General features: G+C 37.4%; 3 protein-coding genes and 1 pseudogene across 9 annotated transcripts; 2 read left to right on the top strand and 2 right to left on the bottom strand.

The window, feature by feature from the left end:
- The first annotated feature begins 11737 nt into the window (after nucleotides 1-11737).
- On the top strand, nucleotides 11738-17272 carry LOC136230988 (nucleobase-ascorbate transporter 6). 7 transcript variants are annotated; one of them, XM_066020245.1, is made up of 16 exons: nucleotides 11738-11915; nucleotides 12029-12111; nucleotides 12231-12360; nucleotides 13038-13135; nucleotides 13265-13444; nucleotides 13678-13778; nucleotides 13970-14045; nucleotides 14159-14218; nucleotides 14374-14558; nucleotides 15243-15339; nucleotides 15814-15900; nucleotides 16016-16074; nucleotides 16161-16252; nucleotides 16352-16429; nucleotides 16547-16707; nucleotides 16799-17272. In XM_066020245.1, exons 3-16 carry the CDS (start codon nucleotides 12255-12257, stop codon nucleotides 17015-17017), a joined length of 1599 nt encoding a protein of 532 aa, XP_065876317.1. In that variant the 5' UTR covers nucleotides 11738-11915; nucleotides 12029-12111; nucleotides 12231-12254; the 3' UTR covers nucleotides 17018-17272. The 7 variants fall into 7 exon arrangements, with proteins under 7 accessions (XP_065876317.1, XP_065876297.1, XP_065876322.1 ...); XM_066020225.1 differs by having other exon boundaries at nucleotides 12226-12360; XM_066020250.1 differs by having other exon boundaries at nucleotides 12029-12155.
- Nucleotides 17273-24499: 7227 nt separating this feature from the next.
- On the bottom strand, nucleotides 24500-28450 carry LOC136217972 (3-ketoacyl-CoA synthase 7-like; annotated as a pseudogene).
- A 19779-nt stretch (nucleotides 28451-48229) lies between these two features.
- LOC136230979 (uncharacterized) lies at nucleotides 48230-49126 on the top strand. The gene is made up of 2 exons (XM_066020206.1): nucleotides 48230-48587; nucleotides 48660-49126. The coding sequence occupies exons 1-2, from the start codon at nucleotides 48284-48286 to the stop codon at nucleotides 48857-48859; spliced, it is 504 nt and encodes a 167-aa protein (XP_065876278.1). The 5' UTR covers nucleotides 48230-48283; the 3' UTR covers nucleotides 48860-49126.
- A 2475-nt stretch (nucleotides 49127-51601) lies between these two features.
- LOC136230970 (LIM domain-containing protein WLIM1-like) lies at nucleotides 51602-54029 on the bottom strand. The gene is made up of 5 exons (XM_066020197.1): nucleotides 53749-54029; nucleotides 52462-52558; nucleotides 52341-52381; nucleotides 52155-52244; nucleotides 51602-52080 (listed from the first exon to the last, which is right to left on the bottom strand). Exons 1-5 carry the CDS (start codon nucleotides 53884-53886, stop codon nucleotides 51871-51873), a joined length of 576 nt encoding a protein of 191 aa, XP_065876269.1. The 5' UTR covers nucleotides 53887-54029; the 3' UTR covers nucleotides 51602-51870.
- Between the last annotated feature and the right edge of the window lie 18060 nt (nucleotides 54030-72089).

Here is a 72089-nt window from a genome sequence, read left to right as displayed (position 1 = left end):
AGGTTTATTACCGGAAACACTCACTTTGCAATGAATAAACTGCTTATCCATGCTAATAATATCGAAATGAACCCGATCTGGCTTCCAGAAAAGCCAAATCCCACCAGCCCGGCCAGTAGCCTCCGATCTAACACAGTTCCAGTTCTTAAACTTTTTAACCACCTCATCTGCTTTATCTCCACTAATCTTAGTTTCCATTAAAGCAAAACAAGATGGATTAAAATGTTTAATTAGATCATTCACATGGATACGGGCAGCCTTGCTAGCCGCACCTCTAACATTCCAAAACAACAAATCCATATAAAGGAGGGCAACTGACCGCACCCACAACCCTAAGCCAAGTATTTATTAGGGGCTCCTGAGAGCCTTGCCGAGGTACCCGCAGGCCCTCTCTTATCTGGTAACACCAAAGAATTGAGGCCACCTTTTTGCTTCCCTTTTAGCTTTTTCATACTAGTTTTATTCACTCCCACAGTCTTCCCAATACCAGGGTCACTGCCTTGATTATGAATACTAACCTCATTCATCTTTTTCTTCCTTTGATAAGCTAAAGTCTGGGATCCCACTTGAGATTCGCCCTTGGAGACAAAAAGGGGGTTAACAGTTTCAATCACCTTAGCTGATGGTTCAATAGATTCTAATCCTGGCATGCTTTGATCAAACTGCTCATCGACCAGGCCAGAATCTTGTACTTCCTCAATGGTCAGGGCCCCAAATCTGGAACCTGAAGTGATACCAGCCACAGCTCTAGGATCCCCATTAACTTTGGGGTTAGGTTTCTCTTTGATACTAGGCTTAACAGTAGGATTTGGAAGGATAGTATTTATATTAGGGTTAATATCAGGGGGCGATTTTGAACTACTGAAGGCTGAGTCCTTCTTCTAACAGGACTTTTCGCGACCATCTAGGGACCAAAATTCCCTCCATCACCTTGGATCCCTTCGGTTCTTCCGATATTACCCTCAGCTTCCACTTCTACCACCCTTTCCCTCTTAGGGCATCCCTCCCTAGTATGACCATACATACCATAATCATAACAAATGTTATGTAACCCTTCATATTCAATAAGGAACACCTTATTCTGAACACAAAATTTTGATAACAGGGGTTTTGCAAGATCAACATCAATACAAACCCTTGCAAACTTGCGTCTAATAGCTCCAACCGTAGTTTTATCCATATGATGAACCTTCCCAACCAGACCTCCTATTTTACTGAGAAAACTTTCACTATAATACTCTATAGGAAGGCCCGAAAACCTAACCCAAGTCAAAATCCTGTTCACCGAGCAATCATGAGGATTAAAATTTGGAACCCAAGGTCGCAAGGCCAGAACATGGTTGGAAATAATATACGGACCCCCATTGATCACAACATTATAATCTTCAACACGAGTAAATTTAATGACATAGTAGTCATTCTCTAAGTCAGTAATACTAACTTTACCTTTCTTAGCCCACTGTGCTTGGATCCGTTGGGCGAAGTAGTTAAAGCTAATTCTCTTCCTAAGAACAGTAACTATTAAAGAGAGCTTCCACTTTTTCTTGAGCTCCCTCTTCTCTACTGAGGAAAGCATGATCACTGGACAAAGCGGATCATCATATTCACCATCCTCTTCATCAGAGTCAGATAACACATCCTCGTAATCTCCTTCCATCGACACCTCCTCCATATAAGGCTCCTCCTCAACCACCCCCATAACCATATCTTTCCAAGAATTTTGCCCTAATCCATTCATCACAACCCTAGATTTGGGAGAAATAGAGTTCCCCTGAATCTGAACCCCACACTCATCACCAAGCCTATGCGACATCCCTTTTATATCCTGGATATGTCCCAAGGAAGCCTTCACCACTGCCGCCGCCCCATCCTACACAGCCCCCACCTCTGGCACCCTGCTGGCAGTGCCAGAACCAGTGCCGGCGCACAAGATGGACTGCCCAACAGCTCCGCCGATGCTCCCTGCGCAGTGCCCAGCAGAACCACCGACGCTCACTGCACAGAGCCCAGCAGCGCTGCCGGCAGCACTGCCGGCGCTCATCTTGGCCCACCCAGAGCCATCGGCGTCCCCATCGGCCTGACCAGGAGGCGCTTTCCCCCCCCGCATCGGACACTAGCCCAGCCCCAGCCGCCCGAGCACTCCCTCCATCCTGCCCCTCGATCCCCAGCCTTTCGCCGCCCAGTCCTGCCCCAGCCGCCCGAGCGATCCCGCCATCCTGCCCCCCAATCCCTACCCTTGCGCCGCCTACAACCCCCTCACGCCCGCCTCCTCCCCTCCCCCTTCTTCCCTATCACCCCAAACCTCCCGCCCACACTCACATTCCCTGCTGCACTCCTCCACCCGATCCGCCCAACCCGTAGCCAGCACCACCCCATCACCTTCACCCGTCGCCCTCCTTTCCCTAGATCTATCCCTAACCCTCTTCACCATAAACCCTAGCAGAGAGAAAAGAAAAACAATATATTTACTTTATTGGCTGACTAGAAGATGTGATTTCCTTGAACTATTCTTCCATTTGTATAAACGATGATATGTTACACACATTTACCAACATAACACAGTTTTTTGCTCTCATGGTTATATTCGTTATGGTCATGAACATCTCTTGATTCTACAAGAGTTTTACAGAACTAATCCTCATTCTCCTTTAAAGCGATCCCAAAACTTTACTCTCACATAAGTGATTTCTTTTGCTCAGAATTCAGACGTTTAAAGAATCATTAAAAGAATAACTTAACTCCATAAAAAAAGCATAACTTAACATTTTTCTGTTTTATTTCACTATATACATAATAAGATTGGGATGGTATTGGCCCCATAGTGACCTTACAAAGTTTATGCAATTAGGTTGTCTCTTTAAATCTAGATCCTGGGATCTCTAGTCAACAATTTTGGGGTTTCCTTCATGTAAAACCTTAAAAAATAATGAATTTTAGTCCCATTTCTTTTGATGCATTTTCAACTTGATCTCGGTTTAACAATTTGGTTAACGAATATGCAGTATTATCATTTGATCCTATAAAATCAATAGAGATGACACCCCTTGAGATTAATTGTTTAACAGTGTTATATCGGTGATGCATATGTCAATGCTTACTATTATACATCACGTTATATGCTTTGTTACTCAATGTTTGATTATCACAATGTATACAAATTGTGGGCACAAGCTTTATCCATGCCGGAATATCCTCCAACAAATTTTGATACTTCAACTTTGCTTCTTATACACGTGATGAATATATATCTCGGGAAATGATTAGGTATCACATGAAGTAATGACAAGATAATTGAATGATAGATTAAACATTCATCACCCTAGAAAGATAAGAGAGATATCACATGCATCTTGTGGGAGAGTTGCTTTAAATCCTTGCAAGGTGATAGATTAAAGTTTGAGATCACATTTTCATGTGATCTATCTAGTTTGAGCAACTCGATATGTTTAAGTGAACAAATATCTCTATTGATGTGATTTGACACTTTTCATTGTCACGATTCATTTTGTATAGCTGATGAAGGATCAAACTGTATTGCAACTATGCACTGAAAGATAAAAGATTAAAATAAACATGACTTCTTATAGTCTTAAAGGAGTAAGACACTTATTTCTTAAATTAGTTTATTTATTTGGTTGGATTAATTTGGGTACTAATAGATATAAAATTAAAGAGCTAATTTTTATCCCATTATAACTTAAATAGGATTGCGATAAACATATATGACTATAGTTGCAATAAGAATTCAACGGGTCACAAATTAAGAATTGAGAATGAAAGGTAAGGAGCGGTCCAGTGTACTACACGTCCCCGCTAAGCGAGGGTCCGGAGAGGGGTCCCATCATAAGGGTGTACTGGGGGGGCAAGCCTTCCCCTGCCAATTTATTTGTCAAGAGGCCGCTCCTAAAACTCGAACCCTTAACCTTTTGGTCACACGACAACAACGTTTACCGTTCCGTTAAGGCTCGCCCTATTGAGAACGAAAGTTTTAAGGTAAAACGGTAAAATTCAAAATTGGTTCCAATTGAAACAGTGAAGGTTGAAATTTATATATAGTGGGTTGGGAATTATTTGATTGAATTTAAGATATGTTAATTATAATATAGATCATAGTTAAATATTTAATTAATCAAAATAATTATAATTAGGATTATTTCTTCCTAGTAGTATTTATTCAATAATTATAGCTCTCCTAATAATTATTTATATAGAAATAATATTCGGGTTCAATATTATGTAGATAATGTCGGCTTTGGTTCAAATTCAACACTTTGGATCTCACGTTTTAAAACGCGTCTACATGTATTGAATTTTCACCTTACTAATAACTTTCAGTTACTCGTTCTCCATTTTTTATGTGGAGTTCAGTTCATTCATGCTCATCGTCATCCCTTAGGATCGATCATTGCTCAAGCCTTCTACCCCGCCGTCATCCACTCTTGACCGAGTCGTTACAAGCCTACTGACTTCCGTTTGGTTCGTCTCCAAACCACACATCGTAAATGGAGAGTCAGTTTTGATACCAATTGTAACATCTTGGCCCAATAAGATGTCCGTTTTGGCCCAAATCCAACACCTTGTGTCTCACGGCTTTAAAACGTCTCTAGATGTATTGGATTCACACTTTACTAATAATTCTCAATCACTCTCTCTCCATTTTTTATGTGAGATTCAGTTTATTCCTACCCCGTCGTCATCCATTAGGGTCGCTCATTGCTCACGCCTTCTATCCCAACATCCACCCACTCTAAATCAGGTCGTTACAAATGAATTTGTTTAAAATGGCTTATTAATCCTCCAAATTTAATAAAATATTTATTTAGGTCTCTCCTTATTTTACCATATAAAATTGAATGAATTAATAATGTGATTTTAAATAATTTCAAATGGTTAATAGATGTTTCAAAGATAGAGGGATCATCACATATTTATGAAAAACGTTAGGGGTTAGAAGTGTATTATGGCTAAAATGAAACAAAAAATGTGATGGATGGATGGATGGATAGAAGATAAGAGAATGTGTCGGTCGGGGGTGTCGTTTTTCTTCGTAAATATTCCCTTACTTTTCCCTCTGCTACACCTTCCCACACGTGATCTTCATCCCTTCACCAATTTCCCTAATTTGCCCCTTTCCAGTTGGACAGTTCGACACGTCCACATGGCCTTTCTTACTTTTCAAGCCCATTTTCGTCTTTTCGACTTTATCTATCAAAACTAGGCGCATGATTCATGATTGCCATTCTTCTAGGAACTGCTGCTTCCCATATAACGCCACCGTTTCACAAATAAAGTTTAAAATTACTGATTACTATTATCTGTAATAGATTCATGGCATAATACTCATTTGAGCCCTTAGACTATCAAAACCATCAATTCAGTCTTTGAACTAAGTTAAATCATTATCTTAAAATTAGAAACTGTGATTATTTAACATGAACTGTAATGATCTATGTGTTAGTTCAAATGAGTTTAGAAAAAAGGGTTGGAACTGTTCAAAGTAATTGACTTTCGATGATGACTCAAATATGATTTTTGCTTTAGTAATTTTTACTTAATTTAAAGACTTAATTGATAATTTTGATAGTCTAACACCTAATTAATTTTAAATCTTAAATTTGGAGTGCTAAAAGAGTGTTATGCCTAAATTCTTTCATTGGGCTTTAAGTTAAATATTCGAAGAGTTTGAATTAAAATTCAATTTCAAAAATATTTTTTTTCTGTTTTTGAGAAAAATTTCAAAAATGTTGTAGTAACTCCTTAAATTACTAAAGCTATGTGTATTAGTCTAAGTAAATCCATTGCATCGTAAAATAAGAAATAATTGTGTAATTGTTAGCTAATAGTTATTGTTATTGCTGTTAACTGCTTACCATTTGTAGTAAGCTATTTGTTGTTGACATTAGTTGTTTAATTATTAGTGTTTGGTAAAAATATATTAAACTTTTATTGGTAGTATTTAAAATGTGTAATATGGATTTGTTTTAAATTAATCAATAAAAAATTATAAAATAAAAAATGTATTACATAAATTAATAAAAAATAATCTAAATAAAAATATAAAAATAAAAAATTTATTAAACGTAAAAAAACTTTGTTCTTTCGATAATTATGTTATAGAAATACAAATAATGTTAAAAAATAAATATATTTTATGCAAATACGAAGGATAATTTTATCAATAACAAATAACTACAAACAAATATTCGTCAAAAGCTCCAAAATATCGCTGCTTCCACATAAAATGTTAAACTTTGTTGTTATATAAATCTAATCAAACGTTATACTTTCTATGGTTTGGAGTGAAATGCTAAACACTCATCCGAAAAGTTGAAACAAACATGTCCTAAGTATCTCTTTTCCTTCATTATTAGTTATGAATTAGGTAATTTATTTTTTATTCAGTAAATTTGACTAATTGTTTGTGATTGGTAAAATGTAAGTGATGAAAATAATTTGTAACTATTTTAGAGACCAAAATTTTACATCCAATTTTTTTCCACCAAACAGCTTTAACAAATTTGGCAGCCTCCTTCAATGTTTTTTATTTTTTTTGAAAAGACCTCCTTCAATGTTAAGAGTGCATACATACGCTCTAATTTGGTAATTTAAAAACAAAACATGCATAGTCATAAACTAATCCATTAAATTCGATTAAGTAGTTATTTTAATCTATTATTATTTTATGTTTTTCAACTATTTTATAATTCCTAATTTAGCGAATAGAGCTGTGCATTTTTATAACTAGACAAGCATGTTCCAATGCTAGCGATTTTTTTGTCAACTGTAATACCGGAATGACTGTCAAACGTTATTGTTAAGGATGCCAATCCCACTTATATATGAATATCATATTCTAGGTTCAAAAAAAAAAATATATAACAAATTAAATCAGCTTAACATTTCTAGTCGATTGTATTTTTCGAGAAAATTATTAGCTCTTAAAAATATCTTATTTACCTATTAAAATTATTAAAATGATGTAGTAATTTATTGACCCTCTTAAATTGATATATCAACCCTTATATTTAATTACAATTATTTATCTGCCTCTAAACTTAATTGAAGTAATGCACATTTCAATATCAATATGTTTGAAACATTTCCTTGTTATTAAAGAGTCAATATATTACTTTAAATAAGTTACGGGTTAAAATATAATATTTTTAAAATATACAAGACAATTGATTTTTTTTCGAACAAATAGATGTTACTAATATATCAAATCAATTAAATCATATTCTTTAATTTTACAACAGTTAAAAATATGTAGTTATTTTAATAAATTTATAAACTTGCTTTCAAAAAAATAAATTTATAAACTTAATATAATAACACTGAGTTACAAATTAAAATTTTAAATCACAATCATAATAAAGCATCCGTCTCTCAAGTCTCTATTGAGAGGAGTTAGGGTTTTCTCGTTTTGTGAGAAGCTTTTCTCTGCCTCCGGCAGTCACCCCACCCCACCCGACCTGTTACTGTCCCTGAGTGTGGAAGAACAAGATGAATTGTTAGTTGAACGAGTTGTGGATGCAACCCTAGGCGCAGTTAATGACTTCTGCCTCGTTGGAAGATTCCTAATGGATCAGACAATCAAGTTCCCACAATCAAGTTCCCAGTGATGATGGGTTGTATCGCTAGCGTATGGCGCCCAGGAAAAGAGGTTACCATATGTGACCTTGGTGATGGACTATATATATTTCCATTGTATCATCCCTTTGATTTCAAAAGAGTAATCGATGGAGGCCCTTGGACTTTTGATGGGCAACTATTGATCACCCACCATCTGAAGCCAGGATATGTTCCGACATCGTTCTTGTTATTCACAATACCGTTTGGATCCAAGTGCATGATGTTCCTATTGGTTTTATGACTTAGGGCGATGTGGAGCCTGTTGGGATAGTTCTTAGGAGGGTTGATTGAGTATGATGAGAAGAATAACCTAGGGGGCTGTTGGAGCTATATGCGATTGTGGGTCGCCCTTGACATCCGTTCGAAACTGAAGCGATGGAAGAATCTGAACTTAGGGAACATGAAGGTTGTGATGGTGCAGTTCAAATATGAGTTACCCTTTACAAGCCCTGTCTGTTACTTGTGTGGAATACTGGGACACACTAACATGTATTGCTCATTACGATTTGCTATCCCGAAAGCTGAAATAAAACTGGAATGGGGATCGTGGATACGAGCTGTAGATAGAAGGAGAAGTGGTGGTGGGGGAGAACGATGGCTGAAGGAGGATCGAGACTCTCATGGCAGTAGCAGTGATCCAAACGCCATGAAAACTGATAGTCGAAAGGATACATGTGGGGGAAACTGTGTGGTACAAAGTAGCAGCGCAATAGGGAAGAGAAAGACTTTGATGGTGGTGATGAAGGATAAAGTGGTGCCATATTCGGTTTTCTCACAGCAACATTGCAGATTTGAGGGTAGTGGGGCTGAAGAAGATATCGATCTTGCTGTTCTAGAAGAAAGGAAACAGAAGTGGGGAGCCATGTCGCAAACACACCCTAATGCAACAAGGGATGGTATGGTGTGTGATGAGACTTCTCATGGGATGCCAAATGACAAGTTGACTACAATTACTGAGAAGATATCGACCGGATTCGAGGACGAATCCCACCAGAAACAATGATTAGCATGACATAGAACTGCCGGGGCTTGGGCAACTCCCATGTAGTTACAACGCTAATGAATATTGTCCGTGTTTGGAGACCGTTATTTTATTTTTCTGATTGAAACATTAGTGCATTCTAATAAAATCGACGATGTCAAACGTCGGTTAAACTTTCATAATTGCTTTGTAGTTCATTGTATTGGTCGCAATGGCGGCCTTGCGTTGCTTTGGCTTAATAAACTTGATATTTCTGTTTTATCGTAATCTCGGAACTACATTGACTTTTTTGTATCCGATAATGATGGTTTGAACTGACGAGGCACTGGATTCTATGGGTTTCTTGAGCACAGTAATAGATTTTTGTCATGGAATCTCCTAAAAGAGTTGAAATCTAATTCTATTCTCCTGTGGTGTGTGTTTGGAGACTTTAACGACTTTTTGTTAGTTTCGGATAAAAGAGGCGCCGCCACCCACCCCGAGTGGTTGTTCCACGGGTTTAGAGACGTTGTGTCGTATTGTGAGTTGAATGATATTACGCTACTGGGCTATGGTTATACATGGGAGAAAGGGAGGGATTCATATAAATTTATGGAGGAACAACTGGATCGTTACCTTGTCTTTGATAGCTGGTTAGTGTTGTTCCTTGACGTGACACTTACCTGTATTTTTGCCAGTGTTTCGGACCACCACCCCATCATTTTGAGCATTCAAGTGGTTGTCCAATCCCAGCATCAATACATGTTTAAAGTCGAGAATGGATGGTTGCGGGAGACCAAGTTTGTGGAAATGATGAAGGAGGATTGGAACAATTCGACGGGATAGAGGTTATATGATCGATTGAAGCGTAGTACTGGGAGAATGGAGACTTGGGGTATTGGGTACTATCGGCGGTTTATGGATGGAATTAAAAATTGTCAATCACAGCTTAACGCCTTAATGGTAACTTATGGTGCGGAGGGTTCCCTAGACGTCTAAATGGGTTTCTTCGGAGCCTTCCCCACATAATTCCCTAGCCTGCTTTGACTCATGTTCTAAAAATGCTTAGGAAAGATGTACGAGAGGCTAGGGATGAGAGCACTTACATGTGATAATTAGAAATTCGCGAGAAAAAGCTTCGAAGAGGTAGAAAATGGCTTCAAGCCCAGGAAATCACCAGGAAAAATATGGAGAAAAGGAAGAGAAATGTCAAGAAGAAGTCACTCAAATGAGAAATGATCCCCTTTTATAAGAAAAGGCACAGTCCGAAAGTTGAGCCAAATGTGCCACGTGTCTATACCTAAGTGGCAAGAAAAACAACGCATGACAGAGCAATAAATGCACAAGACACGCCTCGAATATGAACACCCTTAAAGGGCTTAAATGTCTTTTTAGGGAGACTTCTGATAACATCCGCATGTTATCCTTAAGGTGAAAATGTAATAATAAAAGCAAAGAAGGATTTACCAGCTTAATACCAAACCACATGGCTTGAACCTAGATACGCCTTGTATTGGCATACGCTAAACAAGACAAGATCCGCCATCAAGTAAGGATCCGTCCCAATATCCTCTTAAAACGGTCACCAAGGAGAACCAAGGGTTAACGCCATTAATGATATTAATATGGCAGGAACGGACGAACCCCATGAATAAGCAATAAATATGATAAAGAACATTAATGGTATAATTGTTCATGTACAACATTATTAATGCTCAAAGGTTACAGAAATCTATATAAATACCTCAATCACAAGGTATTCAAGGTATGCTTTCTAATTTACTAGAAGAGCTCTTGTCAATTACTATTATTTACGATCTTAATACTGGCTTTAACATTAGAGTGTCCCTTGCCGATCTCAACGACACCTCACATGACAAGACTCCAACTAGAGCTACATTTTACAAATATCAAATTTGTTTTAAATTCATTTTATTGCTGTTCTAAACTTTTTTTTAATAAATGCCCATATAAACTCTTATCGAATATTAATCCATATATTATAATTTTTACTAATAAAGTAATTGATTAAATATTTATACTAAAAAAAATCAAATACTTATACGATAAAAACAGCTGTTAAAGTAGCATCCAATGATGTTCAACTTGGATATAGACAATGTTTTTTCAATATGAATGCTAATCTTCTGATTGATAACATCTTTTTCGATAAATATGACCTTTCAGAGTTCGAATGTTTGGTCCAATAATGTATCAACCTAAATTTTTTTATCATTCAAACATATCAATGTTCTTTTTGTCAACTATATCATAGTTCATACTTTAGCTCGTGTTTCTCATTCCAACATTAATCAGTTATCTTCTTTTGTTATTCCGAGTTTTCCAGATTTTGTCCTTTTGAAGGACTTAATTCTCAATATTTCAATGAAATCTCAATTTACTCTAAAAAGTCTCCTGTTAAGTAAAAACCGAATACCATATATGATAAAAATAACTGTTAAAATAACATCCAATGATGTTGGATCTGGATATAGACAATTTCGATTTTGATATAAACGCTAAACTTGTGGTTGATAACATCTTTTTCAGTAAATATGATCTGTCAGAGTTCGATCGTTTGATCCAAGAATATATGATCTCATTTTTTGTCGTTATGGTATTATCAATGTCCTTTTATCAATGAATGTAACAACTCTTACTTTAGATCATGTTTCCCATTCCAACGCTAAACGGTTATCTTCTTTTATTATTCCGAGTTTTCCTAATTTTATCATTTTCAAAAAATTAATTCCCAATATTCAATGAAATCTCCAAGTTTACTCTAAAAATCTCCTTTTCAAGTAAAAATTTATTAAGATGTTAAATTAATAAATCTATACTAAATTTATACAACTTAATGAATTTGAATTTTCTATAATAGAATCCAGAATATTTATATATATTGCCCAAATTAACTAATAACCCACTCTCACACGTTAATTGTAGCTTTTGACTCAATTAAATGAACTGATTAGTGAATTACTGGTAGGTAAGTATTAAATTAAAATTCAATAATGTGAGAAAGAATCCATTTTTATATATTTTGGTAATGTCTGACGGATTTGAATGCTTTTATCATGTTCAACCTTTGCTATTTTGTTGCTTAGTAGAGTAATTACAGAGTTCACATATGAAAATGAAAACTAGTTACTTGGCATAAAAACATTTTGTGTTTTGGGGGTTTCTTTCTTTTCTCTCCTCTCTGTTCATTCTGTTCATCTCCTCCATTCTTCTCTTTTTCTTTTGGTGTGGCGTGGTGGGGTACTATAATTTGTTTTTGACTTTAAATGCTCGACAATTGATTTTTGCTATTGCTATAAAGGTACTTTCTTCTTCCTTTTCTCTCCTGAGTTTGCTTTTCTTTCAATTTTTTACACTTCATTTTCACCTCCACTTGCTCTTCTGTTTTTTATCCTCTTGGTTTTTTCTTCTCAGAATTTAGCATACATCTGCTTACTTCACTCTTCTGGCTCATTTCATTATTGGGTGTTTTCCTCTGGTTTTTGGTCACTTTTTCAGTGAGTTTCTCAAGATTTGGGATCTGGGTTTTGCTTAGATTTGGGTATTTGTGCTGCTTTTCCTACTTGTATGTCTGCTTCCAAAAAAGCTTTCTCATTTTTCTCTTTTTGTAGAGTAGAGAGAGACAGAGAAGGCGAGATTCATGGCTGGAGGAGGTGGTGGAGGGAAGTCGGAGGAGCCGCAGCCGCACCCACCCAAGGAGCAGCTTCCAAATATTTCTTATTGCATTACTAGTCCGCCACCATGGCGTGAGTATATCTGATCATTTTTAGCTTGTTCTGCTTTTCTTTTTTAAATAAAGTATGGGTTTGATTCTGAATTCTTTGTTGAATTTGTGAGGCAAGTACTGACTGAATCTGTTTGGGAATGTTTTAGGTGAGGTTCTAGTATCTCTTAATTATTTTTTAAGTATATGCATCTTGTTTAGTTGAAAGTTGCCTTTTGAGCTCTCTCCCTTTTATGGTAGATACCATACTCCTTTTTCAAAAGCTTAAAATGCCATTCCCTGGAACTAAACCCTACTGTCTTTCTGGTGAAAGATTCCAGTTCTATTAAAAAGAAAAAAAATAAAAATAAAAGAAGGAAAGGAAAGAAACCCAAATACTTTGTCATTAATTACTTTATCTAATTTTCCGGAACTTTTAATGTTATTTCTTTTCACTTATTTATTATTTTGTGATTTCTATTTTGCCTAGTTTGTGGACAGAGGATCTGTATTTTTTGTCGGTGACAATTTCAAATTTATCCTTATTCTAGTTTGTAAAGGACCATATGAATTCTGGTTTATAATGCGAAATGCCTTGTTTCTGAGGAATTAAATTGACCTGTTTGAGACTGTTGTCTTTTAAAATTGAATACATTTTGTTGGACTTTGGACAACTTCCATTTGATCACTTCAAAAATTTTGTTCATGTGTATGATGCAGCTGAGGCTATCCTGCTTGGTTTCCAGCACTACCTTGTGATGCTTGGGACAACTGTTCTTATTCCCACTGCTCTTGTTCCCCAAATGGGAGGTGGAAACGTAAGACCATTACGGGAAAAATAGCATGAATTGCTAATCTTGTTTGTGAATTATTACTGAATGTGGTGGTTTTCTTCCAGACATGTTTTCTAAACGTTTGACTTTAAGTGGCTTTTGTCAAATTTATAGAAAGAGAAGGCCCAAGTGATCCAGACCCTACTATTTGTTTCTGGTTTGAACACATTGCTCCAAAGTATGTTTGGGACTCGGTTGCCTGCTGTTATTGGAGGGTCTTATACATTTGTCCCGACTACAATTTCAATCATCCTTGCCGGTCGGTTCAGTGATGATAATCTGGACCCTGTTGAGGTTTAAGGATCTATCTTGTCTCTTTTTTTTGGAATATTAAAATTATCCAGAGAACTAATGCAACTGTTAGCTACAAACTAATGCCTAAAAGATTATATAGTAGGTGCCATTTCAGTGGCTTGTTTGAAATGAGAAAAATGAAGAATCATATCACATGTTGCATCATCTTTATGAATATCAAGTTTACACTAGTATGTGTAAATAGTAACTGATAATTTTTTGTGTCCATGCAGAAATTTAAGCGGATAATGCGTGCAATCCAAGGTTCACTGATTGTAGCTTCGACTCTTCAGATTGTTCTTGGCTTCAGTGGGCTTTGGCGCAATGTTACAAGGTTAGATCAGAACCTCTTCTGTCCTCTTACAAGGAGTTAACATATTCATGAATCCAAAGATGGATTTCCTATGATTTTTCTCATCAGCCCATTTGATGTACTCTTAAATACAGTCAATATAAAATATATTTCATTTAAACTTATAAGGTTGCATAGTTTCTCTCATTTTTTACTTTTTGAATGAACACCAGGTTCTTAAGTCCACTTTCAGCTGTTCCTTTGGTAGCTCTTGTTGGTTTTGGGCTGTATGAGCTTGGTTTTCCTGGGGTAAGTTTTCTTCTGCTGCTTTTGTGTGGAAAGGGATACATAAAAAATATACGTGCTTACTATGAAATGAAACAGCATTATTTTTGAGTATTAACTTTTGAATTCATCATTAGGTTGCCAAGTGTGTGGAGATTGGACTGCCGGAGCTTATCATAATAGTATTTGTTTCACAGGTATTTGTTAATGTGTCAAGTATACATCTTCTCTGAATTCCCGTCAGATTTTAGGTTTTGCTGTCTCTTGCTTTTTGAACTTTTTTCTCTCTTAACCTTATGAAACAATAGTTGTAGGTGTGCCAATACTGATTTTTTTCTTTTTTCTGTTTCAGTATATGCCCCATGTAATAAAGTCCGGAAAACATATCTTTGATCGTTTTGCTGTAATATTCGCCATAGTGATCGTGTGGATTTATGCTCATCTACTTACTGTGGGTGGAGCCTACAATGATGCAGCACAAAAAACTCAAAATACTTGTCGTACTGATCGTGCAGGACTTATTGATGCTGCACCATGGTAAGACTGTACTTAAAATTGTGCTTCTTGGCATTTATCAATCAACAACACAGAATGTTGTTCTGGATCCTATGCCAGGGGACTTGATTTCCGTGTTGATAGATATTAATTGGTTCACTAACCTGGTAATTGAGTGTTTCAGCATATTATTATCTTACTTAGTTGTTTTAGCCACTAAAACATTAATAATAACAACCATCCTGATCATATATTGCATCTCAGTTGTGCTGCTCGGAAAGTAGGCTACTTATACTATTTTGGTGAATTACTTCTTCTTTGTATAAGCCTGGTCCTTACACGCATCTTTAATAGGCTAATTGGCCCTATTTGGAGATTTTCTTTACATCATCGTGCAAGAACTTGGCTTTGGTTGTAAGGAAAATAGTTGTAATTGCAATAACAGGCTACTTATACATCAGCAAACCATTATAATTTCAATCGTGGTGTTTCTACCATATGCGTTGGTTGCACCTTGTCTAATTGGGCTGAAGATTCGATTATTGTTGAATATGTCTTTAATTTAACCATAATCTTAATACCTTTATTCTCCTTCATCCGGAGCTGCTGTAACTTGGCTCATCATGCTATTTGCTGGCTCTAGTATTCACTAAGTATAACTTATCTTCTATGTTGTAACATTGCGGGTTCAAGTGTAGTTTCTTATCAATATTTTGGGGTTTGCAGGATAAGAGTTCCTTATCCATTTCAATGGGGAGCACCTTCATTTGATGCTGGTGAAGCCTTTGCAATGATGATGGCTTCATTTGTTGCACTTGTAGAGGTTTGCTATTTGCTTTCTTGGTTTCTTTCGATCCTACTTTGCAGTTGCTATGCTCTCAAATTTAGAACCATAGTTAAGTAGACAGATTGATTATAGTCAGTGTTTTACTGGTACTAGTTTTTACCATCCTATTATTCTATTTCTATTGTTTTATTTAACTCCCATATAACCATTCATACCGAAAAGCTACATATACTTTTCCTTTTAATACATAGCATGGGACAACAGTCATGTGATCAATTCATTGGTGGATTGTATTTATGTATCCTGAGGTTCTTGCTGAAGCTGATATTTGTGTTATATAAACCCTATTAATTGTCTCTATGGTTTTGTTCTTTTCTCCTTTTACTCTTTCTCTCTTTGAATCTCTAGAGACGGACAAAAATTGTGTGGATGTGGATTATATAACAAATGTGCACAAATTTATGCTATTTGACCCCTGAAATTACTCTTTCCTATTCAATGAATGAGCAGTCTACTGGAGCATTTATAGCAGTTTCAAGATATGCAAGTGCAACTCCAATACCACCTTCTGTTCTTAGCCGTGGTGTTGGCTGGCAGGTAATATAAATGGGATTGCCCTTGTAATGGCTTATTAAACCATCTTCACTTCTATTCTTTTGATGCTGCACTTTTCAACATATGCATGAAAATCATATTGATTTGAATGATGCAGGGAGTCGCCATATTGTTTTCTGGATTGTTTGGAACTGTGAATGGATCTTCAGTTTCTGTGTAAGGCACTAGGAAAACCTCTGTTACATGATCAATTTAGTCTGCCTGGAACAATGTTGAAACAAATTCTAATTTTTATTGTACAGAGAGAATGCTGGTCTTTTGGCCTTGACCCGTGTTGGTAGTCGGAGGGTTGTCCAGATATCAGCTGGGTTCATGATTTTCTTCTCCATTCTTGGTAAGCTGTTGTAAGAGTCTGTTCAAACAATGAAGGTTGATACTTGATATGTGATTAACCTTTCTTTGCGAGTATCATTCCACATTACATTACGCGCAGGTAAATTTGGAGCGGTTTTTGCTTCAATACCAGCACCGATTATTGCTGCTTTGTATTGCCTCTTCTTTGCGTATGTAGGTACGAGCATTTACTATCTAACCTCTATGATGACTAAAAAACTCGAGATCAATCTCTATGCAACTGTGATCAGGTATAATAAGTATTTATTGAAAATGGTGAATAATGATATTTCAGGCTCCGGAGGTCTTAGCTTTCTTCAGTTCTGCAACCTCAACAGCTTCCGCACAAAGTTCATTTTAGGCTTCTCTATTTTCTTGGGCCTATCAGTGCCTCAATATTTCAACGAGTATACTGCAATTAACGGCTATGGTCCTGTGCACACCGGTGGAAGATGGGTATGTATTAAGTCCTCAATCTATGATTCTTACTATGTAAAAAACTTATACTAGTGGGTGTTAAATATGATTCTTTGTTTGCACGGTGCAGTTCAACGACATAGTGAATGTTCCATTCTCATCAGAAGCATTTGTGGCGGGGTGTGTGGCGTATTTCCTAGACCTTACACTGCATAGAAAAGACAGTTCAATCAGGAAAGACAGGGGTAAGCATTGGTGGGACAAATTCCGATCGTTCAAGGGAGATACAAGAAGTGAAGAATTCTATTCCCTGCCATTCAATCTAAACAAATACTTCCCATCTGTGTGAGAGAGGTTTAATTGATTTTCTGCAGTCCAAAAGGTGTGTGTGTTCTCAATAGGCTCTGTGAGATCACATGTGCAATGTAATGTTGTCATTGTTTAGTCCTTATCAATCTTTTTATATAGCATAGCAGTCAGTATAAGATGACATCCTTTATAGAGATATGTCTTTACAATTATTAAATTTGTTTTTGTTAATGTTATTGTAAATGCAATGGGGACTTGAAGCAGTAAGCAATCCAACTTTTCTTATCTCTCACCACTTCATTTTGTCCACTGGTTTTCTTTTATCACGTCCATGGATGCCTACAACCTACTAGGCTTGCAAATGGTTGAGGATTATCCCTTCTTATTGGGGATTTGTTCTAACAGGAACGGAGAATTCCTTTCCCTCTATGCCCCCATGAGGAGTAATCATGAAGATTTTTAAAAATAATACATGGGAAAAGTATAAAAAAACTCTTGTGGTTTCATGAAGAAATGTAATCATGAAGAAATGTAATTTTTTTTTTTCACAAAAAGTGTGTGCTTTATTGGGTTAACAATTTCTTTTTGACTAACAATGTCCGTTTTTGATGACGTGATAAGTTGTCTTTGATGATTTGACATGTTGACTTTGTTGACATGTTATAAAGAAATATTGACTTTTGATGACGTGCTATGTTGACTTGATGATATGCTATATTGACTCGATAATATGATAAATGAAATTAGTCAAATTTCTTATTTTGTTGTGTAGAACATGTCATTTTTTATAATAAAAATATCATATTTCTCTACTTCCAAATCGATGAAACCATATGAGTTTTATTTGTACTTTCTTCTCTGTATATTTTTTTGAATTTTTAGATATTTACTTTTATATTTGTTTGCTGCAGTCCTGCTCAATTGGACCCTAATGACCAAGTGGAATTTGGACCTTCACCGTCAGATCCGGTGATATTATAATCCTAGGGACATGAAATTACTTAATTTAATATTAGTTAACTGATTTCTTTTTCTATTAATTCTAATCAACTCCTAAAAAGAAGGAAACAACTTTGGAGAGAGGAATTTGATTTTGTAGAACGACCATGTCCTTCACTTCGTCAAGAATTGCATTAATTCACCCTACTCCTTCGTTTGCAGAATTGAATACCGGATAATTAAATTGGTTAACTAAGGTTTGATTTTTCTGATATACCCATCTCTCCTTCCTCCTTTCTTCTTCTTCCATATTATCCAAGGCTATCGCTACCATTGTTGAACGAATTAGAAACCTCCATCCAGTTGCCGGAGAATAAGGAAAAAATAATATCGTTTGATTCTGATCCGGAGGAGAATGAAAAACTAAGGTTCCTAAAATTCAATACTGTTTATGAATTATAAATCCAAATTTTTTTTGTTAAAAAACCACAATTCGATACCAGTTGTCAGCAAAAAACTTAAAAGCCAGTATCCTAGAAAACTAAAAATTCAGGTCCTAAATATGTTAACTAGATTAGCAATTGAGTGAGCTTAAACATGTGATGAACATAAAAAGTAATAAGATACCCAGTTATCCAATTATTGAATTCTATCTTCTTGTAATTTCATTATTTGCACCATCAGATTCCCAGGAAAAACATAAAAAGATAAATGTTGTATAGTGAAAGAGATTAAGCTTGTTTATCCATAGAAAGTCACTCGGTTTTCTATGGCTTATTACGATCACATGAAACATGAATCCATTTAGAAAGGAATGGATTTCAATGAAGCAGAATGACTTTTCTACAGTTTCTTCTCCAACGTTCTGGCGTTCCTTCTCTGGCGTTCACCGTTTTGTAACTCTCTCTCATACACGTTGCTTATTTTTAGGAGTTAGATTGATACATTAATAAATAAATAAATAAATCTGTTAACTAATTTTAAATATAAATTAAGTAATTTCATGGCCCTAGGATTATAATATCACCGGATCCGACGGTGAAGGTCCAAATTCCACTTATTTGCTGTATTTGGTAGATTAATGTAGAATTTGAGTAAAGGGAAATGAGGATTCTATAGGAATAAGAACAATTTTTTTTCCGAACATGGATTCTCCATTTATATATGGACGGTGATGGGAAAGCAGTTCCCACTCTTAACCTCGCTCTATTTGTAACCCTACTTACAACTAACAATCCCTATTAAGGGCTTCACCTCCTTTTTTATAACTGTTTATGCTATGCAAAACTCAATATGGGATACTTCTCCAAATTTTGAGACAGTATTTCCCAGGATTTTTTTTTTTTTTTTTTGAGAATGGAAAAGAAATAGAAAAAAAAAATGAAATGAGACAATTTGGCTAAGTATCTTCAATTTGGAAAAAATGTTGACAATATTCGTAAATTAATTTGAGAAAGAAAAGGGGACCAAAACCCATCCTTGTTTTGAATTATTTTTGTGGTCGAAAATGTAGAGACCTCATCTAAAGAGTAATTAAAGATGAGCATTTCAAGTCTTTGTTGAGAATAATGGTGAGGCACATGAACAAGGCATTCCATATTTATTGTTGACATATTACCATCCCAATTCTATTCACCTAATTGTGTTACGTCTTCAATCTTATCTGGTCCCATTATGTATCAATGCTGCATCACAAAGGCCTCTTAGTGTTACTTTAAAGATCAAATTAACCTTTCATCCTCATGTGCCACTCAAAATTGGTATAAAAACATTCTATTAAAAAGCTTTTGGTTACATTTACAAAAAATGCTCAAAAGAGTATTTCTTAACAATAAAGGAAAACACTCACAATAATTTGTATGGTGTTATACTATTCTATTCTAGAGATTCTATGGAGTAGGTAGTTCATGAATCATGTATTGTGTTCTTTATTTCCACTAGTTATATATGTGATGAAGTGTTTGAAGAAAGACTTTGCTATTTTAATAGGATCACACCGAGTACGTTGTGACATCCTTCGGTATATAAAAAACGAATTTGTAATATGGTTCTTTTGAAAATTTTAATATGGATGGTTGGGTCTTCTACCCAAAATATCAGGGTTGTTGATCTGAGCAACACCGTCAACTCCGGCCTCCGGTTTGTCCACTACCTTACCCGTAGTCTTAGAAATCTCCTTCGACTTGGTCTTCACAGTCGCATCAGCCTTAGGCTTCTTCAGAGGAATTTTGCTCTCCTTCACAGGCTCCGAAGCTTTCCTCCTCAGGGCTTCCGACTCTAAAAAAAAAAATAAGGAAATAAAAATAAATAAAACAAGAAAGGACATATAGTCTGAGTAGGAGCATAATTCGAAATCATGATTCATTACCTTTCGTAGGCTCAGTTAAGAGTAAGGAGGACAAAATGTAAATACTAGAGGAGCATCCATCGACAACACCAAATGAGAGATGGGAAGATTATCCTCATCAGTCAAATCCTAAACTTCCACTTAGGAAGGAGAAACTATTGGTGAAGATTTCGTAGGAAATGAGGAAACGAGAACAACCTACTTAAGAGCTTTCACTATTTGCTCCAAAGGTTGGACGATAGTAGAAACCACCTTGGCCGATGCATGCGAGGTAGGCTTCTTAGGGCTCAACCTGCTTGAGGAGGCATGAACTTCCACAGGCACCCTGGTCTTCGGGACAACTGTAGAGACAAGGGTCTAGGAGGTTGAGGAATAGGTCTGGTAGCTACAACATCTAATCACTATCACTATCTCGTTAACATATGAGCATGAGCACCAATGTTTAGCGCTTGATTGGATGAAGGGTAAATAAAGGAAGGGTAGAGAAGGGTAGGGAAAGGTAAGGAGGGGAAGGAAGGGTAATTTCTAACCCTTCAAAACCCACCAAATTGGTGGGTTGAAAATTGGATGAAATTTCTTAAAAAAACCCTTCAAAACCCCTCCATACCCTTACCCTTCTAATTTTTTTTTTGTGTTCCAAACATGGGTTTGTAAAAACCCTTATTAATCCTTCCCCCTTCCAAACAAGGGTTTCTATCAACCCTTACTAACATTTCCCTTATTAACCCCTCTAAACCCCCCATCCAATCAAGCCCTTAAAGTTATTCATGCATCCAAAAATAGTGAAAAAATAATGTGAAAATGGAGAATTGACTTTCAATTATCTCCCCCTTCATCAAGCACCCTGTTGAGAGTATTAGAGTGAATCAAATCCAGCATCTCTGTAGCCGCCCAATAATTAGGGAAGGACAATATAACATCAACGAACCTCCTCTCCTCTTCGATCAAAAAGTGAAGTTCTTCCCAAGTTTCTTTTTCCCCACAATCAGATTCCAATTAGTTTTGAAGTTTAAGGTTTAAGAGTAGCGGTCATTTGAAGATTTTGAGTTGGGCCCCAGCTAGAACTAGACCTGGGCATGGGCCGGTGAGCCCGTCCGTCCAGGCCCAAGCCCATTTAGCCGGGCTTGGACACATAAAAATGCTGTCAGGTCCGGTCCTTGTAAGCCCGTGTAAGCCCGTCAAAAACTGGACGGGCTTGGGCTTTACCAATTTTACATCGGTCCGACCCGATACAAATATATATATATATATATTATATAAATATAAATTATAATATATTTATATAAAGATAAATATAAATAATTTAAGTTTGCTGATTTTATTTTCTTAAATATATAAAATGCGGTGTTAGGGATTTTTTTTTTGTTATTAGTGGGTTTAATTAGTATGCCAATTCATTGAATTGTTTATGGTATTATTTTAAATTTAATTGTATTTTTTTAATATACAGATGGGCTTGGACGGACGGGCTTGGAATTCATTTCTTAGGCCCGAGCTCGACTAAATTTTTTGCAGACTGGGCTGGGCTTGGACTCGCCAAGCTTTATGAAAAGCCCGACAGGCCCGGCCCGAGACCGGCCTAGCCCGGCTCATGTCCAGGTCTAGCTAGAACCATTTGTTCTTGAAGCCTTGATGTTGTTTGACTTCCCAGTCAGAAGGAAGGACCTCCGGTAACCTGAGTTTTGGCTTTTTTAAGCCATAGTAGCAAAAATCCTCATGCTTTCATATAATAGTCCTCCAAAATTAAAGGAAAACGACCCATCTAAGGTAAGGTCCAAATCCGAGAATAGTTTGTGAAGGGCCAACAACTCTAACCAAGCATTCAACGATAATTGACATGAGCTTAGATGGAACGCTTCTAACATTACCACAATAGGTCCGACAAGAGGGATGACCATCCCATAAGACATGTGTTGAGTATAAATACCAACAAAATCCTTATCATCCTTGTGCAACCATCATTAATATGATGATCAGAGTTGGGAAGATGTCTTGCCAAAGCCCCAAGAAATAGATACTCCACCGTTAGATTTTGTAATTGGGTAGCTGTTAGACTAGAACTTTGATCCTATATTTTAGGGTTTTGTTTCTTTTCACTGTGAACCTTCTTCCCTTTATGGGCTCCTCCTTTATGAGGCTTTCAATGAGCCATTTTCTCAGTATCACTTGAAGAAGAAGGAATGAATTCCTTCAAAGATGAAGGTTTACGAGAATTCTTCTATCTTAAAGATTCCATGAAATTAACAAGAAGTAGAAGAACTTACTATTTCTAAGAAGTGGTTGACGCTCTTCACTCAAGAGGAAATGATATGGATCTAGAAAAAAATAGTAAACAACCATAAAAAACCTTTTTATAAGCATTCAGATATGCGAAAGGTTTCTATCACTGCATGCAATTATTAAACGTTGGCTCACCTTAGGAATCGCCAAATCTTTTGCCTTCTCCTGCTTAGCCTAAAGCGTTATGATTGCACATGTCACGATTCAAGTAGATTCAACAAGGCGATCGTGATGATGCCTACTAAAGGGACGACTTCACACCTATTTGCAGTTATGATGTCATCTTGTGTAACGATCCACTATTAGGGACAACACACTAAAAGACAATGCCATTTCTTCACTTCTCCCACCAAAGATAAAAAGAAAGGGCCTTCTAAACACTTCTAGAATGGATGAAGCCCTCAAAGAGCTTATGGATTATAGGGGGAATTTGATAGCATGTGAATTAATATTAGTACATATGTCACCATCCTAGACAATTAGGAACATCTGAAACACTAGAAGTTGTCCGATTCAAATAATATAGGCATACGGTATTCCTTTAACATGTGGACCAATAGGAAGATCTCCATATTCAACTCGGACCAAATTCTGCCTAGTTCTCCTAGAATTAAAGAAATACATAACAAGTAGGATACAACTTACCTAAATCATGCCTAATTGTCTTTCGAGGAATCTAAGGACACCGATTCATAGAAATCACACAATCAAGGTACATACACTCTACAATTACTCTCAATAACTTAATACATTACCTTATAAATCGGAGTGGGGTCGCCATTTGATATCTCGTTTATTTTCCTTCACCGGATTACGTCCCTGTGAGGCGCCATTGGGATCAGTCGGGGAAACTCCGATGCCAAAGTCAGTAATATTCTTGAGAGAATAAGCTATAATCACAAAGTAGGGTTAGAATATTATGTACCTCCTTCACCTTGTAGTGGGGGTATTTATATTGGATTATGTAACAATTAACAATCCCCCTTTTATTGCCTTTCAATGTAATTTAATGCTACACTCTTTATGCTCGATGGTTTCAGCATTAATGGAGCTATTAGTATCATTAATGAGGAAGGTTCTCTTTGATAACGGTTTAGAGACCTCTGGATGGATCCGCCCAGAGAAGCCTTTTTCTGACCATTTGGCGGATACGAATCTCCTTAATAAGGTGGGTCCCTGTTGATGGGCTTCCATGGCGTATACCCTAATTTTGCTTGACGGATCTCTTTCAGCGGAATATCTTTACCATTTGATCATTCCTTCCATGGGTTTTTATAGTTTACATCCTAGGGGATTTTCCAGATGTTATCACCATTCAACAACCTCAATCTAACCACCCTTTTGTCTTATATGAGGCACTAAAGAGATCTCTTCATTCACTGGAGTATTTGTTCATAGAATCACGAGTATCAATACATAAACTATGACTTATATATCTTTCTTCTTCACATGGCTATGAATTAAGTATGATTTGTTTTATCTCCAGGGGTTACCTCCCCCATTTTCAAAATTTTCTCCTTTTGACCACTTGGATGGTCAATTGCCTTGGCTCCCATCACCATTCGTTCTTCTCTTCACATTCTTTTGCTTTTCTGCTTGGGTGCTTTATATAGTTTCAATTGTTATCATCATTAATTTGGCCTCACACATTATTTCATCATTTAAATCAGCACGTTCCTCTTCTGGCACTACTAACAAGGTTGTTATGTATGTTTCATGTTCAAGATTTTGGCTACCTTTAACAACAACTGTGCTTTGATTGTTGGGATTTATAACGCCAAGTGTCTGATTGAAATTACCGCTTCAACCTCTGAGAGGAAAATTTTCCCCATAGTAATGTTATATGCCAAAAGCTGGGTAAATTACATATATGGTATATAATATTTACCCATTTTCACATTTTGGTGTACAACCTTTAATTTTGCACACTAAAGTGTACAACCTGACCTTCCATTAAAGTGTACAATCGGTAATTATGATCGGTCAACCCGAAGTCAACACACCACATCAGTAGTTTGACCATTTTAAAAATAAAAAATTAGACACTTAATATGAAATTACTTAAATGCCATCATCCCCTTCCTTCCAACTCCTCTCTCTCACTCTTTCCATTTCTCTCACTAAATTTTCTCTCTCTATAACTCTTCTCTCTCAATTTTGATACTAAAATTCATCTAATCCACATCTTAAATAAGATAAAACCTAAAATTTATAAACTTCAACACATGAATCCTATCAACCCAAACATTAGAAGCATCAGCTTTAATGGCGGAAATACATTTCCAAACACCACTGTTACATTTAGACCCACTTCCAAACCTTAACTGCTAAACTATATCACCCTTTTCGACCATAACTTTCGCCTCCAAATACCCAAGCGAATACCACACCGAAGACGACGACGTATTACCAAATCTGTACAGTGTCATCTTCGATGCTTCCACATCTATATCGTTCAACTTCAATTTCACTTTTATCGCATCAATCACAAAATTCCCACCGGCATGGATGCATAAATGATCAAATGCCTTTTTGAAATTCGGTACATAAGCGTTCCTTTTCTTTGCCGGAGACCAAATTCTCCTCCACAGGACTGCTAACACGGCGTACTTTATCAACTCGGAGTATGGAAGGGCGTTTAGAGCTAATGCTGCCATGTTCATTTTCAATGCTTCACTTGCGACTTGTAGAATGGATCTGGATAATGATTCGCTGAAGTATCCTTCTTCATCTTCTTCTTGAAATACACATTTTTATGATCCGTTTTTGGATGCCAGATTTGTTCTAACCAATTATTGCAACTCGTATTTAGCGATTTTTCAATCGTTTTCTGATTCGAAAGCAGAATTGCCGTTCCTCCCATTCGGAACAAGCAATTAGCGAGGAGCATAGGTTTCACTTTTCCTCTGTACATATTCGAAGAAACAACTTTTGTGCTCACAACTAAAATCAACGAGTTCCTAACCCTGAAGTTTATAAATTTTAGGGTTTATCTCTGTATTTAAGATGTGGATTAGATGAATTTTATTATCAAAATCGAGAGAGAAGTTGAGAAAATTCTTCATAAGCATCAAATCTTTATAATTCATGATGTGGATCAATGTTTCCTTTATACTTAGGCAAATTTGGAAGCTTGAATTTCTTATCTCTTGGCCAATTAAGAATATGGGCTGCAAGGGTGAATCCCGACTTGTTAACAGTGGTTAATGGTGGCATCTTACCATTAAGAAAGGATCGGGTGAGTAATGAAATAATTAGGACAAAAGTAGGGGTCACATCTATTGAGAATAAAATGAGAGAAAACCGACTGAGGTCCCGTGTGATTAGTTCCAAGGGGGGGTTAGGAACTAATGTAACTTTTTCGTTTTAATTACACCGACTTAATTCAATTCTTTGAGTTTCACAACTCAGCTTTGGTCAGCGCGGTCGAGTGAAGCGTAAGACGGATTTAGTCAGATACTGACTAGAACTGTTTTACTTTGTGAGTTGGGAAATGACACTTTTGCGGTCACCTTCCAACTCAGCACTCTGATTTACTAAGTGTCAGCTTAAACAATTTATATACTGAGTAAATATAGCAAGCAACACATACAAATATATATTGAAAGAGAGTTAGAAATTACTCAGCACGACTTATCCTGGTTCGGCCTCTCCGCCTACGTCCAGTTCCCAGAATCCCTTCGGGCTTTTTAAATCCAATACTGAGCTCTTTAAAGGTAGAACGCAAACCGTTTACAAGGCAGTTGAATATGCAAGAGTACCGTCCTCTATTTGTCTACTCAACTCCACTAAGCGCTACAACCTAGCACTTGGATTTTGTCTACCACTAAGTACCAAACCGAGTACTCAGCACACTCTCTCAATACTATGATTGATACAAGATTGTTCTCTTTCAGACAAAGAACACTTTAGATGATCACACAGAAAACCACTCTAGCATTTACACAGGAATAGAAATTTGGTGTAAGATCTATTTCTTGTATTGATGTGCTTTTTGTATGTATGCTCTTATTCTCTTTTTGCTTTTTCGATCGGCAAAGGATCCAAGAAGTATACTTGTCCTTTTATAGTTGTATTCTGAAGACTTGTTCATTTGAATTCTGGATTTGTCCGTTGAATCCAAACGACTCCTTTTTGAGACAAGCCTCTGGTCAGCTTCAGATTTGCAGGCCAATCCTGTCGTCTGAATTCCGCAGGCGTCAGGTTTGTCTTCTTCTCGCAGGTTTCGTCTTTTTGTGCTAGTTTGTCTTTTAGAAAAAGAACAGTTGACCCATGCATCTTGAAATTGGCTTTTGCGTAATTCCAAGGTTTCTATTATTGCTGCAGACAGTTGTCGGATCTTGTCTTTTAGTGAACGGATCATTCACGCTGTCCTGAAGATCACTCAGCTTGTCTTTGACAGCCGTTGTCTGCGATTGTTTGCTAATACAAATACTGAGTTCTCTTTTACTAAGCTTCCATGGTCAGCTTCGTTCTGTAATACATAGTTCTCAAGAAGACTCCTTTACTTTTGATACTGAGTTGCGTTCCACTCAGCTTTGTTGATTAGCCTGATCTTCAAGCTTTTGTTCTGAAGATGACTTTTCTTCTATCACGCTGAGTTACACTCCACTCAGCTTGTGCTGTTTTCTTATGCTGTCTTCGTCCTGTCTTACTTTTTGTTTCTATTTCCATTTATATTTATACTCAACATTGAACAAACATATTAGTAAAATTAAATCAAAGCACTTAAATTTAATTGTCCCTTAATCATGGATTAACTTAAATAATTTTGTCAAATCAAAATCATGTGGAAAGGTGTTTCAACAGGTTTGGCCATGTGAGACATAGAGCGCTTGATGCGCCGGTTAGGAGAACCGAAGAGTGGCAAAGGGATGTAGTGGTGAGGGGTAGGGGAAGACTTAAGCAAACTTGGAGGAGGGTGATCGAGAGTGATATGAGTTTACTGGGAATTGAGGAAAATATGGTAGTGGATAGGACGGAGTGGAGGGAGCGAATTTGTGTCGCTGACACGACTTGATTTCACGGTTTTATATGATGGTTCATGTTAGCCAACCCCGAATCATTTCGGGACTAAGGCTTTGTTGTTGTTGTTGTTGTTGTTGTTTCTTCCTAGGATATATTCTTGATTCAGTCTCACGTATTTCGACCAGCTCTCCATTCATATTTTTTTCATGATCAACTTCCAATGTGTGCCTAAATCTTGAGCTAGATTTACGTGTCTTAGTTGGCTCTTCTCTCCGTTCTCTTTCATGATCTGCTACACTATATATAATTCTGAGCTTGATCCTTACTCTCCGTAGGGACTTGATCCTACTTCGAGTGCGTACCCTATGTTAGGTCCTAACCCAACTCCAGATCCAAATCTTATATTTGGATAAAAAGGAGAATAGAGATAATACCCAAGCGAGAGGTTAGCCAATGATAGAGCTATTGAGAACCTCCGTATGGCCGGTACATATATGGACTCATCTGCGATGGCACTTGCAGTTAGAATTTTGCTCGGTGCTTTACTCCCACATGCACATTCTGTTGGGTTGCTGGTTCCACTGTGTCCATCATGAAGTGTGGAACTGTTGAGGTCGTTATAACCAACTGTCTCCCTTCCAAATTGTGAGCATGATTTATCATCTCACTTTCTTTGTCATTTCTAGATGCTATCTCCGAACTTCCTTTCGCGTGTTCCACCTTCTTTGGAAACAAAATTTGAGGGGGGAAATCTGTACCAAACACATTAAAAAATCCCTGAGTTTGTGTATTCACCAAAATGCTAGCAGATCCTTCGATCAACTTACTTGTGACATGAGTTAGGCCATCACTGTTGAAAAAGTACTTGCATCCTCCGACCGCATATCTGATTGCACCATTTTGAAGAATTTTTTCATGAATCCCATAGTCTTGCCCCATAGAAATGCATGAGAATCCTCCTAGCTTGTGATGTCATCTATTAGGACATCAACTTTATCTTTATTTTTCGTCACATATATATCAACAGTATTTATCCGTAGAGTTAATGAAGACAAGGAATTTCCTCTTAACTCCATGCTCACCATACCAATTGATATATAGCAGACATTTATCTGATTAGATCCTCAAAACCCTCAAAATCTATTTTGGAAGCCTGTCAAGAACCTACAAAACAAAGGAGCTACTGCTACCTAGTATAAGCACTCTGATGCCTAATAAGTCAGTTTCAATTTGAGATAGAGAAGGGAAAAGAAGAAAGAAGGTTAAGATTTTCCGACATACGTGAGAGATACCCATAAACCTTATATTTATAGGTTGTTATACACATTCTGTCACGTTTTATGTTACTACCTTGTGCACTGTGAGGCTCCTATTATAATAACATGAACTTCCAATGAGAGGTTGTCACGTGTAAAGCTCTTTTGTCTTATCGTTATGTCTTGACACTTAGATTTCTCGTGGTATGTGGGTTGATATCTCTGTATCCTGCTAGAGCCGGATTTTACATTACTTACGAGGCTTTCATCTTGACACACATTTATCTCATGTTCGTGTCTCAAGGAGCCGGTGGGCTGGGCCTTGGGTCCATAATCACGAATATGTCTTTGAGAGTATTTATCTGTCTGTTATCAACAAAATTATTATCTATTGTTATGTTTATCAACAGAGAGAGTAGAGAGACTCATCATTAATAAATTTTTAATAAAAATTGAATTAAAGAGGGAGATAAGGCTCCTTAGTAACAAGGAGCGAAGTGAGACTTTTAGTAATTTAAAAAGGTACTAAGAGTTTTTTGGAATTGGATTTTTCTACAAACTCTTTAAATTAATTTAAGAGACTAATAAATGAGGTTGTTTTTAAGAGAGGCTATTATAATATTAGAAGAGAGAACTTATCTTTAGAAATCTTCTACAGAATTCAAGTAGAGAGTAGAGACATGAATGGGTGATGTTTCTAGTCTAGTGAGTGACTTGTGATTACACCATGTGTCCAAATGGATCCTAATATTAAATTTCTGCATATCACAAAAGCATGAGCAGCCAATAATAGGAAGTTAACAGGAAGCAACTAAAGCATATGAAAGGGATAATGGACCTAAAAATGCAAAAAAGGATTCTTTAGGAAGGAAAGTGTGAAAAGTGAATGTCATATGTGGATGGCTTTACTTGGCTTGGCTTGGATTCTATTCTTGTTATCAGATTCTGCAATAAAAAGAAAAGAAACTCAATCATGGTTTTCAAGATAAAGAGCTCTTCCTTCTGCTAAAGCAATTTTCAAAAGTAGAGATGCTTCCTTCACTAAACCCAATCTATCATATTAATGTATATTGCATTCCAGAGGTAATAACACCACAATTATTATTATTATGTACATAAATAATGGGATAGTGCTTTTAAAAGTATCTTAGCATGGAGATTATTGTCATCAAAATGCTAACAACATTCCATTCCATTCATTTTATTTTTATAAATATATATATCTTCTTGGACCCAGTTTGGTGGCAAAAAGAGAAGAAAAGAACAGCAATATTTGTTCATTTTGTTGAATAAGAAAAATACAAAAGACACCAGACCTCAATTCTTGGTTTATGTGAATGAAACAAAAGTTATCAACTCACAAGAATCATTGACAAATTCTGTATGCTGTTTGGTGAAGGTGGAGTATGTATGTATTGCTTCATTTTGTTACAATGAGGACCTACAATTTTTGTCTCTATTACTTTCTTGGTCAAGAATTCAGTTCTTGAAAAACTTTTTTTATTAATTTGGTATGAGTTATTATTGTGGGAAAATAGATTTAACTTTTTTTTTTTGGTTCGTAAGTGTATCCACCGCCGACAGCAGTGACTATTCACTTTCGCAGATGGTTTGCACCTCTATGGGTGGGACTGCTGGGCATGGAAATTCTTTCCATTTCCAAAGGCGAGGATCGAACCCTGAACCTTTAGTTAAATGAGGAAGAGTCTTTATTATACAAAATAATATAATGTTAAGTTTAATATAACTAACAAAAAATTTGCAATTTTAAGTCTTATATTGAGTGGTAAAAAACTCATTTTCTATTAAAGTGACTTAACATGGCACCGTTTGTTAAATGTTAGATTTAAAATTGCATTGTTCATGTGGAGACAAACTATTCTCTCCTAATAACCATATATAGAGTTAAATTTTTATCCTATCCCTATTAGTTTTTGGAGAATTATATTTAAGAACCCGGTTATCACAAGACTCCCATAGGAAAACGACACAAGTTTTGTAAAAAAAAGCGACACATATATCTCTTTTCCCTATGGGAGGTATTGGGAGAACCGAGTTCTTAATAGAGATATCAGTATTATATTATACGTCCGGTGCACCACGTCATCCATGCATCTAATGAATAATTTAATATCACGTAGAACGTTAACCAATAAAATATTAACATTGTGCAATTAATTAATTATTTGTTTATAGAAAAAATTAGAAACTAAAATATAAACCTTATATCTTAAAAAAAAGTAAATACTAAATACTAAAATGACATCAAATTATTGGTTTGAGATATAAAAATCCATTAATTTTAACTCAAAGAATAAAGAATTAAAAAAAAAAAATAGAAGTATAGGTGGACTTTCCATATTGTAGAGATTGTGTACAATTGGTTGAGATCTTTTGATAGATTTAAAAAATATGATCCTGAACCCGAATTCAGAACTAGAACAAGTGTATCATTTAAGGTGAGCAGCCTTATGTTACCTAACTAAACTATTCATTTCACATGGCTACTTGTCCTTTCATTAACATATTATTTTAAGATTTCGATCAATTCTATAACATTTTTTTTTTCTGGGATAATATCTTATGAATCCTCAACTAAATTTATGTTATATATTTTTGTTGTGATTAATTTGAGCGGTGGGATAATTCAAATCAAACTTCCTATTATTAGCATATAAACAAAATATGGAACTATGTAAATTTATTCTATTCGAAGTATTTTATGCTGTTAGTATTATAGTATAATAATAACATTAACTAGGGCTTTTAAGTAATATATTTTTATAAACTCAATTGATGAATCTCTGTAAAGATCAATTTATAAAATAGAAGAGAGGATATCTTAACAATTAAAAGATATAGATGAGATCAAAGAGAAGATAAATACAAATAAAATAATTATCAAAGTAATTATAGAATAATTATCTAGCTTAATGAACATGTGATCAATAAGGAGAATATGATGGGAGAACATATAGTGAGACGAGAATGAAGAAGAGGAAAACATGTGTTCGAGAGCGTCTGGTCAAAATATCAGCCACTTGATCATTAGTGAAAATGACATGAAATTGGATGAACCGTTAAACCACCTGCTCTCGAACAAAGTTGATAATCAAGTTCAATAGGATTGGTGCATGCATGAAAAACCGGAAATATATGATAGATGACAAAAATGTATAACCAAGTCATACTAGACTTATAACGCCCTTTTTCAAGTTCCCATTAAATAATTTTTACATACGCGATGATAAATATTTAAAATTTATAAAATGATGGATGCAAAAATGGTTTTGTTAGCCAAAAACTCAATCTATATATATGATTATAGTTTAGTAAAATTTCAATGTTTTAAATTCAAAAAATTGAGATATTTAGGGTCTATTTGGTTCAGCTGTTAGCTCATAACGGTTGCTGTTAGTTGTTGCAGTAGGCTGTTTGTAGTTAGCTAGTAACTGTTTGTTGTTAGCTAATTGGTAATTAGTGTTTGGTAAATTTACAAAGAGCTGTTGCCGTTAATATATGAAAAAAAGAAAATACCCATTATTTAACAATATAAAATAATAATATAAATAAACATGTTGTACGAATATTGATAAAAATAACCTAAATAATAGATATGACATTTTCGGAACCACTATAGGGGAAAAATCTCATCTTTTTTTAATGCAACCATAATGAAATCAAACGCTGCATTTAAATTTGATGAAATCATGATATATTTCATCAAAGCAGATTACTGGAAATTTGATAAAACCATTATATATTTTGTCTTGTCTCATGGTATATTTTATCAAAGGCAAATGTATAATTCATTGGGATGAAAAAAATAAAGAATGATTCTATATATTAGGTTATTAGTAATAGGTGACCATTAATATTTTTTTAAGAATACCCGGAGTAAATAGAAATAAAAATTGGGTTAATTTTGTCAAAAGCTCAACAACTAAAAACATCGTTTCATGAAAAGCTCCAAATTGGAGCTTTTCGTGAACCGTGTTTTCTCCGAAATCGTTAACCGCTGCAGTTTTATAATTATAACAAAACACTATACTATTAACAGTTTGGTGTAAAACCGCTAAACGCTCATGCGAAACGCTAAAACAAACACTCTCTTAATCAATAAAAATTCATTGAAAGAATAAAGTGTTTGAGGCTATATTTATCCATTAATATATTGTGAAAGTAATAAATAGTAATAGTAGCCAATATATGGCACAAGTTAAAAAGCAAAACAAGAATATGAAGCATTACATTATATTATAAGTGTAAAATCTTGTCCAACCATGGACTAATTACATTTGCTAATGTTGAAGGGTGTAACTCACTAAAATAATTATTAGCACTCATGTAAAAGTCAAAACAAAATCAAATAACACTAGAATGAGAATCATTAAAAAGGTCAAAGTGCATTTTTTTTTTTAAAAAAAATGGGTTAGCATGAAAATTAAAGAGTGATGAGGCATGACATTTCAAGAGAAAACCAGAGATTGTGAATGAGCCCACCATTTTCAAGGTCCATCCCACTTTAGGTTAAGTCCATTATCTCAGGCCCTATAGGGAATTGGATTCCCTTTACCTCATTCCATTTTCTAAACATATTATAGGAATTAATACTTATTCATTTTATTTTCTTTAGTTTTCTTTTCCTCTTACTCCTTGTGAACCAAATGCCCTGTAATGGTCATTGTTTTTGAAATTAAAGAAGTACAGCGTTGGAGCCAAAGCTGGTAGAATTTATTTGATTAATTATAATGTTATCATAGGATACTTTTGTTTTAGAAGGAAAAAGGAAAGTAGAAGTGATTTTTCTTCCTTTTTGCCTAAGAAATTACAAGTTTCAGCTTTGGCCATTTCTCATAAAAATAAAAATGTTGGAATCTGTCTCCCTTTTCCTTTTCCTTTTCCTTTTTCTTTTCTATAAAAGTTTTTCTTTTTAAATTAATGACTATATATATATTTCAAATAATAAAAATGAAAAGGCAAAAGCCTTAGGTTGTTTTCGTTTTTGGTGACCACCTACTAATATTCTCATCCATGTATATACAAACTTTAAATGTAATTATTTATTTTATTTGTTTTTTTTAGGAAATTTTAATTTTGGTTTGATAGTGTTGACTTGTACGTAATAATACAACAGCTTAGCTTAGACAATCATGTCTTTCAGAAATAATCATTTTGAGGTATGTTCTCTTAGACAATCGTGTCTTTCCGAATGGTAAGACGTTGAACCTCTGCTTGACAGGTTTGAGGTTCGATTATCCATTCCGTCAAAATTTAACCCTCATTGATAGGTGATCTGTAAATTCCACTATAAACTCTCATCGAGGTCTGTGGTTTGCCCCGACCTTAGGAGTGGGTAGACCTACCCTTACCTAAATTTTTTTCTACCAAAAAATTTATTAGTTTTCTTTTCTTTTTGGTAATATAATTTAGGCTTAATACATCATTTGCTCTCTGAACTTGTACAAAAAGCTTGATTGGCCCCCTGAACTTTCAAAGTGTCTTGACAGCCCCCTGAACTTGCATAAAATGTTCAGTTAGTCCTCTGAACTTGCGTAAAATGTAATCAATTGATCACTCGGTTACAAAAAATTAAGTTAAATACGGAAGATGTATTGCACGAGTCTTAAAAAAAGTAAAACAACTGAAATCGGAGTATACGGTGTTTAGAATAGAGAAGACAAGTTGTAGAGTTGAGCAATCAATAATTTCATTTTTAATCTATTTTTTTTAATTATGTAATAACATTCTAAGATGTGTGGAATACATCTTCCATATTTAACTTACTTTTTTTACGACCGAGTGATCAATTGATTACATTTTACGCAAGTTCAGGGGGTTAACTGAACATTTTATGCAAGTTCAGGGGGCTGTCAAGACACTTTGAAAGTTCAGGGGGCCAATCAAGCTTTTTGGACAAGTTCAAGCAGCAAATGATGTATTAAGCCTATAATTTATTAATTTTCAACACATGCCATTGTCATCACTCATATATTTTTCATTTGATTTTAACTATTAGGAATATATTACCAACCTTATAGTTTATAATTTATATGCATATTCCGTTAGTGTTATTTTAGGGGGTAAAATACATTCATGATGCATAACTATAAGTCATTAGTATTTAGGCGCTTTTTATGAGAAGAGAAAAAATCTATATTTGCCTAAAAAAAAATCTATATTTAAAAAAAAACTTCAAAAAAATATAATTTTAAAAAATAAAAAATATAGTTTCATACTAAAATATAGTACTTTTAAAATTAGAGAGAGAATGAGTTTAAGAAAGATAAAATTGATATCTTCATCTTATTGATTAACAATGTAGGATGTGTTAATACAAGTAATTATGTTACAATAGTTTCTCCTTCTCCCGCCAATCTTCTTTCCTAAGGCCATCTCTAACCGTGTTCTCTATTTAGCCTACTCTATCTTCATTTTTCTCTACTCTATCTTTAAATATAGAGTTGCTACAGTGAAAGTTCTCCAACCATATACTCTATTTTACACCCTCTTTAAAACTTTTATTATTATTATATTCATTTTTCACATAACAATTTTTTTTAATAAACATAACATTTATATTCTTTATATTATTAATCAAACTATATCCATTTATTAATTTTTATCATGTTTTATAATTTAATATTTAAAATAAAAAAATATTTAAAACAAATATTATATAAAATAAATACTATATAAATCTAAACAAAACATTTAATGGATTAAGATTAATAAAAAAAATAAAATTAAATTACATAATAATAAAAGAAAAGGATTTAAAAAAATAAAAAAATAAATAAAATAATATATCTTGCTTGCGGCATCTTTGCCGCAAGCAATTCCAGCTCCGTTGGAGTTGGATTCCAAGGGCTCTCTTTATATTTAGAGAGCCCTTGGAGATGACCTAAGTCATTAAGCATTATAAGCTTTAATTCTCTGTAATGAGCTACATCGCAACTTTAGCTTGATACTTTAGCTTCAGTTATTTAATAGTATTAAATAAATTTAATTTTTGAAATTTTCTAATTTGAGGTTATCAACGGTCAAAACTGGTAATGTCAACCTAAAAGTTCTTAGTTTTGTTAAGGGCAAAGACCTTAGTCATCTTTTGGCAACAAAATAACCACACACACTCATTTGTAAATCGTCGAAAGCATATCTAAATATAACTAAATAATAATTAGAAATAATAATTTTATTGAATGAGGAAAAAACCTTGTTTTTTCGAGAGTAATGTTATAGGTATACGAATAATATTAAAGAAGAAATATGTTTGGAAATTAGAAGGATAATTTTATCAACATCAAATATATACAAACATTTTTGTATGAAAAGCTTCTTTTAAAGCTTTTTGTGAAAAGCTCTAAAACGATGTTGTTTCGATAAAAAAATGTTAAACACTGCTTTTGAACTACATTTCTCGTCCAAGATTGTCAAACTATTTTGCGATCCAACCCTTCTTTTAAATTATCTTTTATTCCTCGTTTAGCGAATAGGGCTGCTCATCTGGTAGCTAGGCAGGCCTGTTCCAATGCTAGCGATTTTTTATCAACTGTAGTGCCTGATTGGCTGTCAAACGTTATTGTTGAGGAGGCCAATCTTTTTAATATATGAGATCCATTTTCAGGTTCAAAAAAAAAAACAATACATTTCTTGCAGTTTGGAGTGAATCGATAAACGTTGCTCTAAATAGCTGAAACGAACACCCATTAATCTGTTGTATAAATCAAGAGCCATAAATTTAAGGGTAAAGTAAAAAAACAAACTATGTGGTTTTTGCCATTTATAAACAGGTCCCCGAGGTTTAAAACTATACAAACAAGGGACTGTGATAAATGTCATTACGAAATAAGCGATTTTTCATGTTTTTTTTTAACTTTTCTTTTGTAATCTCTTCTAGAAACAGTTTAAAAATCTGGAAAAGAAATCTCTTAATTTGATAATGGAGTACTATGGATTCTTGTTTATACAATTTTAAATTTGGAGAATCTGATTGTAAACTGTGAAATTACCAAATTTTCTTTTACTTTACCCTTAAATTTAACTTGTCACATTTTCAAGACATAATAACAGTTATAACTCCTTTCCTTTTTATGGATATGTCTAGTAGTAGAATTGAATTTAAGAGTTTTTTTTTTCCCGTAAATTCAGTGTGTATATAGAAACCCAATGAGTTACAAACTGTAAATGTAAGATAAACATATTTGGTGTTAATTATATGTTAAAAAGAAAAAGAAATAAGAAAGGTTGAAAAAATCATTTAGCATGCAATGCATATTCAAATAAAACAAAAATGGGTGGAATTTATGATAATAACTGATCATAACTACTAACTAGTAGCCTATGGTATGGATGTACTGTACTATCTACTCTATTGTTATTCGGATAAGTGTATTCTGCACCACATGATGATATCATATCATCATTCAACAACTACTCTCCTCATTTCACTACCTAAACTGAATACATGATGTATTCTTATTTTCTAAATTCTCACATAAAAAAAAACCAAATTAATAACTTAAACTATTGTTCTGAATAACTTTGGGAAAAGGAGGTAGCTTTGTTCAAAATTAGTCAAATTTATTTATTTTTATTTGTATGGACTAGCTTTTACATCTTTGATAGCTTGAGCACATAGGGACACTTTGAAATGTATTTGGAGTGTTCAATTATAATCTCAATTCATATATTTTTGGTGTTTATATATATATATAGCTTTCAGATATTTTTCGGCGATTAATGAATGTTGAAGTTGTCTTGACCTCTTGGATCCAGCTATGGTTGTATCTATTAATTTGGTTTTCTACTCATGACACGAATATTATTCTATGGGCTTCTATGAAAAGTCTAGACCAGATGTCATGAAACCGTTCAATAGAAACTCAGGTGAAAGCTAAATAAGAGATTGTTTAAGTATCTTATGACTGTGTGAAAAGGATCAGGACAATAGCTGCTGCAAGGCCACCTGAATGCTTCAGACAACAAGTCTATGATTCTGATAAAAGGTAGTAAGTAATGGTCATCAGACATTGGCATAGGAAGATCCAGTACATATAAGTTCCTAGAATAGTAGTGCACGTGGAGACTTTCTACTAGAACGATGATCCACTAATGAGGAGTAGCCCCCCTAAAACTCTAATAAGGACTATGAGGAGCCTATAAAATAGAGTTTAAAGGAGTCCTCGAGGTATGCTCTAAACCTTAGCATCTATTACTTTCATTATTTTTAAGAGTGATACTAACTTTGGCATCAGAGTGTCTACGTTGGACAGACAACACCTCTCCTATTTTATAGAAAATCATTCAAATGATGAGGCGATTTGGAGATCCGTACATCAGAGATTTACACAAAAGCATCATTGGTGTCGTGAGCATAGAACCAAGATTTTCTCATGACTTCATCAACTCTAGTGATGATGATCATTGATTGAGATTCTAGGAAAGAAAAAGAGGCGGTCATGGAAGATGTTACAAATGAGGACGACTCTAATGTTCTCCCTCTGGTCACCCCATCTACGGAGTCCATTAATAGATTCTTTTAAATAGTCCACTCAGACATGAGGCTAGAGGATGCAAACATCTTCTCTGGCCTAGATAGCTTCCTAGTTGGGAAAATTAATGAAAATCCCTCTTTTATGGACTCGTTTAATGTCCGGAGTACAATACCCCAATTGGTGGTGGCATATTGGGATTAAGGTTAAACCCTAGGATATTATTCCTTCATACCGCTAGGGATGTAGGGGGAAGTTCAGGTGCGGAACACACTACGACTAAGTGTGGAGAGCTAGTGAATCATCACCTTGACTCGATGATGGGAGATTAGGTGAACATTTCAATCCCTATGACATCTTAGATGGATATTACGACTATTAGACCAACGGTTTAACGCTCCACGCCCATGGGAGATGCATCATAAATGGGAAATCAATTCCAAACATTTCCACCTACGTGTGTGTGTGTGTGTAGCCCATATGGTGGATTTCTGATGGGTCTTACTATAGGTAACATCCTTATTGGATATTACCCTTATTTTTTTCGTTTTATCCATATGCAGGATTCGGATCTGGGATGGGGCAGTGATCCAACATCAATAAAGGACTTGCCAATGAGGGGGAATCTATTAGAGATTATTGAACAAGGTTTTGTAGACCAAATCTACAAGAACGAAAAGGTGTGTGTGTGTGTGTTGCTATGGTTACCAAGAGCAAGGTTATAAAAAAGCGTTAGGTATTAATTAGTCGGATAGGACCCTCGACCTGGTAGAGAAGGTTGCATTAGAGTCTTAGACGTATTGTCATTCGGCCTATCAACAATCTAGACGTTGTTGTTGAAGGGTTTTATCTTTTTGGAGGGAAAAGTGTACACTATGCCATTTTCCCTTTCACATGACACAAGATACATGACAGACATTTGTTTTTGTGTCGTCTGAATATTTTTCGTGACAGTATTTTAACTGTATGTCATCTGAAAGCGAAATAAAAAATGCGCTCGATTCTCAAATGACATTACGATTACATAATCCTGTCATCCAAAGAAAACGCACGTTTTCGTTAAATTTCACTTACTCAAAAGATGACACTTATAATAAATGAATGTCATTGTTTGCCGAAAACAAAAAAGCGGCAAATGAAATTTCACTTACGCGGTCAATCCCCAAATTTTAAGCGCTCTTGTTTGACTGAAATTTTCAGCTGATATATAAACCCTCTCTCTAATCCCAAACCCCATTTTAGGTTATGCAAGAGCTTCATCCCTCTCATCCCTCTCTATCGCCATGGCTGATTTGAACATGCAATCACTGGGTGAGCTATAAACACGGTACTGGTAAGTATCTATTGATTGGCATTGTTCCTTACTCTCTCTTTTCCTCATCCGATTTACTTTTGTGTATGTCGATTTCAGCAGATGGAATAAGGATCTATTGATTTTCAGAGCTATGATTTAAAGGGTTAGATCTCTCGCTTAGATACTGATTTTATTGTATTCATTGTTAGATTCACCGATGAAATTCTTGGGTCATTATCTTTTTTAGCCTAGGGCAATACATTGCCGGTTGCTGAAGATGTTCTGATTTCTTTTTATTTGAACATAATATTTGCAGGGATAGTAAGAATGCTACATGCGAAGGCTGACTGAAGAGATTGTCAATCGGTTCATGCCTTTAGCATATGGGAAGATTTCTTTAACTTACTGAATATATATTAATGTTAAGTTGGTTTGAACTGATTGGTCATGCCTTTAGAAGTGCTTGTGTATGTTTGATGTACTGTTTTGGAACCTAGAACTCATTGATTTAGGAAACTAGCCTGATTTAGTATATATATTGTTATGTGGGTTTGAACTGAACGATTACGTATATGTATGATGTTTTGGGTGATGATGAAATGATTGGTATGAACTGATTGGTTAGATATAACTTTTTAGGAAGCTAGGACTCATAGAGTTTATGTATGAATGATCATTAAGCATGTGCCTGATTAGGCATACTCTAAAGCTTTGAATGTTCTTTGAGATTGGCACTACTCTTACACCTATGAGTTATACTGCTAGAAGTGTTTGAGTATGTGTATGTGTATGAAACATGCTTATGTATGATGTTCTATTGATGTTTATATTTGAGGTTCTGTATGAGTATGTGTACGATTGTTCATTTGGGCATGCAGCTTATTAATCATGCATCAAGTATTAGAGGAACATTGTAAAAGGGTCATTGAGCATGTATGAAGCATGTATTAAAAGGTAAATTTAGGCTAATTGATATCACCATTCTCTTTTTTATTTGAACATGACCTATGATGATAAGTAAGGAATAAGTTATATGCTTGTTATAGCATGTTCACTTGAATAAGTTGTCTACCTGTTATAGCATGTTAGGCATACTCCTAAATCTCCATTACTATGTATCTATCACTTGGCTTGTTATGCTTATGGAAAAGTGTTTAACATGGTGATGAAGTTGTATGATTCTAACAACACAAGTTTATGACTAAGCTTGTGGTGACAGTGTCATACACTTCATCACCATGCTAACTTCATCATGAACTGTACAATCCAAGTGGCAGGTACATAGTGGTGGCTTTATGATGCCATGAGAACAAGTTTTAGATATGCACGAATAAGTTGTCTATTTGTTATAACATGTTAGGCATACTCTTAAAGCTGAAAATGTTATGAAACCATTCAGGATGGTGATAAATTAAGTTTACAATATACCTTCCATTTGGCTTGTTATCTGATTGAAACCATTCAGGATGTTGATGGGTTTTCGATGCTATCAGTATAAGTTATGAACTTGATATTATGTTTAGGAAGGTTGCTGATCATGCATACTCTTAAAGCTGAAAATGATGAACTTGCCTGATTCTTTTATATTTTAACATGAGTTATGCTGATGAGACATGTGTTGGCTTGTTTTATGTTCTGTTTATGAAGTAACTGATTCAAGAATAGACATATGTTTCATATCAATTTAGCATGTTATGTGTTAGGAAGTAGAACTGATTCAATTTAATAGACATAAACGAATAAGTTGACTACTTTGTTATAGCATGTTATAATTCACTTGAATATACATATATATGTCTACTTGAATAAGTTGTCTACTTTGTATTGCCTATCAAAAAAGGATAGCGTGCAAGGGGGGCATTATGATGTGACGTGCGAATAGTGTACAAGGGGGGGGGGGGCGTGATGCGCGATTAGAAAAGAGATTTTGATGCTAAAGAAGCACTGGAGCTGGATGGATGGAGTAGAGTACTAGAGGGGCATGGAGCCAACATTGAAGATCAGATTGATTATCAAGTACATTTGTAATCAGTAATCATTCTATTCTTCAAGATTGGCTCTATGCCCATCCAGTAGTCCATACCATCCAGCTCAGTGTTTCTTTGGCATCCAAATCTCCTTGCTTCAAGAATGTGCAAATGGTAAACAAGGATATCGGGATGATGGGGAACCATCAGAGTTAAATGGCGTCGAATACTGAAGGGGCATGGAGCCAACATTGAAGATCAGATTGATTACCAAGTACATTTGTAATCAGTAATCATTCTGTTCTTCAAGATTGGCTCTATGCCCATCCAGTAGTCCACACAATCTAACTCAATGGTTGCCCAGCATCCAAATTCCCTTGCTATTCGCACATCACGCCCCCTCTTGTACGCTATTCGCACGTCACATCATAATGCCCCCCTTGCTTGCTATTTGCACATCATATATCCACTGCATGATCTTCAGTCCATATCCTGGCAGTTGCTATGTAAACCTGCCCTGTTGCTGATGTATCGTTCAGCAATTCGCTCTCGGCCAGGAAATGGCCCCTCAATGAAGGGCTCTACCATCAGTCCCTAAATATTCCACAGCAGCTATAAAATGCATAGATAAATTAAATTAGACCACAAACATGAGTAGATAAACTAGACCCCAAACATGAATAGATAAATTTACGGGTAAAAAATACATAGATTTACATCTTACCGTGGCAATACTATAGGCAGGGCGATCAAGTAGTTGGGGCATAGAAACATGCCCCAAGGGACCGATATTAGGATGGTAAATTTTGGTCCTGAATATTACCTGCGAACAATAGTAATATCATGAGTGTATTTACAAAGATATGAACTGATTTATGTGTGTTAACAACTTTATGCATGTTCTTACAACTGGAGGTGTGGAGGGAAAATCGACAGGGAAGTCCATTTGGACTATGAATACACCTCCTTCATAAGGGGTGTTTAGAGGGCCATTCATCACGGCAGTCCATTGCTGCCGGTCAGGACCATGTATATGGACAAGCCACCTAGGTGCCTCATATCGGAGTTGGTCAATCTGAAACTCAACATTACGATAGAGGTTCCTTCTATTCATGCTCGAAATAACAAACTGTAATATAGTGTTAAGTTGCCCTGGGTGACTATTGAGAATTGGTAAACGCTTCCTATTTATAATATGGGTGGGTAAGTGAAGGGTCTCAGAATGGAGAAAGGGTAAGAGGAGATTAATTAGGTCTATCTGTATACAGTGTGTAATTAATGAGCATCATCAATTTGTTTTGCAGATACGAAGACTTTGGGGATTCTAGGAGATGATGACTTAGATATGCTTCAATTAGTGTAACTAATTAGATATTCTAAATTTTTTTTTCTATTTCTAGGGATCCCTATTCATTCCTCTTGAGGTCTGACAATGGGGGGAGTATGTTTCTAGGGATCTTCCTTCCCGGCTTAGACCTTCTATCGCTTATGAACCTCTGTTATACAGAGGATGGTCCACTTAATAGGTTTATAAGAATGGGGACAGACGTCTTCTTCGCGCAGCGCAGCTCAAGCTTACTTACTAAGCAAACGTAGGCTTGGGCTCGAACAAGAAAGGTCAAGTTGGATTTGGCTTTCCAATCAACACCACCACGCCTCTGACTATATATACAGATTTGGAGATGTACATTAATTGCTTATATTTTTTTTACCCTACATTCATTCAGTTATTTGTGTAGTTCAAATGTAAACAGATTATGAGCATTATTCTCCAATAAAATTAAAATCATTGATATACATAAATTCTTGTTCATTTGATAATTATTGTTCATTTCCAGAATCATTCGAAGAAGAAGGCAAAGAGTGACATTTACGTTTAAAAAAAATATCATCTAAACAACAATAAAAAGACATTAAATTAAAAGTTACTGTCATCTAAAACAAATCTCTTGACATGATTGATTAAGACCTATGTCATCTGATACAAGTTACTACGACAGAAATTATTATAAAAATTGTCACCGCGAATACCAATATGCCAATTTCCCATATAGCGACTTGACATTTTTAATTATTAGTATGTCATGTGTTGATATTAAAAGTGACGTTTAATAAATAAAAAGATGCATCATAACAATGTTCATATGACAGTACGAAACTAGGCTGATGTCATGTATAGTATCTTCAAATGACAGAACCTAACCATCGTCTGAAGGTGCAATAGACGGCAGCGGGCCCTATGACAGATTTATATCTCGCGGGATGACGGTTTTTAACCGTCATCTGAAGGGGGTTTTGACATAGTGGTATATGTCTAGATTATCAGAGTCAAAGAATATGACATTCCCTTTAGACTGAATGATTGTCCTTCTACAAGCTGGAAAATTAGCATGCAACATGTTGAATCATAATTCCCTGTAAAAAGGAAGAAAATGTAAAAAAAAAGTGGTACCAAACAAATAATATAATTTTGTTGTGAAGGATCGGATAAATTCAGGAATTAGCGACATTTGGCATGAAGACCTTCGGTACATGTCGAAAGGTTTGGCTCAAGGCTACGAAGATTGATTACAAACTTTTCTTCCTCAGAAGTTGGCTCCTCAATGTACTACTTAATCTTCTTAGAATTAAGATTCCTAAGAAAAGGGAAATTAGAGGGAATCTTCGAATCTGTCTTCATACAGAACCAAAAATCCTTCCAATATTTTACGGATGAAGACTGGTCATTAAAGAATGTGTTAAGACTAGCACCAATAATTCGGTAGAAGGTCGAATGATCATCGGATTACCAAATTCCACGAGCATACAACTTGTAGAAGATACAAAGGTTTAAAGACTTTCTCATACTCTCACAGAGCTAGTAGAGGCATATCAAATCTTTACAAGCATTCATATGGATCTAACCTAGACACATATGATAACCCAATAGAGGCTATGGGATCATGAAAGGGATATGTGAGCTTTTTATTTGGTCAATATAAATAGTGAAGTAATTCGGAGGGGGAGATATGTCCTAGCTCTCGGAGGGATGATAAAATCCACCTCTCTCAACTAAGGATAAATAGCAAACATGTCAATGAGACTTTTAATGTGACTTTCAACGACATTTTGAATCGTAAGGCTAGGATTTATTTACACATTTTCCCATAGGGATTCTAGATTTACCAGTTTCTATTTGTGCTTGGAAAATAGAATTTTCCCATTGAGAGCAGAGGCCTCCTCATTTGAAGGATCTTGGGGATCTGAGTGAATTGTAAAGGAATCTATGATCACTTGGGTGTTTCTTTTTTCCTGTGAGAGGAAATTTTCCTTGTCTTAACTCATTTCAATTTCTTTAAAGTATTTAAAAGAGGACAAAAGATTAAGAAGAAAAATACAAAGCCAAGGAAGAAAATCAATCTTAACAACTTACTAGTTTTCGTGAAAAGAGATAGGAAACTGGTCGTCGACAAAAGGAAGAAGATAAAAAATGAGAAAATGCTACTTTGAAAATTATAGATAGACGAAAGAAACTTTGCAAAATGAAAAAGCGTGAAAGGGGAAAGTAGAAAAATGAATTACCATTTGTAGTAGTAGGGAATTTGAAAACGATTAAAATGCAAAGATCTTTGAGTATCCTTACATTAGAGCTTTACATACATAAAGACTTTTGAATTTCTCTTATTCGAACTCTACGCTTTTAACCCATCTACCCAACCTAAGGACATTTCCTTCAGAGCATAGGCTAGGTAGTTGAAGCGCGAGAATCAAAATGTCACCAAACCCCTAAAAGGTACGTTTATCCTTTTGAAAGAGGGACTTCTGATAAGACATGAATATTATCATCTAGGCTTCCGTAAGTAGGACTGTAAATGAGCCGAGCTGCTCATGAGCGGCTCGGCTCGACTTGGCTCGATATGTAAACGAGCCGCTCGTGAACACGATTTACTGGCTCGGTTCGTAAACGAGCCGAGCTTGAGCAGGTCAAAGCTCGGCTCGAAAGCTCACGAGCATGCTCGATTAGAATATTTATGAACAAATTTTAGTTTTGTAGAAAACTATATCGTTTTGTGTTAGTTCACAAATATCTAACTTAATATTATTTCATTTGCTATTAGATGAGTTCGTTAACATAATAAATGAGTAATAGACGAACTATTTGTAAACATCTTGTTTATTTATTCACGAACTTTGCTTGTGAGCTTGTTTATGTACACAATTAAAGAGTTATTTACGAGTAAATTTCACAAATATAATTAACGATTTACTCACAAAAAATTTATGGTTAGATAATTTTCTTAATGAACCAAGTCCAAAAGAGGATTTTGGGTTCGAAACAAGCTCGAAACTCGGCTCAAGCTCATTGAGCAAGCCAAAGCTCGGCTTGGGCTCGGCTCATTAATTTTATAGCAAGCTCGGCTCGAGTTCGAGCTCGTTAATTTTATAATGAGTCAAGCTTGAATAGGCCAAAGCTCGGCTCGGCTCGGCTCGATTACAACCCTATCCGTAAGATGTCCAACCAGATGCCCTGAAATGTCCAATAGGGATCTAAGTGAAGGTTAAACAAGAGATTATCAGAATGCCTTATGGCCGCATGTAAAGGAGTTATACAACAACTATAGTGCAAGACTATCGGAATGCCTACCTCACACTGCATGCTTAGGATTCGTATAAAAGGCAGTAAGTGATGGTCATCAGACATGCACCTAGGAAGATCTAGTATAAATAAGTTTCTGGAATGATTATAGACGAAGAGACTTTCTACTGGAACGATGATTCATCAATGAGGAGTAGCCCCCTAAGGGGGCGTTTGGTTCAAACTTCAGAATCAGAATTGGAATCAGAATCAGAATGTTACGGAATCAGAATCAGAATGACTATTTATTTATTTTATTTGGTTTAATCCGGAATCAGAATCTGATCACTTTTAAGAGTGTTTGGTTCAAATTCCGAAATTGGAATTTTCACAAAATTAAAAATTTAATAAATCAATAAAATATAAAAACAATTACCCATAAACTAACTGAGCAAATTAATTATAAAAATGTTCATAAATTGAATTAAAATATAAATAAGTATACTATAATAACCAATGTATTATATATGTAGAGCCAATGTATAAAAATATATTATTTTTAAAAAAAAATATATATCACTGCATATTAACTTTACATTAAACTATAGGAGTATAAAATTCAAAAAATAAAAACAAAGTAAATGTGGCTGTAGTATAATAAAATTGGTTATATTATTTTCTATATGAAAAATAAAAATTGGTTAAAAAGCATGAAAACCCCATCAAGAAACATAATGGATAATAGAAAATGGATAAGAGGGGAAATATGAGAAATGACCATTCTATATTTATTGGAATCACATTTTCATTCCATGATTAAAATTAGTAAAGCAAACATTCCGAATGAGATTAACTCATTTCCATTCTCATTTCATGGTGTCAATTAACGCAACCAAACATTCCCTAAAATCTTAATAGGACTATGAAAAGCCTATAAATAAAAGTGTAAAAAAATTCTTTGAGTATACTCCAAAAGTGTAAAAGAATCCTTCGGATATACTCTAAATTCTAACTTCAATTATCTAAGAGTGATATAGATTTTAACATTAAAGTGTTTATGTTACACAGTCGACACCTCCCTCCCGTAAAAAGATTTGGATCAGGATTTGGTGATTTACACAAACATCATCTAGCCTAGTCAAAATGTTAATGAAAAATCTAAGACTAATATATATCCCTGGATTACTCATTACTACCCAATACCACTGTCTGTATTCCTTGGTCATTATGTTTGAAAATCACATGTGACCCAATTTCCTTTGTCTCTTTAATCCTTAACCAATAACACCTCACCACATCATTACAATTATATCAATCTTTTTTTACCAAAACAAATAGTATTACTAAATTTAGCTTAATGTCTTATTCTCCTTAATCTCAATTGGATATAGTTTACCATTTTAACTTTTTTTTTTTTTTTTTTTGAGGAAAACCATTTTAACTTATCTTAATATATAAGTAACATCTATATTTTTTATTTTATGATAAATTCAAATCTATAATAATTTTTTATAATAAAATTATAATATTTCAATGCATATCAACTTATATTAATAGTGCAGTCATGTTTACCTGGTTAGTAATTAAGTGAATGACTTTCTTCAGTTTACGGTTAATTCTAGGTTTATTAAAATTTTATATTAACAATTAAAATCATCATAAAATTAGATATAATAAGCGTCAAGATCCATACAAACGTCGTATTATCATTCGTTGAGAATTCAAATATAATATCTATTTGGAACTATCATAGTATAGAATAAAATTATTTAGTAGTGGAGGAACGTGATTGTCTAATAAAGATAAACTAATTTAGGGTTGAAGACATCACTAAATGAAATCCATCCAGGTTAAATCTTCAATTATACTATTTATAATCTTAAATATAAAATTATTTGTGAGTAGTAACGTTAGATAGGCAGTTTTGTTCCTTCCTAAAAATAAATTATTAAATTATAAAAAAGATATGTTTGAAATATAAAAATATATTGAATAAATCATGTAAAAAGTGTGATATACATATATTGACTTTTACAGAGAATCTGTAAAACTGTGGCCTATGTTAGAAAGAAGCTTTTTTACCCCTTCAAACAATGGGTGCCTACCCTACTCCCTCCCTCCCTCCCTATAATATAAAGACCCCCCCTTCTAACTTCTCCCACTCCTCTCTTCTCTTCTTCTTCATCCTCCACAAACAAGAACAAATATGGGGAATTGCCAAGCAATAGATGCAGCAACTCTAGTCATACAACACCCTAACGGAAAAGCAGACAAGTTATATTCCCCTGTAAATGCCGCTGAAATTATGAAAACCAACCCCGGTCATTATGTCGCCCTTCTCCTCTCCACCACTTTATATCCTAATCCCCAATGTCCCAACAAAACCACCACCACCTCCTCCACCGCCTCCACCACCGCCAACAACTCTCTCCGGATTACCAGAATTAAACTTCTCCGCCCTACAGATACTCTTGTCCTTGGCCATGTTTACAGACTCATCACCACTCAAGGTTTGTTCTTCTTTCTTCTACTTTCAATTGATTTCAAGTCTCATGTTTGATTTGGGGGTTTTCTTTCTTCAGAGGTTACGAAAGGTTTGTGCGCGAAAAAGCAAGCAAAACAGAACAAAAAGCAGCCGGAATCAAGGGAGAGGATTAAAGAGAGTTCAGAGGTGGATTTAAATGTAAAAAGATCTCAACTTCATAGGAACAGAGGAAGAACATCAACATGGCAACCTTCACTTAACAGCATCTCAGAGGGCGGGGGTGGCAGTGGCAGCTAATTAATCATGTTTATTATTAATGAAAGCTTAATTACTTGAAGATTAACAGATCATCTCACCTGCAAGTTTGAATCTTGTCTCTTAAAGATTAATTATTATATGCACAGATCATCATCAGGTAGGTAGTGGATGGAGTGAAGTGAATCTCATCTTATGTTTTTTTTTTAAGTGTAGATTTGGGTAATTCACAGTTGTATAGCAAATGGGTAGGGGGTGGTCCTTTAAACATACTTATTGTTACTAAATCTTATGTTTAGATTAAATTAATTAGATTTTGGGAACCAGTGTTCTTCATGATTTATGCTATTCAGAGAGCCAAAGGGAAACAAAAATATCTATTTTCAAAATTAAAAAATCAAATATTTTTATCCATGAATTAATTGCCCAGGTGGTTCGGATTCACATCTGGTATGCTAAAACTGAGAATAAATGGATTTAATAATTCAATTATCATAAAAGGAGGATTATGACAATTTCAATTATATTGTGGCTGATATTGAACAATTAATTTTAGATATATATAAAACTGAGTAGTCAGTCTTTTTCACATCAATAATATATAACTTGTAGGTGTCAATTTACTTGTATTTCACAATTTGCTATTTAAAACATGAAGGTGATTTTAAAGGGAATATTATTTGATTTCCTTAATAAAAAGAATAGATATAATGATTAAGGTTTAGAACATTTTTTTGACTTGGAAACAATGATGATAATTAAAAAATAAATAAAAAGAAGTGGGTAGGCCTTCATAATCATGAAATGTTCTCTTCCAATTACTTTAAGGAAAGTATAGAAGTAGGGCTAGTTGCAATTAGAACAGAACATTCTCTATGCTGCATACAAACTTGGATATGTGATTCATCAAAACTGCCTACAATTCCTCTTCCTTGTGGGCCATTTATTGTTTGCCACTATTTAACATCATTTTATATGCCAATTTTATCAAATTTGTCTCTACTTACTTACCAATCAGAATGGGACTAATAATTAGGAGTGAGATAGGTTCATGGATTTTCAAATCTCCAGAATTATACCAATGGCAATTAATAATACAATTCGATTTAGTTCTATAAAGATTCAAAAGTTCAATCCAATTTTGAATATTTTATTGGGATATTCAGTCTGGTTTAAGAATCGCTAGAATTGTGAATGGTGCAACTTAGTTCGGTTTTAACGAAGAAGTTAAAAATTAAATCAAATTTTCAATTATTTTATTTAAATATTTGGAAGAAACTTTAATATCCATACAGAGTCCTAAATCTAATACCTTGACTATTTTCACAAGTTGAGTCTCCTAATTAATGTTTTCAAGAATAATAGTAGCTCTCTACACCAAACTTTGGTAGCTAAAGTTTCACACTCGGAGCAGTAACTTACGTCCCCTTCCTTTGACACTTTTGGTTTGAATTACACAAATTCTGAAAAAGACTTGATGGCACATGGTCGAACCACTTAATTATTTTGCCTAAACCCTGTTCAATTCATATTATATTCAGATTGGGCTTGGGTTTGGGCTTGGACTTGGACTTGGATCACCCGGATAAAATTAAAGAAATTGATTCTCGTGTAATTAATATATATTTATATTAAAAATAAATTTATAAGAAAAATTAAATTTTAATTATGAATACCAAAAAAATATAAAATAAAATAAAATCTAGTTAATTAATTCAACCAAACTCAATCAATATCAATTTAAATAAAAAAATGGATCTAAGTAAAAAAAAACACACAATATAAACATGGGCCGGGTCTATACAAATCTCAAACCTAATTTATTTTATGTTTGGATTTGAACAGATTCAGCTTGAAAATCAATTATTATAAAATATTTATGTGTAAATCAAACCCATAACGAGCGGGCCAGCAGATATGAACAAGTCTAGCACAGGGTGAAAATTCATGGGTGATAGAAGACATAGCCACGCCTCTTATATTTTTGAACCAAGCAGGGTTTGTGAGGATAGAGAATTAAAAGCATGAAAATGAGTCTCCTATATCATTTATGTCCCATAAATTCTGGAAGATCTTCTTCAAGATCTCATCATTTCAACACTGGACTTCACACTTGCCCTAACACTAATCACATACCACAACAATCTAAGGCTTGATGATGATAAAAGGGACGGATCCAAAATTCAATGACAGAGATACGTGACAGGGATGCTAATTAGTGATTTACGAGCTCAATTGATATTTTTAAGTGCTTTTATAAAAAAAAAAGGAAACTCTATACATAGCTTCTATAAAATTTTCCTATATTTTCAACAACTAATTGATGCTCAGGTCTCTGTCCACCCCCGTAGATCTGTCCCTGATGATATGCTGACATGTTTCTCGAAACAACTAAATTTTAAGCATTTTTAATCTATTTAGTTTAGCTAACCCAATTCATTTAAAATATTATAATTAGTTTAGAGGATTACAATTGTGAGTTACATATGAAATATATCCGTTTTGTGCCTTGTTGTGTTGACCAAGGATCGATCTATAATGGGTTTGACCATCGACCGTCGGAAAAATCCATTGAACTTGTATATGTAAAAACAACTGTATTTTTTAAATTAAGCGCCCATAAGCATTGCTCATGGAGCGACCATATCTCTGAATCCCAAATCGGTCACATATACAATTCCATAAACTAAACATATTATACCTGTCATATCCGTTTATTAGATGATCCGTGTTGACAATAATCGTGTCACTTGAGCAGATTGACACGAATTAACACAATCTTGCTAACCCAATATAGCACCATGTAACTCTGAAGCATGTTTAATCTCAAAATAAGTACAAAACCTTCTTGCTTTAATTTGATGGTTCATTGGAAGGATAACACCAAAAACTCTACTTATTGAACATTTTCAAATCTCACACTCAAAAAAACAAAACAAAAAGTAAGCAAAAAGCTGGAATTTAGCAACCGGACATATTACAATAGTTTCTCTTCAGAAATAAACTCAATGAGGTATCAGGAGTTTAAGGCTTTGAGCAAAGTTATTGGATTCTCACTCAGTTGATACAGTCTCAGTGACAGGCTTAACATGTTCATGGTTGTCAAGCTGGCTGAAGTTCCCTTTCTGCTTGAACAGTTGGTTATGATGGTGCCTGCAATACAGACGATGCTCGTGTGCTACATAGTTCGACGGGCTGATTACACATCCTCCATGTGTGCATCTGAAACAGGCTTTGTGGTAAGACGTGCCATCCACTGCCACCTGAAAACCCCCAAAATTCAATTAACATATCCAACTGATACAACACGAGGCAGTACTTGTAATGGTACATTTACCTTTTCAATTGGGTAAACAGTCTTCTTGCAAGCAACACATTTGTCCTGAGTTCCAGCAAACATGCTTGAAACTTTGCTGTTGGTTTGGACCTGAATAGTTTCATTCACAATATGCAATTCTTAGTCATCATATTTTTGACATTCATTCTCTGCATATGACATAATGGATTATTAACAATCTGATACCTGATCTGCAGATCTATCAACTCTAACAGTTTTTGGAGTGCCTGCAAATGAATGAGATATCTAATGAATAATAAGTAAGAGTACATGTAAGAATTAGTACATCTTACTAATGGTTAATTACCTTCGAAACTTTTATCCAAGCTTCCGGTCCTCTTAAACAGCTGATCAAAGTGAGGCTTGCAATATAACACTCCTTCAAAGGATGAGTAATTACTCAGCTGCAAAAAGTGCAGAAGATAATGTCAAAATCCAACACGAAACATCAATCATAGTGCTGCTGCTTCATTGGTATGTTCAGAGTAATTAGATCAAGGCGCACTAAGGCGTTAGGGGTCCTGGAGCCTAGGCACAAGGCTTGGGCACAATATTTAATACTAATGTCACTAATACTCTATTAGTAGCTAAAACACAAGTTATGATGAACTAAAAAACACACTTATAACCATACAAACAAGACAAAAACACCAAGTTAAGTGTTGACAATAGAGACTAAGATACTAGAACTGCATCAAACTTCTGTTGGTTTCATGTGTTGCATTGCAGAATGAGCTCGTCTTCTTCCCTATCTTCGATTTTTACGCGTCTTCTTATTCTTTATTACTTAGATCAACGGTTTAGATTTAAGTTTACTAAATAGGATAAGTGGTTGAGATTAATCAACCTTTTATTTTAATGAAAGCAGTAAACCAGAGTAGGCACGCCTGAGGTGAACCTTCCAAGTGCACAATGCGAGAGCCTTTCAAACAGAGGCTCACCTAGAACTTAGTACGGCATGAGGCGGGCCTTTAACAACTATGATCATTTCATATTAGTTTGGATCAGATGATTTATGTAGACAAGAAGAGATTGCGAGTAATTTCATTTATGGGATGTTAAAGGCCTAACTGATAATATCAACCAAAAAACAAGGAAGACAGCAAGTTTCCTGATTTGCTTAACATTTTCAGTGTATGCTCTATGAACTGAAAATGTTCTTTTCACTGTAACAAAGTTATCCGAATTACTGATTTTGAGCCACACAAATATCCAAAAGTCCTAGTGAGTGTTCCAATTTTGATATTTATAACATAGCCATTTAATCTCTTAGCTTAACAAGATTAAGATCTGTCTCACTGGTGTGAACAAAACAAAAGAATCTGATTTGGACCCTAGGAATTGGGGAAAAGTAAAGTTGTTAGATTTTAGTATTCAACACACTATTAACTGTAATTAGAAGGTTTCATTAGTAGATCACTCATTAATTAGTAGCATCTATAAACTGCCTAATTTGAGATTTGTAGACTTGTCAAATCAAAACATTCAATTACGAACATTAACCTCTACCATGATTGTAGAGCAAAGATATAAAAAGGAGCAGAAGAGAAAGTATGAATTTAGAAGAAAGTAGAAAAAGATGAGACAGACAGACCTTAAGGGTACCCTTACAGTGATGGCATCTGAAACAAGCTTTGTGATAGACTTTGTTATCAGCAGTGAGTTGATCCACTAAATAAACAGTCTTTTCACATGCCTTACACTTCTGGGTTGTCCCTGCAAATGATGCCATTTCTCTCTATCTTTAGCAGCCTGAATTAGGAGAAGCTCTTTTGGCTACGAAACGATGATAAAGGAGCAGAAGACTTTCAGACTTCTGAGATTTACAGCTAACAAAAGAGAGAATTGAATTAAACAAAATTGTCTGCTAATAGTAGACTTTCAATTTTGTGCTTAATGGAGAAGTGCAAGCTGTCAACGTCGGGGTCCATTTTGTAATTTAAGGCATCTACTACATTACTTTACTACCCTCTTGTTTAACACGTGTCCTTCTTTTAATGAGGAATCACAAGCAGTAAATTTGAGGTTCATGGTAACCGGAACAGCTAATTATCTATTCTCACTTCTCAGTGTTCGGACATATCTCTGTTCTTACGTTGTCGGAGATGTTAAACCACTCTCCAAATAGACGCGTGTAATTGTGTCATCTAGTATTTGTTGTCACTGAATTTTTATCCCGTTATTTTGTCTCCTACTCCAACTTCTTTTAATTTTAACTAAAGAAAGGTTAAAAATTAGAGTTATGTTGCCATAACTGGTGGGAACCGTATAGTACTATTGTATTTCGTAAAGGCAGTGATCTCCCTTCTCTACAAAGATGCATTGCATTCATGTAATAAACTTGCGGTACAATATGTCATCGTGGACTGCGTATCGCCATGATATTTGTACCACTAGCAAGGCCCTTGTCATGTCTTCGAAGAGGATTCTCTAGTTGTTGACGTGTATTCTCGTCATTAATAAGAAAAGTCTATGCGTCAACTATGGTTGGATGTTTCCATGAATAGATTGTTGGTTAAGAGGGGTTGTGATTAGTGGCGGCATCAGGATTTTATACCCGGAGGTTAAAATTAGCATTGTGGTTAGAGGTAATTTTTAGGACTGACAATTTTTTTTATGATCTTGTATAATAAACCTTCTTCGTTTTGGTTAGACAGTGATTTCTAACTCATCATTTAACCAAATGTGTTAAGTTATTCTTTTGTTTTATTTCACGTTCTCCTTTATAAGTATAAATATTTCTTCCTTAGGGGTTGCCCAGGGCAGCACTACCCCTACTCAAGGGTGATGCCGAAGACCGAAGGGCTTCGGCCTTGGGTTGTCTCCACCCCTAGCTGTGATGGCTGTGTCTTCGACAAGTGCGTCCGCCTCTTTGTTTTTTTCACGTGGGACAAGGATGCTGGAAAAATTGACCTCTTTGGTACGTAGCTCATGCAAGAAAGATGTTGTTTTTGCTAAGTAACAGGTCATAACTTTGTCATTTGCCTGGTAGGTTTCACCAATATGGCTGACTACTAGTTTTGAGTCGATGTATAAAATGATCTTTCTCGTTGTTAGGCGTAGGCCTGTGATTAGAGCCTCGTATTCAATCTGGTTGTTTGTCGTGGGGAACTCAAAACGGAAGACGTAGTTGATGTAGAAGTGGCCCTGATTGATATTCCCCCTTACATGATCGCCTCCACATGACCTATAAACACTGATGTGCCATTTTTGGGTTTCTTTGTTGGTTGGGCACGTAGCTAGCCTCAGGTGGTCTATGTGGGCCTATGAACTCGATTATACATTCTGCCAATTCTTATGCCTTGGTAGCGGTACGTGGTTTGAAGAGGATATCAAACTAGGATAGGCGAATTGACTAGTCTATGATCCATCTTGAGACCTCTAGATGTTGGAATTCTTTTTGATGGGGAATTGAGTTTTGACTATGACTGTGTGATCTTAAAAGTATGGTCCCAGCCTATTTGTGGTGTGTGTAATCGTGAATAGGGCTTTTTCTACCTCGTTGTATCGTAGTTCTGCTCCTTTGAGCACTCCGTTGAGGTAGTATACAATCAATATTTCTAATCATTCATTTCGAACAATCACCATAACGATGGCCTCTTCTACAACTGTGAAATATAGGTTAAGGACATCCCTATCGTGGAGCACCATTAGTATAGGTGGCAGTGTGAGAAAAGCTTCGATTGTTGAGAAGGCGGTATGGGAGTCCGTATTCCACTTGAAAAGGGTGATCTCTCTTAAGCAGTTGGTTAAAAGGGAGGTATCATTATGTCGAGCAGGAGATGAATCTTCCCGGGGCGATGAGTTTACATTTACCTTCTGGACCCCTTGCAGGTTTTGGGGTAGTTTTGTGTCTAGCACATCATGTACTTCTCAGGATTTGGGCCAATACCCCGTGCGGATACCATATAGCTCATGAATTTTCCTTACTTTATGCCAAAGATGCACTTTTCTGGATTCAGCTTTAGTTGGTACTGTCAGAATATTTTGAAAGCGTCAATAAGGTTCCTAAGGTGGTATTCCTCTTGCTTACTGATGATAACCATGTCATCAATATAGATCTGCATGGTTTTGCTTATGTGGTGGGTAAACATTTTGTTGATTGGCCGCTGATAAGTGACTCCTGCATTTTTTAAGCCAAATGATATGACCATATAACAAAAACATGCCCTCGTGGTGGTGAAACTTGTTTTCTCGACATCCAATGGGTTCATTGTATTGGTAGCTAGCAATAACGTTGAAGATGGATAAAAATTTATGGCCAGTCGACTACTTGGTCAATCTTAGGTAGCGGAAAACAATTTTATTTTCTTGACGAGGCTTACTTTTTGGTTAAAAGGTGAAAGAAACTTCAAACCTAATTTGACTGTTAGGGTTGCACTTAATAAAATTTTGATATATGATTATTGAAAAGGTTCAATTTTAACTGTAAAAAATAACTCTGATAACAAACCAAATTATTCTTGAATAAAGAATAAGGGAAAATTAATAGAAATAATGGCAAATCATTATTTCTTCTAAAAGAGATATTTATACATGATTAATGTGGCATTAATGATAATTAATGCAGGGGAGAATATGCAAATAATGAGGAAAAAGAAGGAGTTTCTAGCACTATGCCACGCCACGTGGACCATGGCGAGATACGCCCAATGAGAGCAAGTAGCAGAGACCCGCCATATCTCTCAAGGAGAGCGTACATATGGCTTGACGGATCAAAGAATATTATCCCAAGGACCAAAAGGGATATTCACCTTGAGAACGCCGCAAGAAGAACCAGATGGCGGATCTCCACGGTTCAGCTCAGTGAGATCCGCTGGCGAACCTATGAGGCGAATCTCCTCTTTCACCTGATTCATCACAGTAACAGCTAACCGCCAACTCGGCCATAAAGATCATTAAATGAATCATTAATAGTCTTAAACCACCAGGTTAAGAGTAACTTGTAACCGCCATTAAATGAGCATTAATGGAGACTTTCTAGTTACCTAGAGGTTACGAATTCCCCAACTATATATAGCCTACATCCCTAGGCTATCAAGGTACACACATTCACTTATTCTTTGTCAATTCAGTTTGCTCTCTTGATCTTCCTTACTGACTTTGGCATCGGAGTGTCCCCGGCCGATCCCAACGGCGCCTCACAGGGACCTGCTCTGATCAAGGATTTTTTCCCGTGTTATCAATTGGTGCGGTGAAGGTGGATCTCTAACAAACAGAAGATCACAAAATCTTGATTGTATAGAGTTTCACAAAGAACAAAACAATGGAGTCAATAGAATAGAAATCACAATCTCCAACTTTGGCTCAATCAGTACAACAAATCTATCCAAAGATACGGTTCTCCATATATTGGTGGGAAAGAGTTTTCTACATTAAATCTGGAATTTTATGATGAAAAAGATAAGTTTCCTCCCATTTCTTATTCCATTTTTTATTAAAGAAAATTGAGATCCCTCACTCTTATAAAGTGCTATGAATATCGTTACATGTTATTATGATAAATCTAATAAATTGTAAAAGGTGAAGTCATAGACGCAAATCTTTCATTAAACCTTGCATGCTTACTATGCCCTCATATTTTTATGCATGACAAGTGTAATATGATATTATCATTGAACCAGTACAAACGCATGTATAAGACCCGTGATCTTGGAATTACAAAAGGAAAAATCATCCATTCAATGTGATTTTGTCATTTGATATTAAAATATCATAAAATTGCTCATGTAATTGCAAAGGATTTAGATCTAGTCGGTCTTTTGGGTGAACATGCATATAACTATTAGAAGAAATTGCAAAAAATCATATTTGGTTTTCCTTGTACAATTCACTATCTATATATGGCTTTTCTCCTATTTAGTACTTTTAATATCAAAAATTCATATTTTTGTATATTGTTTTGTCAAACGGTTATTTCATTCCCTTTTTTACAAGGATGTGTTTATTCATATAAAAAATGTTTATCTGACATTATTAGAATTTCTTTTACCGACGTAAGAGAATTGAACATATTAAATCAATTTGTGATCATCATGTAACTGTCCCTAACTATTAAGGCCATTATGGGTTGATGAATTGCCAAATTGGATAAACAAAACTTTCATGTCTTGAGCTAACTACAAAACTGTGCAAATGTCAGTTTCGAATGAGAAGCATCGTAAAACATCTTCGCCACGAAGACAGGGCTCTTCTCGCAGAGGTAGGTCACCTCCCTCTCCAATACGCTGACGTAGTAAGAGGCCTATTGATACACCCCGGAGTACCGGCCCACCACCATCATCCTCCTGACCAGGAGACATTGGTCATGTCCCCGTAGGAAACCAAGGAGGTCATGACCGATTACATATAGGCGGTTCAGGCGGCGGTGGATCAGCTGTAGAAGCATTGGCCAAAAATACAACATGTAAAAGCTTACAGGAGGATCTGATCCGAAGAAAACCCCGCAATATGGCGAATCTAATTGAACGATGCAAAGCATTCAGGGAGGTAGATGACATACGCCGCGAATCGTTATCTCCATCACATAAAACCAAAGGCGAATCTCACAATCGAGATCGTGAGAAAGACAAAAATCGGGGTTCTTCCTCCATAAACAGGACTTTAGTACAAGTAATATAAATATTCCAGTGGTCAAATTTGAGGGGGTACCCAATCTAAGATTATTACCACCCTTTGGTTGGCCACCACACTGAAGCTTGCTGGGAGCTGGCAAACTAGATAGCTTTGTCCAGAATAACAAATAACAAGATGACAAGCAGAAGACAGATCCCAAAAATAAATTCAAAAGTGTCATTAATGTCATGGCGGATGGACCAGGGTATCAGCCACCCGTGGAAAAAGCAAAAAATATCCGCTCTAGATAAAACATCCCTCCATTGCTCCTTTTGCAGAAACAGGTCCAGTAATCTCTCCACATACAGATGCGTTGACAATTGAAGGATGGAAGATGAAATGAGGCGGGTAATGGTAGACACGGGCAGTTCTTGCAATATCATCACCATAGGTACATTCTCACCAACAAAGGAGGAGTAATGATTAGCGGGAACCAAAAGACGGTTCAAGAGACCTACTCAGCGTCACTATCAATTCGCCCACAATCCAAAGAGGACGAAGGTGAGAAATATAAACTTGTCACTACAGCTTTGGGCGACACAGAAACGCTCATTATTGCTGATGGAAAGCGGGTACGAATCGCCGAAGGATTAAACATCATTGAGTCTGAAAGCCTATTTGCATAGGAGAATGAGATCCGTACAGGAATAAGCCCAGATATGATCACTCATAAGTTAAACATCATTAAGGATGTGGTTCTAGTTGCTCAGAAAAGACGGAACCATGGGCCTAAAATCAGTATTTTTACATATTCTTATATGTGCATTAAACTGTTATAGTATCCTATATTTTATAATTTATTCTTTCTCGCCATACTTCTTATATTCACTTGCCTAGCTTTTAGTGCTGATATACGTCCGGTGGCTGGCGAATCATAAGTTCCACAGGTGGATCAATTACCTCAAAGATAGGACAATTGATCCCATCACGGGCGGATCCCCTTTCCATAAAGGTAAGAAGCACAGACCCTCAGGAGCTTTCAAATAAGCTCAACTCTCTCCTCAAAGACAGGAAAAGGATTGACCACCATCAAAAGCGGGTTAAAATCGTCTCAAACATGAGATCATTACACCCTCAACTTTCTCCTCAAAGATAGGAGAACACTCTCATGGGCGGATCCATCTTTAGATGATCACCATTCGGTCGGACACCATTCGGTCGGACACCATTCGGTCGGACACCATAAACGAGTTAAAACATTCCTTGGACGCAAGGACTTTACACTCTCTCACTCCCTTCCCAAAGAAGGGTTCACAAGTCCTACGGGCGGATCGCTTCACCTCAAAGATAGGTAGCAAGTTAATCCCCTGGGCAGCTTTACTTCCTCTAGAAGGAATATAACAGCTTCTAAACCTTCACAAAGGTTCACACATTGGGGTACGGCTGGCCACCTACCCTAAACAATCGGAGAAATTGTAACCAGATTCTAGAAAATTACTTGCTAAAAGATATAATGCATTAGTAAAAATAGTTCTGGAAAGCAAAGGGATTCATCTCCAAATAATGAAGCCTCGTCTTCATCTCCAAGTAATGAAGCCTCGTCTTCATCTCCAAGTAATGAAGCCTCGTCTTCATCTCCAAGTAATGAAGCCTCGTCTTCATCCAATTCAATTAATGAAGCCTCGTCTTCATCCAATTCATAAAGCCTCGTCTTTATCCAATTAATGAAGTCTCGTTTTCATCAAATTAATGAATCCGCATCTTCATCATAGAAATAACAAAGTCTCGCCTCCACAAAATGCACAAAGGTCCCTAAATGGCTGATCATTCTTACTGATCCCTAAGGGCGGGTCATTCTCCTCAATATGGCAGAACTGAAGAAAAGAAGTCCTTAAGGCGAATCATAATCCTATGCGGTAGGAACAAATGGCCCCATCTAGGGCGGGTCCACTTTCCTCCAAGATAGAAAAATAAAACACGGCGGATCAAGCCCTGATCACCGCCAGGATTAAAACATTTCTCAGACGTGAGATCTTTACATCCTTCAAAACTTCTCTCAAAAAGAGGAGTTTTCTACACCTATGGCAGATTGATCCACCTCAAAGAGAGGAAGCAGATCAAACGCTTACGGTAGCTTGATTCCCTCAAAAGGAATACCAAGCACACAAACCTTCACCAAGGTTCAAGCCTTCACAAAGGTTTTCATACAAGGGTATGGCTGGCCACCTACTCTAAGTTGCCTTGGACAGATCACTCAAAGATAGGTAGCAAGTTGATCATCAAGACTAAGCCATATAAGATCCACGGGCGGATCTCTAAGGCGAATCTCCTTATAAACGGTCAGAGTTCACAGACAACGTAAAAATCTCCATATATTGGATCCTAGGGAAAGAAATCCATGAAGCTTATCATAAGCTTCTAGGGATATGGTTGGCCACCTACCTCGATACATAACAAGTTTGAAACCTTCGGAAAATTCATAACAAGATTGAAACCTTCGGAAAATTCATGACAAGTTTGAACACTTAAAAGATCAATAGCATGGAATACGATTAGACAGCCCTAAAGAGCTTTTTATACCTTTAGGGGGGCTTCTGATAACAAACCAAATTATTCTTGAATAAAGAATAAGGGAAAATTAATAGAAATAATGGCAAACCATTATTTCTTCTAAAAGAGATATTTATACATGATTAATGTGGCATTAATGATAATTAATGCAGGGGAGAATATGCAAATAATGAGGAAAAAGAAGGAGTTTCTAGCACTATGCCACGCCACGTGGACCATGGCGAGATACGCCCAATGAGAGCAAGTAGCAGAGACCCGCCATATCTCTCAAGGAGAGCGTACATATGGCTTGACGGATCAAAGAATATTATCCCAAGGACCAAAAGGGATATTCACCTTGAGAACGCCGCAAGAAGAACCAGATGGCGGATCTCCACGGTTCAGCTCAGTGAGATCCGCTGGCGAACCTATGAGGCGAATCTCCTCTTTCACCTGATTCATCACAGTAACAGCTAACCGCCAACTCGGCCATAAAGATCATTAAATGAATCATTAATAGTCTTAAACCACCAGGTTAAGAGTAACTTGTAACCGCCATTAAATGAGCATTAATGGAGACTTTCTAGTTACCTAGAGGTTACGAATTCCCCAACTATATATAGCCTACATCCTTAGGCTATCAAGGTACACACATTCACTTATTCTTTGTCAATTCAGTTTGCTCTCTTGATCTTCCTTACTGACTTTGGCATCGGAGTGTCCCCGGCCGATCCCAACGGCGCCTCACATGGACGTGCTCTGATCAAGGATTTTTCTCCGTGTTATCAAATTCAATTTTATTTTTATGGTAATTTTTTTTTTTTTTTGGTAAGAAGGGAAGAAAACAAAATTCCCTAAGTTATTTTTATGGTAATAACTTAGGGAATTTTGTTTCTAATTTTTCTCAATATTTATTTAGAAAATGATAAAAAAAAATTAGATACAAAATAGACAAAAGTACGGCCTCTCGTTTTTTCTACTTGCATCTTGAATCCCAATTTTTTTTTAATCCCTTTACTAAATTTCTAAAAGGATAAATTTTTATGGTAAGAATCAAATTGAGTTAAAAAATTTATATGATGGAAAAATTAAGTTGATTTGCATGATGGGTATAAAATAGAAAGGGAATTTTAACGTTTATCTTGATTTGTATGTATATTGATGATTTTAAAGTTAACCTAAACAATTAAAGTAAACAATTAAAGTTTGGAACTTTAAACATATCTTATTCATCTTTTCAACTTTTGGATTTACTTAAAATAATACATTCATCTAATACTAATAAACATGCTTAAAGCGAAATATTAATACTCTTTGAATATAAAGTAATCTGGGAATGTGAATACAGTGATCCTGGCATTCGGTGATGATATCTGGCTCTCCGATTGCTCGTCCCTGCGCCGGGAAAGGTCCCTACGGATACTCCGACGAGCAAGACAATTAGTAGCTCAAGAGCGTTTATTAATCAATTGTGTAAGAGATAGAAAGAGTTACCCGTCCGGATTCCCAAGATGAGCTGTGTATTTATAGAGGGTGCTTGGGCTTTGGGCCTTCCTGGGCCTTCAGGCCCTGATTCATATCCCGAATCAAGTAGTCCCCCCCGCCGAAGAGCTAAGTCGAGTATTTAATGCGAGAAGATACGGGACTGCATCTGTTTCTCGCCCAGATAAATGGTGGACAACTGTAAGAAGAGCTCTTCGGACTAATCTGGAAGAAACCTTTGGGATTACTGCATGCGCTTTTTGTTTGTAGCGCCGCATTAATTACGTCTGTAATTAAATCCCCCGCATGCGCCGTAAGAATTTATTGAAAAAATGAGTTGTGCCGGCGCCTTTTACCCCCCCCCCCCCAGCTATAAATACCAGAAGAGGTAAGATGAAATCTCTTTATTTCATCTTCCAATTTTTTCTGAGAAAAATTTTCTCTGTCTGCTTTTGCTTCCTGTGGATTCTTCTGCGATCGTGTCGGCCTGCCCTGATTTGCCCGTGCACTGAATATTTGGCGGTCATCCAAAAATTGTTGCTCTTCGGGAGATTCCTCGCGTCAGAGTTTGTCGTATAATCTCTTGGCCTTGGCTTTGCGTTTTTCTTTGTTTTATTTCGACTTTTCTGGGGAGGGGTATTATGTCAGAGGGTTCTTCATGGGGAGCCCTAAGCAGACTGTCGCCGGTTGCCCCTGGTGACTTCACGCTTCGAGACGCTTCGCGAACGCGAACGGTATCGCGAAAACGGCGAACGGAAAAGGATAGTGAAAATAGCGCAGTGGCCGGTGTGGCGAAGAAAAGAAAGAAATCCGTTGTTCGTCCGCCGCCTACCGTCGATCGTCCTGTCGGGGGCGTTGCTGCCGGCGTCCTAGAGGTGGTAGTGGTTGTGCCGGAGGGTCTGATTACTGCGGAGCGGCCCCTTACCGCGATTTACGAGGAAATACGCGAGAGGGTGTGGACTCGATCTCTTGGGACTTCTAGTCTCGAGGGTAAGCGCTTTGAGAGAGCCGAGCGTCCTAAGAGGCCGGAATCCCTTTCGGTCGAAGATGCCTATAGTATAATCGTCTCAACAGACCTGCCGGTGATATCTGCGGTGTACCGACTCGGGGAGCCCTACGAATTGGTTGCGCTGGGCAAAGAAAATAGAGCCCATTCTGCGGGTGGCGCAAATGAGCTCATCGTTTACGAGGAGCAGTTAGAATCGGGGATGCGGCTGCCGCTCCTGCCCTTTTTTGTAGAAGTGCTGAAGGAATACGATCTGTGCCCTGGGCAAATACATCCGAACGGCTGGAGAATGATGGTCGCCTTCTACTCCCTATGCCGATCTGCCGGGTATCGAGCAACTGGTCTAGTCTTTCGCGAGTTTTTTAAACCAAGCAAGGGGCAACGATCTCAACATGTCACGTTCTCACACCAGAAGTTCAAAGTGATAGGTGGATTGAAAGATAAATTATCCGAATACCGCCACCGCTACTTCTTGGTGAGGAAGCTCGACGGGGACTTTCCTTTTAGGGTGGTATGGAACGACGACCCCATGGACTCCAGTCGATGGCTGAAAACCCGCCCGAAGCTGCCTTTTGAGGAGAATTTGGTGAAGTATTTGAAAGGTCTCCCGTCGGATAAGGATCATAAGCAGGATGTAGATGAGTTAGTTCGTCATTTCCTGGCCGCCGGTTACTACATTTGGAATCAATGGCGGATGGCTCAACTTAGAGGGTGGTCGGCTGCGGATTTTGAGAAATGGAAACGGGGATATAACTTCAAAGCTGGAGAATTGGCGGAATTGGAGGCGATCTCCATAAATGTTACCGTTGTAGGTGAGGGGCTGGGATTTTATTTTACCTTGTGAATTATGTCGCACGTAATATGTTGTTGTGTATTCGGAATGTCTTAGTGTTCTTTCTCCCTTCTGTATTTGCAGGTCCAGGAGATCCCCGTGTCAGTATGGACTTTGACCCCAATGAATTCAGTGTTGGTCTGGAGACCGCTGATGAGGCGTTCGGAGGAGCTTCGGGTTCATTGGCTTCGTTTTCCTCGCTCGAGGATGCGAACCAAGTGGTGCAAAGTATGGGAGGGGTTATCGATGTGCGAGAAGATGATGATGGAATAGTTGATGTTCCGCAATGAAAACCCATGAATGATCCAGCTGCCAAGGAGCTTGAGGGCGATGTGGGGATGATCGTCCTTGAAGAAGAAAAAGGCGGCAGTCTGAATCATGGGGTGCTTGCTCGGAAGCGAAAAAGGGATACGGGGAAAACTGTTGATGAATATGTGGCCGGGGAAGAGCCTGCTGGGGAAAATGCTTCTGGGGCCAGTGAGGGTACCAAGAAGCCCTCTTCTGACGGCGGGACCGAGTTGTCTGCTGACATGCCGGATCGAGTGGGAGATCATCCGAAAATGGTTAAGAGGATGGAAACGAAAATCTCCAAGTTCAGGGATTATGTTATGAACTTGTCGGTGCACTCGGATATGATGACTTCCGATCAAGCTCGCGCGATAGCTCGCGTTGCCAGGGTCCCCGGGGAGCATCAGCGGATGGAGGGGGCTTCAAAAATGAACCTGGGCCTGGAGACCTTATCGGCCCTTGGTGTGGTGGGTTCTCCTATCCGCACTGTTAGCCTTGGTTTGCCTTTCATGATTTTCGTCTTCTAACTTGTGTTATCTTATGTAGGCTATCCAGAATGCAACCAGGGTTTTTGACATGTGCGTTAATGATGATCAAGTTTTTCGTGATATGGAAGACGGTCTGCGGAGATCTGTCGGCGATCTCGAGGAGGCAAATAAGAAATTGGTGGCTGCGCGGGAGCTTCTGGATCGTCGTGCAACCGAGATTACCGTTTTGTCCGAGAAGCTGAAAGTAGAGACGGCCGGTCGAGTGGAGCTCTCCCAGAGGTTGAAACAAGATATCGAGGAGATTTGTGCATACAGGGTGTTGCTCAGGAAGGCTGTTGGGTGGACTCACCGAGTAGCGGAGACTTTGAAAGAGAAAACAGGACAGGCGGCAGTGCTGTCCGAGGAGAACGACTCCCTTAGGCAACAACTGGAAGCTACGCGGAAAGAGGCTGCTGATCTTCGTGCTCTCGCTGGTCAGCGCGAGGAGAAACTCATAAAGCTGGATCGCATGATGCTGATCACCGCTGCTCATTCCGCCGGTTACAAAGTTCCTCCGGAGGTGATCTTTGCTCCGAATGTGTATGACAAAGCTGCCCAGGCGAAGGCTGTCGAATTTTGTGGTCGTTTCAAAAAGCAGTAGGCAGTTTGTACTTTGTCCATTTGTTTTCAAAGATGTAATGATGATCCGTACACTGAATCTTTTTTGTGATATTGTAGTGTTCTAATTATGTGTCTTGCATGTTGATTTGATTAGAGTTCATTGTGATGTCTTTCATGTCTTTTCTTCGTTGTGCTATAAATAGGAGCCGGATTTTTCGTTGTGGACTTGCAATTTCTCTTTCGCCCCTTCCTTTTCTTCTTTAGCTAATTTTCTCTGGGAAATGTCGCTTCGGGACGTCGTCGACCCAGCCCGCGTGTTGGAGGTGCAAAAGGCAATATCAGCGATGCCACATCCCTATGTTTATTGTCCCCCATCTGAGGAGAACGATCTGGAAAGGAAAGTGAGGTATTCGTCCCCTGTTTGGATGAACCGGCACTGGGCCTCTCAAAGGAGGAAAGTGGAGAGTGAGAATTCTGTTCCCTATACCGGATCCGTCACCGATTCTTGTGAGGTCATTGTTAGCGCGCTTTCTTCAACAGAAAAGAAAATATGGTCTCATGTGGGCATCGGGTATCTCCACCCCGATGAAACCGTCGCTCCGGTGCTCAATCCGCATCTTTCCTGGATAAAGAGGCTTCTAGCCGATGAGATGGAAAGGGTGATAAACTTGCCTCATGAGACGGAGTACCGGCGAGTAGGGCACCATGCCTCGCCAATGCGTCCATATGGACCGACGTTCGTCGATCCCGTCAAACCTCGAAGTGTGGTTTTCATAGAGTTTGCGAGGCAGGGTAGTCTTGGTCCCGTTCCTGCTAATCCTAATCATCGTGTGACACATGTGGGCAAAGCCTGTTTGTATCATAGGCAGAACGGCCATAATACCGATGAGTGCGTGGACTGGAGAGCGATGCATCAAGATTTGATGGATGAGGAGGCTATCCCGAACCCTGATCGTCCTCAATCTACCTGAATGTGTTAGGGTTGCTTATGCGTTTGATGTAGCCATAGGAATGTTTGTAATGGTTCTTTGTAGCAGGAGTGACCTTATTGTAGTTTGATATCGTAGTTGACCTTGTAGTTTGCGAGTTTATTTCAATCTATATGCTTTTCATGTGATAAGACTTGAATGTTATGTGGAGAGACTCGATCGATAACATTCGGATGTTATACTCGGATGCTCGAGGAGTTTTATTATTTTATTTATAAATTAAATGGAGCGAAGAACGGGGCGGAGTTCTGCGTACTCCAAATCGTTCATAATGTGAGATGACGTATTAGGCGTTCGACATGTTCGACGAGCCTGATGTTAACATTTGAATGTTTGTTTGGCGGAGAACGCGATAGGGTTCTGCTCGCTCAAAATCGTTAACAAAATGATAGTTAGACGATGTAGGAGGCGTTCGATATGATCGAAGAGCCTGATGCTAACATTTGAATGCTTAGTTGGCGAAGAACGCGATAAAGTTCTGCTCGCTCACAATCATTAACAAAATGATAGTGAGACGATGTAGGAGGCGTTCGATATGATCGAAGAGCCTGATGCTAACATTTGAATGCTTAGTTGGCGGAGAACGCGATAAAGTTCTGCTCGCTCAAAATCATTAACAAAATGATAATTAGACGATGTGGGAGGCGTTCGATATGATCGAAGAGCCCGATGCTAACATTTGAATGCTTAGTTGGCGGAGAACGCGATAAAGTTCTGCTCGCTCAAAATTGTTAACAAAATAATAGTTAGACGATGTGGGAGGCGTTCGATATGATCGAAGAGCCTGATGCTAACATTTGAATGCTTAGTTGGCGGAGAACGCGATAAAGTTCTGCTTGCTCACAATCGTTAACAAAATGATAGTTAGACGATGTAGGAGGCGTTCGATATGATCGAAGAGCCTGATGCTAACATTTGAATGCTTAGTTGGCGGAGAACGCGATAAAGTTCTGCTCGCTCGCAATCGTTAACAAAATGATAGTTAGACGATGTAGGAGGCGTTCGATATGATCGAAGAGCCTGATGCTATCATTTGAATGCTTAGTTGGCGGAGAACGCGATAAAGTTCTGCTCGCTCGCAATCGTTAACAAAATGATAGTTAGACGATGTGGGAGGCGTTCGATATGATCGAAGAGCCTGATGCTAACATTTGAATGCTTAGTTGGCGGAGAACGCGATAAAGTTCTGCTCGCTCGCAATCGTTAACAAAATGATAGACGATGTAACCAAAACATCTCTATGAATCGTGATTCGTGTACAAGTTATTGATAATATCTCTTTAACGTTTGGATATTCCCGCTATTGTCGTAAACCATCCCGTCTAAAGAGGCGATCTTGTAAGCTCCATTGTGGAGAACAGTGTCGATCTTGTACGATCCCTCCCATGATTGGCCAAGCTTTCCTTGAGCTAAAGGGGATTGCGCAGCCGCGGCGTCTCTGAGCACAAGGTCTCCGACCTGAAAAGTGCGGGGGCGAACTCTTCTATCGTGATAGCGCGCGACGTTCTGCTTATGGGCCGTGATATGCAAAAGAGCATTAAGGCGCTCTTCCTCGAGTCAGTCGCTGGCTTCCCTGAGCTCCGCGCTGTTGTCGACCTCTTCGAAACTGGTCTGTCGGGGGGAGCGAAGAATGACTTCAGATGGTGCCATTGATTCTGCCCCATAAGTGAGAAAAAAGCGGGTACGTCCTGTTCCCGTGTGAGGGGTGGTGCGGTATGACCATAAGATTGCCGCAATGTGATCGGGCCATGCCCTGCCTTGGTCGGATAAACGTGCTTTGATCCCTCGAAGGAGCGTTCGGTTGCTTACCTCCGTGAGGCCGTTGCTCTGAGGGTGAGCTACCGACGTGTACCGTCCTTTGATACCCCAATCTGTGCAGAAATCGCCAAACTGACTGCAGTCGAACTGCTTCCCATTATCAGTGATAAAGGAGTGAGGGACCCCGAATCGGTAAATAATTGTTCGCTTGAGAAAACCGATAACGTTGTCAGCGGTTATCTTGGCAAGGGCTTCAGCTTCGATCCATTTGGTAAAGTGATCGACTGCCACGACAACGAAACGCTTTTGTGCTAAAGACATTGGGAAAGGGCCTAGCAGGTCGATGCCCCATACCGCGAATGGCCAGGGTATGATGATACCTTTGAATGGAGCCGCCGGGGCGTGATGGGTATTGGCGTGTAGTTGACATGCCTGACAACTGCGGACTAGACGCGTTGCGTCAGAATCCATGGTCTGCCAGTAGAACCCTTGGAGCCGGGCCTTCTTTGTAATTGTTCGGGCGCCCTGATGTGAGCTACATACGCCCTGGTGAATTTCCTTAAGACAGTGATCTCCCTCTTCCTCGGATACACAGCGCAACCAGGGATGCGTGGCGAATTTGCGATAAAGTAAGCCATCATGTAATGCATAACGCCAAGAACGCCGGACCACGAGGGATGCCGCTGTCCGATCTGCTGGGAGTGTCCCATCCTGAAGATATCTGATAATTGGGGTTCTCCATCCTCCTGCTGCAGCGTCTGCCGAGTCGATCTACAGCGAACTCTCGGTGCGAATAGCTGGGGCGCTTACAATTTCGATTAAGGTGAGCAGGTCATTAGACTGTTCACCTGCTGCAAGAGCGGCAATAGCGTCTGCTTCCTCGTTCTCCTCTCGCGGTACTAGCATCAGGTCAAGGGTTACTCCTTTTGTTTTGAGATCATTGAGTAGGGATGTGGCGAGGGCCAGGTATTGGCACATTATTGGGTCCTTTGCCTGGTAAGTGCCGCTGACATGGCTGACGACAAGCTTTGAGTCCAAGCATATTATCAGCCGTCCGTTCACTATTGTTTTTGATAGCCGAAAGGCGGCGATCAAGGCCTCATACTCGGCCTGATTATTAGTGGTCGGGAAATTTAGCCGGATGGCGTACCGCATGTGGAGATTGCCGGGTCCTTGAATGGCTATACCAGCGCCTGCCCGTCCTGGAGCACAGGACCCATCAATGCTCATAGTCCAGATGTCGTCAGTGCGAGCTGCCGTTGTCGTAGGCTTGGTGTTAGCACAACCGGTAAATTCGACAATAAAATCAGATAGCGCCTGAGCCTTGATTGTCGTGCGGGGCTCAAAACGTACGTCAAACTGGGAGAGGCGAACGGACCAGTTGGTGATACGCCCGGAAACCTCTGGTCTCTGGACGGCCTTTTTTAGCGGATAATTGGTCCTGACCACGATCGTGTGCAATTGGAAATATGGTCTCAGACGTTCTGAAGCTTGAGTGATGGCGAATAGGGCTTTTTCCACCTCGGAGTATCGGATTTCGGCTCCCTTCAGCACTTTGCTCAGGAAGTAGATTGGAAAAAGCTTCGTCCCCTCTTCTTGAGTTAAAACGACCCCTACTGTTTCATCCGTGATGGTGAAATATAAGTGAATGTCCTGCTCTGGTTTTGGCACCGAGAGCAGAGGGGGTGTTGCGAGGAAAGTTTTTATGGCGTTGAACGCGGCCTGGCAATCTGTAGACCACCTAAAGGGGTGCTCCTTCTTGATTGCTTTATAGAAGGGGAGACATCGCTGCGCCGAGCAGGAGATGAAACGTCCCAAAGCGATGATTCTTCCATTGAGCCTTTGTACCCCTTGCAGATCGCGCGGTGGTTCCATTGCTAGAATTGCTTCGATTTTTGCGGGGTTAGGCTCGATGCCCTTTTCTGATACCACGCAACCCAGGAATTTGCCACTACGAATTCCGAAGAAACATTTTTCCGGATTCAGCTTGAGGTTATAGGCTCTGAAGATTTTAACTACTTCTGCTAAATCTTGCGAATGGTCGCCCTCTTTGGTGCTTAGGACCACCATGTCGTCGATATACACCTGTACTGTCTTACCAATGAGATGGGCGAACATCTTATCTACCAAACGCTGGTACGTGGCCCCTGCATTCTTTAACCCGAAAGGCATGACATTGTAACAATATGTGCCTTCGTGTGTAATGAAAGAGGTTTTCTCGGCGTCGGCCGGGTCCAAAGGGATTTGCTGGAAACCAGCGATGGCGTCAAACTGAGACAAGATCTTGCGATCGGCAGTTTGATCGAGGAGTTGATCTATGTTGGGCAGCGGATAAGAATCCTTGGGGTAAGCTTTATTGACATTCGTGAAATCTACACACATGCGGTACTTTCCGCTGGCTTTCTTCACAACTACAACGTTAGAAAGCCAGTCCGGATAGTTGACCTCGCGGATAAATTTTACAGCTAGGAGTTTGTCGATCTCTGCTTTTACTACTGCCTGCTTGTCTTTCGCCTGCACTCGCATCCTTTGCTTCACTGGTTCGACAGAGGGGTCGATATTCAGCTTGTGCATTGCTTTCTCAGGTGCGACCCCCGTGATGTCCCCGGTGCACCAGGCGAACACATCCGAATGCTCTGTTAGGACTGCCTTGATCTCTTCAGCCAGCGGGGAAGCGAGTTTTGTTTCCATTTTCACTATCTTGTCATCCCCGAGGATACAGTCATTGACTAGTTCAATGGGCACGGGATTATAACCCCTCATGTCCATCAGACTTTCCTCTAGGTAGAGCGCTGTTCGAGGTTGAGTCGCCTCCCATTGCAATTTTTTGGCCAGCATACGATCTCTCTGGATGGTGATCTTTCCACGCGGAAGGGGCAAAGTCAAGCATAGTCCGGAGATATCCACCGTGGCCCTCAGGGCGGCCAGAAGAGGCCTTCCGATAATAGCATTGTAAGCCAGGGGGATATCGACCACCACCCACTCTGCGGTATCCTCGATTTCCTCGACCCCTTCGGTGAAGATAGTCGGTAGTGTAATAACTCCTTTTACCGGCACTTCGATTTCTGAGAGGCCAACCAAAGGGAAAGTCCCGGCCCGGAGGGCGGTGCGAGTATTCTTCATTGCGCGGAGTGCTGCCCAGGTGAGCAAGTTCACTGAACTTCCTGTGTCCACAAGCACTCGGTGTGTTTTAAAACCTGCGATACTAATGGTGACAACAAGGGCCTCCGAATGGCTGGTACGGAGTGGAGGTTGCACCGTTATTGTCTGCCCGATCGCCTTTCTCCGTGGAATGTCCGGAGGATCTGTGATACTTGCAGTATTCCTTTTCTGACCAGGTTTTGCCCTTATCTCCGGCTGGAACCTGCTGTGTGAATCGGCGAGGTT

This window comes from Euphorbia lathyris, chromosome 1, assembly GCF_963576675.1.
Source record: "Euphorbia lathyris chromosome 1, ddEupLath1.1, whole genome shotgun sequence".
Classification (NCBI taxonomy): Eukaryota; Viridiplantae; Streptophyta; class Magnoliopsida; order Malpighiales; family Euphorbiaceae; genus Euphorbia; species Euphorbia lathyris.
This window is presented reverse-complemented; position numbering and strand designations above follow the sequence as displayed.

Bases quoted from the DNA above. Each gene is read 5' to 3' on its own strand.
- LOC136230970 (XM_066020197.1), bottom strand. From the start codon at position 53,886: ATGGCATCATTTGCAGGGACAACCCAGAAGTGTAAGGCATGTGAAAAG. The intron at 52,559-53,748 runs GTCTGTCTGTCT...CACTTTTTGCAG, and splicing joins ACTGTAAGGGTACCCTTAAG to CTGAGTAATTACTCATCCTT. The intron at 52,245-52,340 runs GTATCAGATTGT...GAAACTATTCAG, and splicing joins TTGATAGATCTGCAGATCAG to GTCCAAACCAACAGCAAAGT.
- LOC136230988 (XM_066020256.1), top strand. From the start codon at position 12,255: ATGGCTGGAGGAGGTGGTGGAGGGAAGTCGGAGGAGCCGCAGCCGCAC. The intron at 14,559-15,242 runs GTAAGACTGTAC...TGGGGTTTGCAG, and splicing joins CTTATTGATGCTGCACCATG to GATAAGAGTTCCTTATCCAT. The intron at 15,901-16,015 runs GTAATATAAATG...TGAATGATGCAG, and splicing joins GCCGTGGTGTTGGCTGGCAG to GGAGTCGCCATATTGTTTTC.
- LOC136230979 (XM_066020206.1), top strand. From the start codon at position 48,284: ATGGGGAATTGCCAAGCAATAGATGCAGCAACTCTAGTCATACAACAC. The intron at 48,588-48,659 runs GTTTGTTCTTCT...TTCTTTCTTCAG, and splicing joins CAGACTCATCACCACTCAAG to AGGTTACGAAAGGTTTGTGC.